Consider the following 60,948-nt stretch of genomic DNA (forward strand, 5'->3'; position numbering starts at 1 on the left):
TGAACATCAAGGTATAAGTTGGGTGTGGTGTGGTCGTGAACAAACATATTCAAAAAAAGAAAACAAAATCAAAATTGTAGCAGGCGTTTTTCAGATCCACTACATAGTGGATGCTGAAAAAATAAATTATAATTTTGTTATATATTTAGAATAAAACACGTCGCTAGTTACCGCTTGCCAGATGTACGATTCCCTTGCCACTATACTCGGCACTTTCTGCATTTTCAAATAGTTTCGTTGGCTGTAAAGATGAAGAAGAAAATTCAAAATCTATATTCACATTTTGTGTATCAACAATTCCAACACTGCACATCAACAATAGCAACAATGGACGAATGTAATGATGTCTTGTGTGACTAAAAGATAATGGCGCGGCAATGGTATGAAATTGAGATGAACTGCAGTTGAATATTTTCTGCTCACAGTGAGATCCCGCTTTATGCGTGAAATAGGACTCAAACAGGAGACATAAAGGTTCGAGTGATGTAAAAACATCGATTGGGATTCGACAAACGCAAAACTATTGATTGGGTATTTCCACGCCCAATAATGTCATAAACACATTTGATGATGGTCAGTTTAGATGAAGTAAGGATATCTCAACATTTCAACATTGAAAAACAGAAACTCAAATTCACATTATTCGATTAAGCGGTAGATGTTTAATTTGTGTCTTACACGCATCATGCGAGATCTCACATTGAGCAAATACAAATCTAATCACAATTAACTGTAATCAGGAACTAGTCAGGAACATGCTATAGCGTTACATGCAATCAATTAACACTTGTTTTAATTACCATATATCCTTTTTCACCATTTTGGACTCGAGTCAACATATCCTTGAACATTTCAGTTTTCACAGCCCCAGGGTGCACCGAAACAGCCGCAACGTTGTGTTCTCTCAGCTCATGCGCACAGTCACGTGCCATTCTGTCAACCTAAAAACGTTCACATCAGTAAATACAAAGGTGCCTTAATGGATGTAAGCAATATCATACAAATAAACTGCTGTTTGATTGTGTAATTGATCGTAATTTAGAATATAACATATCTCTAAAAACAGTTATTTTCATTGATCCATACAATGACAATCCAAAGGCATTCATTACATCCATATACCCATATACGCAACAAGTCAAACTGGAGAAGAAGTCGCCCACATCCATTCATCCAGAGGCCAGACACAGCATCTTCGGATTAGCTCAGCGAACCTACGCTCCGGTGAGCTAAAATGCTAACACAGTAACTTTCATTCAAATTCTGAATAGCAACGATTATAGTTACCCCGGCTTTTCCAACACCATAAGCAACATTAAAAAAGTACATCAGCCCCCCTTGTGACGAGATGTTGATAATCAAACCCTGCTTTGCTGGTACCATCATTCTTGCTGCAAACACTGATGCAACGTAATGGCCTCTGACGAAATAAAGTAAACACTGACAATGTCACATGATATGCTAGCCTGAATGCTAACATGTTTTCAGAAGAAAAGATATCAATGCGCAAGGTGTGTGTTATGATGTTCAGTAATTCCTTAATAGAAAGATGTTATCAAAGTTAAGCTGGTCTGCACCACTAATCAATATCACAGGAATAGTTCATGCAAATTTATGAAAGCCAGAACATTAAAAATCATACCAGCAATATAATAAAAACATACTTATTTCCTTTCAAATGACATTAAGTTACGACAGAAACACATACATGTAGGTATACCATATAATTAAAGTACAGCATCGTCGCAACAAGTATATACAACGCGTGCAAAGTTTACCCACTCAACGACTGTAGCGTTTTAGGACTAACTGAAAAAAAATATTGATTACATGTTTATAAAAGGTACCTGAGTCCCACTTTGTTCACAGTGTTCCAAAAGCCAGGATCGAGTTCCCAGAATTTGTTTGTTGGACCTTCGAGCATAGCCTGAAAAAAGGGAAAACAAATAAAATGTTAGATTATCATACACGTGATGTATTTGACGTCACTTGCAATACAGTATGTACAATGGCTTTACAAATGTCGATATTACCATCTTGGTCACATTCAATAGTTAATTAGAAAAAAACAACTATCGCCTTGTGCATATCACTCACTTGAACGCCTGAATATGCATTGTTAACCAAGAGGTCCAATCGCCCATTTTGTTCTTTTTTGACTTTATCGAATAATTCTTCTACTTGTTTATCATCTGTGTGATCACATTTCACTGGTATACAGGTGCCACCACGTTCTTCGACCTGAACATAATGACAATATTATGTGTTTGCCACACTGTGTAACACACCAACTAATACGTATTCAGGTTGATTAACGGTAATACCACATTAAAGTAGCTTGTTCAGTGTTGTTCGAGAACTGTTGTAGTTCATCTGATAAAGCCATCAAAACACATGCAATTGTTATGATTATGATAAAAGCATAAGGATTTCTTATGTGAAGGTTTAAATAACCAACATTTTGATTCAAAATAAAAATTGAAAAACTTGCAAATGATCATTAAAACGACCCCCCGACTGTAAAAATGACATTTTGGTTAAAAACTTGAAACTCTCATAACCCTGTAATTGTAATACATATATTAAATATGGCAAACATCTAAATCATGATCCCAGAAATAATTTATATTTTATTGCAAAAATTGGTCAAAATTAGAACATAAATACAGCATATAATAGGATGAATTATTGTACGAATAAAAGCATGACATTTGGTACACGTGTATTAATGTGGATGTAGATTCGTGATATATATCAAATATATAAAAATGTAAATGATATAAACAATGATTAATCAATTATATGAGTATATAATTATAATATAACACTGGGGTTTAATGGTTTAGTTGCTGTATTCAGTAATTGTAGAGTTAATTAGTCGCCATAAATTGACAGATTATATATACTGAATTATACATGAGACCTAATGGAAATATTCAGTAAAAGGATTTGAAAACCCATTAGAGGTCATTGCATGCCACTCTTGTTTTTTTAATAAAATTATTTCTTGAATTCATAATAATATTTCATATCATGGTTAATATATTTGCCATTTTGCCATTTAATGTAATATAATTAAAATTATGTCAAAGTTTTTATGTCAGTTTCGAGTTTCAAATTTTGGATCCAAAATGTTCTTGTTTGCATATCTTGAATCCATATTAATATATAATATCACATTAAACTCTACATATGTAACAAATTCAATGCCTTTATCAAAATTCGCCAGACTTGTATATGGAGTATTGTTCATTTGTCGGTGTTCTTTTCAATAAGAGTGTGGGAGAGTACAAATTGGTATCGCTTTCTCTATTTATACACTACCATAATATTTTATTATTATTATATTTTATATATAAAATAAACATGCAAGTCCATTAATTTACCCTATCTGCTGGATTATATAGATTATAATGTGGGGCGAGGTTCTTCAGGGTTTTGGCTTATAAATGTTGTTGTAGTAAATGTGAGTACCTGTTTTGCGGTTTCTTGCAAGGATCCTGGTAATGGTGTGTCATTTGGTGTAAAGGTTCGACCTACAAGATTACAAACAATATATACATTTCTCTCTCTCAAAACACGGCCTAATGTGCAGCCTATTATACTTTCTGATGTATCATAACAGAGGAAACCGACAGAGGAAGACCACAAACAGCTGTGCACTCGGGGCAGTCGCTAGACTCGTACTTTGTTCCATGGTGCTTTGCGTGACCCCATGAAATCACTATTGGGTAAGGAACCATTCTTCACAGTCGTTCGAGTCCCAGAGTAACGTATTATTATAAATATGTCAAGCTCACTATCGGTCTTCATACTTTCCATTTATAGAAGGCAGCGAGTGAATCAGGATAACAATAAGGCTTGCTGCAGTTTATGCAGCTCTCTTGGTCGTGGTATACGTTGCGGGGCGACCAGCGTAATATAAAAATAGCTTAAGCGGCCAATAAGAGCTGCTAAACTGTAGCAACAATAAAGCATATGACCCTGGAAGAACAAGCGACAATGATGTATACATAAACGTACCTGTTATGTAAACTGTAGCCCCAGCCTCTCCCAGCTGCAATGCAATTCCTTTACCGATCCCACGACTGGCACCAGTTACTACGCATACCTTACCCAACAATGGACGTGACATTATTTTGTATCTCGGGATCCGTGTAGCTCAATAAGTATCCAAATGTCGTCCAAACGTGACGTCTTACGGTCAAAGGTTGTATGATAGGTTTAGCGCACTAATAAGGTCTCAGACAACGAATCGGCCGGTCAGGTGCCTATTTCTCTAGATTGTTTGTTTGCGTTTGAGCTGAACAACGAGCATTTTGTTTTTGTCTTTGGAACCTATTTTTTTTTTTTACACCGACACAACAATGATGACACGAATGTCAAACATTAAATTATGTTTATGTCGCATGTCGTTACGGTGATGGTGGTGTTTTGTGTTTGTAATATGGCGATAGATAAGTGTTAAATATACATGTAGATGTTTCTTTTAGTCAGTACTGGAGAAACGGACTTTGATAGAACCCGATTTGAACGTTCATATGTGACCAAATGTGGATGTCCGATCTTGTAGTACCACAGTAAGCCATTAAATAATATTGCATCATGGGAGTTTGTGATTTATTCTGGGGGACGTCGTTTCGCCGTAGCTGGCAGACTGTTATTTATACCAATTTTCACGTGTCCACTAATCACGCATTTGCCAGTAACGTTAGAACAATCATAGACCCTCTAAAAGAACAATGTACTGTGTATTGTCATACAAATTAATGTATTGTTATCTACGGACTATGCATCATAAAGATAACTTTATTTGGCTAATTCCGGCCTACTGCAGTAAACGAGTGGGAAACTCGCCAGTGAATGAATGACATTCCCGATTTTGGTTTTGAACTAGAAGCGCCTCCTAATTTATGTTGCTGGCTACTGATGTGTTTTTGATGCAGGGGAATCCACCCGGACAGCTCTCCTTTGACAAGTTACGAATATTGGACAAATACTCTTTGTAATTGATTGGTATCGTGTTCGACTGAGTGTACAGCGTGTGTTCTACGACTACAGTGCTTCTGACTGCGTTCTAGGCTTACTTGCAGTCTGTTGCGATTCCGATGAAAAATTCTTGAAAACAAATATAAATTGCGTAAACGGGGGGGGGGGTGAGCGCGAAAGTCATGTGACGAAATCCCAACAGACTTGCCATCAGTGTAAGCGCCCTAACATTACCGGCCAGATGGTCCGTGGTACATCGTGGCCATTTCACAATGTAATCTCATCCTTACAATTAATTAAATAACAATTTAGTATATTAGTCTTATTTTTAAGGTAGCGGGACTATTATTTGCATGCTTGTTTTCATCTTCTAATTGTGACCAAATGACTACAAATAGACCCAGGAAAGTATATATTTTTAGAATCGCCAGACTTCAAGCTTTACAAAGGCATGTTTGCCATGTCCGTACCTGCATTCTACGCTGCGTTACTTAATCAAAAGTGAAAAATTACTTTTTTTGTAAAAAAATAATTACGCATTTATGCTGGTGATAAGAAGTGTTTTTCCCACTTTTCCTAGTTGTTCAATAGTCTGGTAAATTGAATGTGTCTGGTCAGTTTTATTCAAGCAACGCGTTTTGAAAAGTAGTGTCCTGAATTTTAATTTCTGTTTTAGTCGCATTGCCCCCAACTCAAACCACAACACATTGGTAAATAATCCATGAAATAGTTTGTCTAGACACATTCAAGTTCCTCTCATTGTAACCTTAGAGCTGCGAAAATTTGGTGTTAATCCGACGACAATAAGTATACGTTATTTTTTGTTAAAGACCTTGTATTTTGAAAAACATAAACTCCTAGAAATCGTTGATGAAGTCACATCACAGATTTTTAAGCTTGTTTATCGGCACAAGCGATTTGTTTTCACATCAAGGTCTGTCTTAACATGTTGTAGGGACATTCAAATGTATAAGGCTATTGGAAACCAAAAAATATAGGAATGGAGTAGGTGTAATTCGATAAAATCGGCAGATGAAAACACCAAAATCAATGATTTTTTTCAGTGGCTGTGGGACCTTGTGTTTGACACATTCATATGCAAATGACTAATCTGTGAAATAAACAGGGGCGGAGACAAACCACACAAATGTTTGGAAACACTCATTGTGTGTAAGATAGCTACTGATAACACATCCTAACATTGCTTTGTCTTGAGTTTATCTTTGAAACTTATAGGCACACAGATTAAACCTGTGTTGTTGATTTGGGAAAACACTACTGAAGCTGCCTTGCTTCCCTTCAGAAAATCTATATTGTAACCAACTTACATGACATTCTATGTTATGTTGACTTTATCAGATGAAAGTTTATAGTGCATTTCATCAATTAATAAATAAATGTGAAAATCGTAATTTCCAACGCAAATAATAGTCTCGCTACCTTAATTCGCTGTTAACATAACTCTGTACTATGGTATTGGTGATATATGGATTGAGTGCCATAGAATGGTACTTGATGGCTAACCAACCTAATAAAATATGTATTTTGCATTGTACAAGTGTAAAATACGTTATTAGGATATTAGTACCAGCTGTTTTATACGCATGCGCATTGACCGATCCTGTTAAATCTCGTCATCTGTTTTGGGGCGTGTCTGGTCGATGTGAAATTGTTTCAGTCATTGGGTAACGGAATTAAGTCGTGTCTGTGTGAAAACCGCTGTAAAGTGGCAGTAAAATCAATTTGCGCGGTTTTTACTCATAGTAAACCAAACTTAGAACTCGCGATACTGGTGCAGACGACTATGGTCGAACAACCATGAAAAATAAATGGCGGGACTTTGGTGTTGCACGTCCACAGTTGGACAACGAATCATTTTATTATTGGTAACGATGTACCACGAATCAACTGCACGTCCTTTGTAAACACCACGTGCACGATGTGCCGCCATTCAATGGTGGGATGAGCGGCTTCCTTTGTGCACAATCAGCGTCAACTTCATGAGAGAAACACGACGCACTTGTTAAGCCAGACCGTCTGGTGGCGCCCTACTATTTCGTCAATAACCAAATATACTATTATCCTGTTCCCGAATTGGACATTTGTTTATTTGGAGTAATTTCCAATTCTACGCCAGGTCCTTAGTAATTGATGATTCCACGTATTTATTTGGCCTTTATTTGACAGACGTAAAATGCCATAATGTTAATTTGCAAAAATTTAAACACACTGATACTAATAATGAATTACAAATTTGCCAAAAAATACTAAATTTTCTATCCAATGGAAATAATTGAAATCAAAATATTTGGCAATATATTAAGTTTTGCGTTGCATGCACACAATTGAAATATCATATAAAATGGGCCTAATATACTAATGTTGTATTTATTTAATTGTAAGAACAAGTTTACATCCTGGAATGGCCACGATGTACCACGGATCCCAGATTCGGGCTTGTAATGATTGAATAATTGAACCCCATATCACTTATGGATTAGAAGTCTGAGGGAACACATATACTACAAATTTGAAAAGCATTATAACAGTGTCATGATTTATATTTCAGTCAGTTTGACAGTGGTTGCCATGACATATACTGATAAAGGTTAATGACAAGACCAGATGGCGAGCTGGTCGAAATCAACCAAAAACATCTTATGACTCTGCAGTTTTTAAGATACAATACAGTAGCTGTAATCCTAAACCAATTTTGTTTGCGATTCTAACTAAGGCGGTATCTTTGTGGAATGTTAGTGCAAGACTATTACCCCATAAATATTAGTTAGTGTTGACAATATATAGTAGTGTTTTTCTAGATAGCTTGACGAGTAATTAATTGATTATGATGTGTAAAACTTTCATGTGATTGGTTGGTTGTTTGAAGGCAAGGCCTTGGAGTCTCTTATACTGATTGTAATTGGTTAAGGAGTGACAAGAAATAAAGAGTGATTTAATGCTGTCTCGGGTGAAAACCAGGGACTTGGCAGAGAATCGTGTGGGAACATGAATGGAGCTAGTGTGTGTCTTTTGTCAGCCTAGCGTGGAAACGACCGAATCTCGGTTACCTAAGTGAAAGGTTTTTAACCATCAAAAATACCTATCACACGTGGTGGATAACCCTTGGGCATTGTTTTCAACACAAAAATCATCCTGGGAACACTGTATGATTACAAGACAAAAGACATACATGATGGAAGGGATTCGTGAAGTTTTAACGGAACATCTTGGACAAATGACACAAGCCATTGCTGGAGACCAAAGAATGACACAACAAGCAGTAGAAGAAATTCAGGAAGTGGTGGAAGATCTTCAAAATCGTCCAACGCCTGTCAACATGGGAATCGGGCCAGCTCCGTTTAAAGGTAAACAATCAGAGAACGCAACATCCTGGTTACAGAGATTTAATGCGTACGCAGACTTTAACCAACTGCCGAATGATAGAAAAGCGACAGGATTCAGAATGTTGATGACTGGCCCAGCCGAGATGTGGGTAAATGAATTGCCAGCCCAAGTAAGAGATGATTATGAAGCTTTAACGGCGGCCTTTATTGCATATTTTGAAAACGCCGATTTAGACTGGATACTAGAACAAGAACTGTCTGAGCGAAAACAAGGGGCCAACGAGTCTGTGGAAGATTACGCAGCAAATATCAAGTCGTGTTGTGCCCGACTTCGTAAAACACCTGAAGAACAATTACGTTATTTTCGCGCCGGGCTACGGAATGACATCAAGAGTCAGGTGATTGTCCATCAGCCTCAAACGATTGATGAAGCCAGACAAAGAGCCAGACTGAGTGAGATAGCTTGTCAGATGCAGGAAGGCGAGAAAAAAAAGAATGGCGCAGATCTATCAGCGATTGAATTCAGCGTGGAAAGGTTAGCACAGAAAACTGAACAATTATTACAACAACATCGACCGCAGTACGTATACAGCCCGCAGCAGTTCCAGGGACCAGAGAGTCAGGTTGGTTCAAACCTAACTTACCAAGGTAGAAAATTCAATACAATTCTGATATGTGGCATTTGTAATAAGCAGGGTCATTCAGCAGCCGGCTGTTACAGCCGTGGAAGTTATTTCAGTGGAAATTGTTATAATTGTGGCAAAAGAGGTCATAGGGAAAGAGAGTGTCGGGAGGGGCACAAAAAGGGAATTCAAAAGATATAATTTGTTATAGTTGTGGAGCGAAAGGCCATATTGCTAAAAATTGTGATAACGAAAAACAAGGGGGTAATTTAAACCCAAAAAGTCTATTTTAGTAAGGGCGGAGAATAGACTGACTAGCCATAAGAAAAGGATGGTAGACAGCCCTCTTTTGTGTTCAGTATTTATATCTATAGAAATAGTTTAATTAAAGTAAGATTAGATAATGATTATGTATGGGCATTGGTAGACACGGGAGCTGAGATTTCAGTTATTTCAAGAAGTTTCATGCGAAACTTTCCAAACTTGAGAAATCGTAAAATATACCCCCCCCCCCTTCGAAGTTCAGCACGTACTGTGAACGGTCAAATAGTTCCGCTCAGAGGTCGAATCTATGTCAAGGCAGAAATAGCGGATCAAAAAGTGACTATTCCTTTCCACATTGTCGACTATACAAAAAGTAATGTGATAATTGGAACAGATTTTCTAGCGGAACATAAAGCAGTTATTGATTTCTCATCCCGAAAGTTTCACCTGAGACCGAAGTCGCCAATATGGACACAAAATAGTATTACAATTCCTGCCAAGACACAGCAAATTATGACTTGTAAAACTCGATATCATTATCCAAATGGGGTAATTGCAGAAAATAGGTGCGTGAATAATTTATCTAAGTACGGGTTATTGACTGCAAAAGGCATTTTTGAAATACATAAGAATAAGGTGCCAATTAGAATAATGAATCCGTTAGACACAGAAATTCAAATTCCTTGAGGCATTAAAGTTGGAATGATACAATGTTTGACCCCGGATACTGGCATAATCAACGTCGGCTCAGAGGGGGAGCACTTAAGTTTGAATGAGTTTAAGTACGATGATCACCCTAGTGAAACAGTAAACCCTTTCAATATTGACATGGCGAGGGCAGATTTAAACTCTGAACAAAAAGAAGCATTAAGGAAATTTCTAAATATGAATGGAGATATATTTGCTGAAATTGCCGGGTCACACAAAATTAATCCAACATAGAATAAGATTAGTAGGCGACCCCGACCCAATTAGTTGTCGGCCATACAGGGTCACTCCTCAAAAAAGATCGGAGATTGAAAAACAAATTAATGATATGTTATCTGAAGATATAATTTCACCTTCTGTTTCGGAATGGAGTTTTCCGGTTGTCTTGGTTACGAAACCTGGGGGTGCTTATCGATTCTGTGTCGACTATAGAAAGTTGAATGCAATCACAAAATTAGAACCATACCCCTTACCCTTAATAGTGGATTGTTTTGACTCCTTAGGAATAGCCAAACCCAAATATTTTTCGACGCTTGATCTAAAAAGTGGATATTTCCAATTAGACCTACATCCAGATAGTCGTGAACTCACTACATTTACGACCCATGCTGGGAATTATCAATTTAACCGATGTCCGATGGGGGTCGCTGGGAGTGGACATTCATTTCAACGGCTCATGAATATTGTGCTTAGGGGATTGAATTGGAAGAGTTGTTTAGTTTATCTAGATGATATAATCGTATTTTCCAATACTTTTGAGAAACATTTGGGGGACCTGAATCAAATATTCCAAAGGTTAAGAAAGGCTAATTTAAAACTGAAGTTATCAAAATGTAATTTTGCGTGTAAAGAGGTTAAATATTTAGGTCACGTGATAAGTAAGGACGGTATCAGAGCAGATCCAGAAAAATGTGCAGCCATAAAGGATTTCCCCGTTCCACGTGATATAAGAAGTTTGAGAGGATTCTTAGGTATTTGTAATTATTATAAAAAGTTAGTGTTCCAATATGCGAAAATAGCCAGGCCTTTGAATACTATGACTAGCAAAAATATTGCGTTTGAATGGATGAAAGAATGTCAACAGGCATTCGAACAGCTGAAAGAGGCGCTAACAAATCCGCCTATATTGGCATACCCCGATTTTGAGAAGCCATTTATATTAAGTTGCGACGCCTCTGGCCAAGCCATTGGTTTTATTTTATCGCAATTACAAGACGGACGTGAGAGAGTTATTGCGTATGGCGGGCGGGCGTTGACCCCGGCAGAGCGTAATTATCCTATAGCACAATTAGAGGCTTTGGCCGTAGTGGTAGGAATTAAATATTTCGACCCGTATTTAAGGCACGCAAAATTCAAGGTAATAACAGATCACTCAAGTTTAAAGTATATATTTGGATTAGTAAGACCTAAGGGCCGAATCGGAAGGTGGGTCATTGCGCTACAACAGTATGATTTTGAAGTTGTACATAGGCCCGGTAAGATTCACCAAAACGCGGATGCATTGTCTAGACGTACCTATGAGGGGCCCCAAACGATTACAGAATTAGAGGAAGACGATGATTTGATTGGAATAGTATCCTTAGTAACTGATAAAGTCCAACCGGAAATTAATAATGAAGGAACAGTAGACGTATATTGCGAAGAAAATGTAGTCGATGGAACGCCTGCAGACACAGGCTGGTGTAATGTTAGCGAAATGCAACGAGCCGACCCAGAGATAAGCCAAATAATAGATTATTTAATAAACGGGACCCTACCACCTGAACCGCGCAAGGCGCGAATATTAGCATATACTAGAGACGAATATGTTATGGAAAATGAAAAATTATATCACCTCTGGTTCCCCAAGGGTAAATTTAGTAAAGAACAGGATTGCGTAAAACTGTTAGTCATTCCGCATAAATTAAGAAATCGCGTTTTAGAACAATTTCACAATGAAGTAACGGCGGGTCATTTTGGTTTTGCAAGAACTTATGCTTCAATCAGGCAGCGTTATTATTGGCCAAAAATGGCTTCTGAAATCCATAGTTGGGTGTCTACGTGTGTAGATTGCGCCACTAGGAAATCTCCTAAACTACGCTCCAAGGCCCCCTTGATACCGTTAAAAATAGAAGCCCCTTGGCATAGAGTCGTAGTTGATTTTATTGGGCCCATGCATAAAACTCGAGCGGCAAATTATCGGAGCGGTATATTATCGTGTTCACTGATTATTTTATGAAATGGGCTGAGGCGTTCGCGACGGAAAACATGAATGCTCGAACAACAGCTAGGATTCTATTTGATGAAATTATATGCAGGTACGGAGCACCAAGATGTCTCTTGTCAGACAGGGGTCAAAATTTCTTGTCGGAAGTAATCAAAGCGACCTGCCAAATGTTTGGAATCAGAAAAGCAAACACGACGCCATATAACCCACAATGTAACGCGAATACGGAACGTTTTAATCAAACATTAATTCAAATATTAAGTATGTTTTGCGACTCTAGACAGGAAGATTGGGATGTATTTATACCGGCCGCGTTATTTGCGTATGGAGTAACTAAACAGGAAACGATTCAAGAAACACCGTTTTACTTAACATATGGGAGACGGGCGACGTTGCCAATAAACACAGTGTTATTAGAACCAGAACAAGAGAATAAGGTACCCCGAGATTATGCGGAATTACTGAAAGAAAAATTAAAGGTTGCCCATGAGACTGCTTTAAAATGCATTGAAGCTAATCAAAGAAAAATGAAATATTATTTTGACCGGCGAGCGAAAGAGAGTACGTTTCAAGTTGGTGATATTGTTTATTTGTACACGCCTAAAGCAACATCGGGATTGAGTAAAAAACTAGAACATCGGTGGCACGGCCCATATCGCACGTTCGAAAAAGTATCTCCCGTGAACTTTCGATTGCAACGCGTATGTGATGGGAAAATATTTAAAAATATAGTTCATGTGAACAGACTGAAACGCGGAGCTTTACGCGAGGAACAAAATGAAGGGGATATATTTGGGGAAGCCCCTGAGTTTGAAATCGTGAATGCTGATGAGAGGGGTACGGAAATGCAAAGTGAACCCCCACCCACTCAAACGGAAATTCCTGGAGAAAATGTTCCTAATTTAGATGATATACCCGAAGGAGAAAATGATTCGGTAGGGCCCAGAGACACAGAGATGAATAGTAAGAATAGCGGATATTTTGGTATCGAAAAGATTATTAAGGGGAGGCTGAGGAACGGTAGAAAAGAGTATCTTATTAAATGGGTGGGGTACCTGAAAGATCAAAATTCTTGGGAATGTTATGAGAATTTAAACGAACAGGCGAGATTATTTTTAGAAGACCATCCGATACCCCTTATGGGGTCGACAAAAGCGAATAAAAGAAGGCGGGAAAAGTTGATTAATGGTTTAGAAGTACATTAAAAAGAGATTAGTGTGTGACAAGACAAGTGTTATTTAGGCCCTGGGACGCACATCATTCATTACTAACGATAATACTTAACGAATTCACTCATACGAGATCATTTCTCAAAGAGCGTGGAAAGAATCCATGATAAAGCCTAAGTTTAAATTACATGGAGGTGTGATGCCCACACTCTAGCTGCAGTTGGTAAGACCGAGAGTGTTAGGGGATGCTTTAAGGGCAGTGCGAAAGAAACTACGAAAGAATTATTATTCCCATAATGCGAGAGTGAGATTTCAGCGTACAGACAATAATGTGTACATAAAGGTTGGAATCCCCATTACAATAAAAAACGACATATTCGAAGTGTATAAAGTGATAGTCATGCCTATGCCCCTCCCTTATGATTTAGGTGATAAACCTCAGCATTTCGACAATAATACAGCAAAGAACGGGCGCATGAAGGTAACGTCAGTTGCAGAGTATTTTGGGGTTAATGAAGATGAAACTTACTACATTGAAATGAGTACAGACCAAATTTCGTCTTGTACTGGTCTGACAGTAAAAGATTGTCCCTCTGTAATTACCATGATAAATATGCGTAAGTCGTCGTGTACGAAGGCCTTGTTCTATGATAATAAAGAGGAAATTCATAACACATGTAAAATAGATTTAATACTTAACCCAGTATATGACCCTAAGATTCTCAAAATCGGACAGGGGAATATTTTGGTGAATAGCAATGATACAAAATGGTTAATAGCGGGGATAAAAACCCGGAGCCTATTGAGGGTTGTACAATGTGTATAATTAAATTGCCATGTGGATGCGCTGTACATTCAGACAATTACTATATATCGCCATTGTTAACTAGTTGCACAGAAGACGAGGCCCCCACGTTTCTGCATCCGGTAAATTTGCCATTTTTAATACCCTTTTATGACCCAGATGATTTGACAGAAATTACGGGGGAATCCATGTATGAAAACCCGTGGCGAGTACAACTCCCTAACATCACCATTAACAGAGGGAATTTCGAGGAAATTGTACGTTCTGACGCACGTTTGGTGGTAGATTTAAACAGAACGGCAGATTTATTAAAGAAAAATAAACCAATTTATTATTCTAAAGCGGACAAATTATTTAGCGACACTATGGATGAAACCCCTGCCTTACCGTTTTTGGAAGTCAAAACTATTACTATAATTGAAACCATTCTGGCTATTATATGCACAGGGTCACTGATTTTGTCAGTATATACAATTTGTAAGGTGAGAACTTTGAGCATATTGATTGCAACCCTTCCCAGGGCCCGGGCTAAAACGTTATATTTGCCAGTAGACGAGTTAATTACGGACCATCCCTTGCGAGATTTGAAGATTTCCATGATCCAACTTCGAAATGAAACTTTAATTCTGATTTTAATGTGTTCAGGATTCTTATTGATATTGGCGGTTATCCGATTGTGCAAGTGTTATCGTAATCGCTCTATAATGTATCGTGCACCTAAATTGCCCCGTACTAAGTTAATTTTAGAGATATCCAATGACAAGCTGTATGTCTTGGTAAATGTTATGACCCTGTACGTGTCTCCGAGTCATTTGGCCTTTGCAAAGCGACCCGTGCTCGAGAATTTAACAATTGAACGTGGTATAATTTCGTCTGTGTTGAATATCGAATGGGGTGATTTAAAATACAAATTTCATGGTGTAGAACGTGTAATTCCTTTGCCCAAGGCCGTTAAGATACCAAAGTGGAAAGATAGTAAGTGCATGGCTGTGGAAGGGGTAGGGAATCATTATAGATTATTGGTAGGTCTATCTGAAGTATATACTGAGATCCCCAGGGATATTACTAGTATGCAGTAGATAGGGAACCCAATACTGAATAATTGGGATAGCAAGTGAAGTGCTGGCACCTCTCCTTGATATAGTAGGATATTCGAAAATATAACCAATGTATTTAACCTCATAATCTTTTTATTTCAATATATATAACTATTGTATTTTAGAATCATAACAGTAGTGTTTAAATTCATAGCTTTTTATTTGAAATTATAATTACCATATGTAATCATTGTATTTACTCATTTGAAACTATGTATTTTGTTATATTAGAGTGTATTTTACTTGCATAACAATTGTTGATGTATTTGACGTGTGAAATATAAATGTGATGACATCCTTGGTATTGGAACGGTATGTTCGGAGAACATGCAGAATTTAAAACAGGGGGTTGTGTCATGATTTATATTTCAGTCAGTTTGACAGTGGTTGCCATGACATATACTGATAAAGGTTAATGACAAAACCAGATGGCGAGCTGGTCGAAATCAACCAAAAACATCTTATGACTCTGCAGTTTTTAAGATACAATACAGTAGCTGTAATTCTAAACCAATTTTGTTTGCGATTCTAACTAAGGCGGTATCTTTGTGGAATGTTAGTGCAGGACTATTACCCCATAAATATTAGTTAGTGTTGACAATATATAGTAGTGTTTTTCTAGATAGCTTGACGAGTAATTAATTGATTATGATGTGTAAAACTTTCATGTGATTGGTTGGTTGTTTGAAGGCAAGGCCTTGGAGTCTCTTATACTGATTGTAATTGGTTAAGGAGTGACAAGAAATAAAGATTGATTTAATGCTGTCTCGGGTGAAAACCAGGGACTTGGCAGAGAATCGTGTGGGAACATGAATGGAGCTAGTGTGTATCTTTTGTCAGCCTAGCGTGGAAACGACCGAATCCCGGTTACCTAAGTGAAAGGTTTTTAACCATCAAAAATACCTATCACAACAGCACAAACATAGATTGCAAGATTGATAACTTTCTCTGATTTTACTGCTCATTCTGCACCTATTTTCAAATAAATTAGAATTCTTGATGTCCCTAAATTGTACACATATTCATGTGTATGATATTATCCATGGTAATCTTCCACACAAACATACAACTTTACGTACCGTGCTCGACCGCGTTAACGCCCAGGGGCCTCAACTCAGAAAATCGCGATTTTATAGGGGTGGGCGCTTACCCGAGTACCCCCTCGAAAAAGAGTGCAATTTTGATTTATCATGTGACAGATTACGTCTTCGAGGGAAAATCAAATTACGAAATTAGTTGCGTCGTCATTGATTTTCACAATGAAGAAACAGAAATGATTACGAAAAAATATTCACATTTTATTACAATATTAATTACGCACCACCAGAATTTACGAAATTAAAAACATTAGGGTCTGCACATTCAGCACTGTCACAATACCAGACAAAGGCACCGATGTGACTTACTTGTTCCGAAAATGAATACAATTTTCAATTTTGTATTTAGGATTTAAATTATGGGACAGTCTGCCTGTCACATTAAGATCACAACCAAGGCATATATTCAATATATTCAAACAAAAACTGAAGGATTTACTATTGGCGAGATACATCACATAACTTTATTTTGTTTCTTTATTATATTCTCCGCTTTTATAAAAACAGTATTGTCATGAAGTACTATATGGAAGCATTTTTTTCTATTTACTTATTTAGTTTGGTGCCAAATATTTAAATTATTGTATATTTATTAATGTTTACAGGAATTTTACAAGATTAGCTTCCTAAAGGTATTTCAAATTCCTTTTACCTATATATATATATATATATATATATATATATATATATATATATATATATAGTCTTCCAGGTTAATATTAGTGTACACACAGTTTTTCTAAGGTCTGCTGTACGTACAAAAAACAAATTATAAATCAACACTCCCAACGCAATAAAGACTTTTTCTTCATCTTTATAAACATTTATAATTTTCAATAGCAGTTGAATTGAACACCCCATCAACGAAGGTCAATAGATCAGTTTGAATTATAAATATTCATAAAGATGGAGTGAATGCCATTGTTGAGCTGAGAGTACAACGTGACTAACCATGGAAATGATTCTGACCGATAAGATGTCACGTTACAATGAAATAATGTTTCGAATTTATTTGTTCAATGACTAATCAAATGACTCAATAATAATGCTTAATTGTTTGATAACATAGCGTGAAAATCTGCAAACATTTGTTGAACCGTTTATATGAGTTACCATTTTCTCCAAACCAGTATCACGTGTATTAATGGGGCTGGTGGATTGACGAACATTTCACCGACTGAGGGCAGTATTGATGGGGGTGGTGGATTGACGAACATTTCACCGACTGAGGGCAGTATTGCATTAGCTAACTAAATACGTAACAGATGTAACATTCCGTATTAAAATATTTTTCAGGTGTGATCCTGATAGAAGTAAACACGGAAACAATAATGGAATACGAAACATAGGCTTTCTTCGTACTCAGTTTTGTATTCCATTATTGTTTCCATGTTTACTTCTATCAGGATCACACCTGAAAAATATTTTAACACGGAATGTTACATCTGTTACGTATTTAGTTAGCTAATGCAATACTGCCCTCAGTCGGTGAAATGTTCGTCAATCCACCACCCCCATCAGTAAATGCACTTTGAGTCTCTAATGGCGCATATCAACTTTTTATGATCATATCAGGGGGAAATTCTTTTCCTCTGGGGTTCTCCACACGTGTCAGGGGGAAATCTCGTCTCGTCTCTCTATCGCGTCCCCTTGAGGTGCGGGATCGGGAACGTCTCTTAAACTTTACAGTCAAATAAGACACACACAACGAAATACGTTTCAACTCTTGTCTTAGTCGGTCAGTCGAGCACTCTATAAGACACAGCGCCCTGGGGAAAAGTCCCCAAGACCATCGCAAGACTGCCCTTAGACTGCCTTAGACTCTCCTAGACTGCGTCTGTCCTCGTGTACTCGCCAAGACCAACTCAAACAACTTTATTCATTTTCAAAACCTTAACCAATTACAAAGAAGTATTAAGACTCTAAGGTGTGGCTTTCACACATTCAACTGATCACACTAAGTACTGAACACGTCATATCTTTTGATTAATCGTTCACTATATATGTAATTGTCAGAAATAGTAGTCCGAATAGCGACGGTTATATCGTAATTAGTTCCAAATCACTGAACCAAGTTCCACCCAGGACCTCGCATGGTCCTAACCGATGACAGACATAACACAGCCATTCGCTAGTAATCAACAAAATAAGTCGATCAACAGATACGTGCAAATAATTTCATCATAATCGTATCTGAAAATCAAGTACTAGTATGCTCTGAACGGTTGTTCACACTACATGGCAGCTTGACTTACTCAGATGTCATGGGAGGAGGTATAGCCAAAGACAACGGAGGACAGTCAATGTTACTGGCTGTCGATTGGTATTCTAGTGGTGAGTAACTCTGTGCCGAGTCATGTGACGACGATTCTATTGTCGTTGATATACCAGTCATAGCAGGCTGCTGTCCAAGTGAAGGCATTGGTTGCCCGGGCAACTGCTCTAATGATGGCTGTGGGGAGATTCATTTGAATTATTGATCTTTTATTCATAACCATGTTTTCTTCGTATTTCATTTTTTGCATGCAATGCTATGAGAAACTAGCACACCCAGTTGTAATTTGGCCAATATGTGTTCCAAACGTCGGAGTAAACACCATATTCGTAGTCGGGCAATGAGAACGCCTCCCGCCCTACAAATTGTTACTTGACGCGATACATTGTATGTTTTGCGCTTGTTTTTGAGCAGTTGCTTTCCAGTTGTTTACGAGTTAACATCTGTATACGTTGTTGTTGAAGAATAAACGAGATTGAGTTCTAGTTTACATGACGTGTCCGTTTCAGTTTTCACTTCCGTGACTGAGAAGATCCGAACCTTCCCTACCCTCACAATGGCATTGGTTGCCAGGGTTTAACGACATAAATCACCGTCATTTGTACATCCGTTTTCGGTTCAGCATCTTCAGTGTCATCATGTGGTACTGTTGTTGTTGTTGTTGTTGTTGTTGTTGTTGTTGTTGTTGTTAACGAGCCTTTTTCACACACGCATTTATTTATTAAATATACACTTACACACACAATATTCACACATACCATATTACTAAAAATGGCAATGCAAATTTCTCTTATTATAATGGTATCCCAAAAAGCGATGATGATTGGAGTGCTAAAACCAATCACAGCAGCTGTTAAATCGAGTATACAAAATCCTTTCGAAAAATCGCATCTACAACAATGACACTTTCTAACCAAATAATCATCTCCTATCCATCTAGGCTTTTCAGTCTCCATCACACAAGTAACTATGAAATCTACAAAGGAAACAGAAAAATATAGCAGCTATTTACTACAATATATTAATATTATAATTGGCAATAAAGGTGTGTACATCCAAACAATAAAATGACATTATAGAAAAGGGGCTGACCCAAAGGTGTCTGGGAAAACATTATATTGAACCACATATATATTCACATATGCACACATATCAAATTTTTATATTGATATTTGTAATAGCGAGAAAATATGTCTCAGTCAAACAAAAGTCAAAGGTGACAATACCATGGAAAAAATACCAAAGGTCACATTATTTGTATTAATCGGGTAGAATTTATCATTATACAATTTATCGAAAGATATTTTTTAAACTTTATATGTTCATTTTGACATAGTTCATGCATAATTTGCATAAAAATGAGATGTTGTTTTAAAAAAATATAAATAACGACATCATTAAGAACTGAATCATAAAAACAAATTATCTCAAAGATTGTCAAACAAATGTCAAGTTTTTCAATATCATAATTACTATTATTTGAATGTGCATTTGAATATCATTAACTTTAAATCAGCAATGTAGTCATACAGCACGCCTACAAGTTTCATGTGAGCACACAATGTACTCTTTGAATTTTCTTCATCTTTATAAATACTTATAAATTTCACAATTGAAACTGAAACGAGAGGGTGTGGAGTCGGAGCCATGCTGTGCGTGCAGCTAGGCGATTTAATTGTTGTCGTGGTCGCCATTTTGAATCACACGCGTGGTACTTACTCATATAAAGCATTACCTATCCCGTGAATTCCACACTTTCGCAGGGGTACTCACATAATTGAAGAATACAGGTACGAGTAGCTATTTTGACTATTTGGGGGAGGGGTAAGTTTTCAACTAGCTGCAGAGTCAATTACTGGCTTAAATAGTTATATTATAACTTTAAATTGTGTCAGAGAGGCTCTGAGTTACTTGCAAGTTATCCTAACAATTTAATAATTCGAATGTGAGGTCTTCAAATGAAAATTACATTTATCATAGTCAAAATAACATACACTGATCTCATACCAGGTCGTGAACCCTGGATTTACAGTGAATAAATTTAGTACTGCTGTAGGCAATGTATGTCCTAAATTTTAAATACAATCTTCAAATTCTTCTCAGCTAATCAAAGTTATAATTGACATTTATCTAGGAATATATGCACAAAACGTACCTGAATGATAATGTCACAATAGGCAGATTAAAACAAAGAAGACATGCGGAGAAGATAGAAGACTCGGAACTAACGTTTTTCAAAAGTAACAACAATACCACTGATTTAGCTGATGGTCAACGAGAAAGAAGCGGAGATGATTTTATGCCCCCCCCCCCCCGAGGGCAACACAGTGTTATATGTTTGCCAGTCACCAAGACACACAACTATTCAATAATCGATCGGGGAAGGACGCCGCTTTTATAGTTCGACATGGGAAGGAATCAGAGCGCGACGACAACACAACATCTCCTATGACATGTCTGGGTAGTTTAACCACTGTTACCATGACTACTAAAGAAATTTAAGCCTAAAATTGTAAAAAATGTAATGATCTTCAACCAAACGTTCAAAATGTCGTCTAAGGGGAGTCATTTGGTGGCCGTGCGAGTGATTACTACGTTATACCAAAATATGTTTGGATATTTGGAATAATAACAAATTCCCACTTCCGGTCCGGTTTGACCTGAAATACACCGCGAATATTCACTTTTGAGATATAATTTTTGTATGTGTTGGTTCTTGGATATTTCAGCTTCGTCGTTCTGTTTTAGTAATTCGAGCTTCCAAGGTTGCGTAAAAACGGGCGCTTACACTGATGGCAATTCTGTTGGGATTTCGCGGTCACATGACTTTTGCGTTCACCCCTCGTTTACGCAAATCATATTTATTTTTCAAGAATTTTTCATCGGAATCGCAACAGACTGCAAGCAAGTCGAACTCAGCTGCGTTCTATAATTACCGTCGTTGCCACCGTTAGCAGAGACTCGCTGGAAAAAACGCCGTCATCGTGCAAAGACTCGTTTTCATCTAGTTTGAAGAAACTGTATGTAGGCAGGGCCGTGTCCAATCGCCAGTATATTATTTGCGTCTGTTGTCTGTTATGTATGTTTGTCTCTTAGTTTTATGCATGCATGCAAGCTTCTGTGTTAGACAATTATTTACATTTCCGATTTAGGAGTTTCCCTGCAAAAAGTCCGGCATTTCTTGCCCACTCATTACCCGTGTGGAAATATTATAATATTATTACTAAATTATTATTGTTCTAGTGTTATATCTTTGTGTAATAATACAACATGTATCCCACTGCCCTTTGTAGCGGGTCGGGTATTTCCTGCCCACACCTTACGTGTGTGGAATAAAGTGCGTTACTTGTTTAAAGCGGGGGAGTCGTCACATGCCCATGCGTCAGATGGCCATAGCGTGTCATTGTTTACAAACACGCGTCTCCGCACGAGCCTTTGCGTTTTAGTGTGTCATCGTCGCTTGGGACTCAATTCCCGCGCATGCGCAGGTGACGACCCTCCCGCTTTAACTCATAAGATATAAGCTAGATTTGTGAACAATAAACGCTCACAGACCTAGAGGGCTTTGTTTGTTCTTGGAGGTCAGTTACGCTGTAGATCCAGTAGATCATTCTCCTTCCCATACATTCTTGCGGCCTGGGGGATTGACTGTAAGTGTGTCTTTCTAAGGGATACGACCCTCCAACTCTCGCAAAATAAAATACTAGTAGGCGGTAAAGACAACATTATTCAAACACATTTCGGTTTTACCTTATTTTGGTGTAATGCTTTACATATTTGCAAAGCGTTAATGCAACTTTTAACAACGTCCTAGTATGTTGGGCTATATTAGCAATATTTAAGAATTATATAACGACTCAATGTCCATTATTGTGTGAAACAGGCCAGGGACGGGGTGTGTGCAATAGTGTTTTGTATTCTTCTGACGTAATTGGCGTATAAGATTGAGCCAATCAGAAACTACCATATCTACATATTATGCAGACGACAAACTATCGTTCGCTTCGTTATTATATTTTCCATTCGCACTTTTATTGTTGAACGTTTCACGATGTACGAGACTGTATCATTGAGGTGATACTATTGGTTAGACCACACAGGACTCAGTCACTAACTGCGAGGGGTCCCCCACAATCTGATTAAAATCTGATGTAGTGTACGGGCTTTAATTATTTTGGCTATAAACTTATTTTAATTTTATTTGTTATTACTTTTGTTATTAATACGCTTTTATCTCATTATTTTACTTTGATTTTGATTTTGTGATTTTTTTTAATTCCGCCCTACCTACATCTGATCCGACGCCTATGTAACGAGATTTCAACGAGACCCACTATCGACGATTTTAGTCAACGAATCACATACCTCCTTCTATAGCGCTCATGATGACGTCACCGGGTGGCAAACACACTCAAATAAAATGGCGGATTATACCGACGTTAGCGACCGTGAATAACACGGCTTTTCGGTAAGTTTATCATTGTCAAATGCAACGAAAGTCATTTTTATGTTAATATTGTGACTCGAATGGTTCGACTTTAGATCGTTATTCCGCATAGTTATTCTGGTAGTGTTGATTTTGTTTCCACCGATTCGACCGAACACCAGTGTCTTTTTCCAGTCGCCTGCCCTGGAGACGGGGGATGTTTTGTTGACGATCGGACCAAAATCGTCTACGGTATTGAAGCTGTAAATATTCATCAAATTGTATCAACATTTTGTACATTATACAATAACTCTTTATTAAAGTAATTGAGCTGATTTGGACTGGAATAAAATATTTTTTATTTGGAACACATCGCAATTGATCAGGAAATATTTGTTTGCTCCAATTTTCTGCGTCGATGCCGTGGGCTGGTGACCGTTATACAATTTAAAATCAGTTTGCATTGTTTACTATAGCTGTTTACAGTGTTCTAATCATTACGATTTACTTATTTTTTTGCTTCCATTCTAGATAATTATGCTCAGTGATGTAAAATTGAAGCGATGACTGAATGAACGAACCTTGGCTGGCGAAGATGTATCTGGAAGTGTACACATTTGTTGGAAGTGAAAAAAATATTCAATGTAATGACAAAAATTGTAAAATGCTGTGGAATTTCTTTTGCAAATAAAAATATACTAGCAATTTTCTATTAATGGTTTATTCAAGTGGGAAAAATATAATGTACAGAAAGATTGCCCGTATACACTGAAAAGTAAGCAACCGACAGCCTGTATAAAAGGGGGGGCTGTGATTGGCTGTTACTTACGCGAGATTTGAACGGGACTTAGATAGGCGTCGGATCAGATGTAGGTAGGGCGGAATTAAAAAAAAAATCTCAAAATCAAAGTAAAATAATAAAATAAAAGGGCATCAATAACAAATATAATAAAAAATAAAATTAAAATAAGTTTATAGCCAAAATAATTAAAGCCCGTACACTACATCAGATTTTAATCAGATTGGGTCCCCCATTACTTGGTCGAACACAAGCACCTGCGGACCTTAACCAAGGTCCCCCCAAAGTCGCATTCGTTAGTGATTGAATCTCGGCCACTGGAATTGGGCTTCCCATTGAGTCTGTGGCACACTCACCCAGGGTAAGGGTCGACCCTTTTCTGTTCAGCCTAAGGTAGGATTTGAATTTGGGTCTACCGATCATGAGTCTAATGCGACAACCACTATGCTACTAGTGACCATCCTTTCCTTCTTTCTTTTTTTGTCTCGTTTTTAACTTTTTTCCTTCTAGCTATTGCCACCCGTGTAAAATAAATAAGTTTTTATTGATAAACATTATTATTTAATTAACTGACGTATAAATGAGTTGGGGAATTTAAAGGACGATGGTCGTCGCGCCGCGTCCTGTTTGATGTGGGACTCATAGCGACGTATACAACGCGCGTATAATACTTCGTTTATTGACATTCGAACACGCGCTGCACGACGATCACCGCGCTTTAATATTAGCGAAATGTGTTGATAAAAGGACATTTAAGGTTAAAACAACTTTTTCAATGTGTACATAGTGTGAAACGGGTGTGTATATTTCTGAAATTAACGTGATCAGTACTGATACAAAAGCTCCACTATGCGCGACTGTATGTGTGACTGTAAAACCTTTGACCCCTTAACATGTGACGTCACGTCCGTGATGCCCTTTGCACAGCTGAATCACTTGTGTATTGAACAACGTGGGTAAAAAATAATGTCACGTCCATTGCTTGGTAAGGTGTGCGTAGTAACTGGTGCTAGTCGTGGCATCGGTAAAGGAATTGCATTACAACTCGGAGAGGCTGGAGCTACGGTTTACATAACAGGTATGTATGTATATATACATCCTACATTGTTTTTCCAGGGTCATATGTGTTATTGTTTACTCCCTGCCTCCAGTCCCATAAATAGAGTCAGAGAGCGTGTGGAGACCGGTAGTAAACTTAACACATATAAATAACACGTTAATCTGGAATATACATGACTATCAAGGCTCGTTTCTTGCCCAACACTGATTTGTTGGGCACGCGAGTCACGAAACTCGAATCGAGCGACTGCCCTGAGTTCACGACTGTTTGTGGGTTTCCCTGCTGGTTCCTACTCCCATGATACCTCAGCGACGGGGCTATGGCATTGGCTGAAATATTGCTAAATTAGACAACATTTTAAACATTCACACACTTAATAAATTCGCCCATGAAAAAACAATAAAATCAATCACAGTTAGATTAGGCACATTACATAATACAGTACCCCAATATAGTAATTTATTAGGCACATTACATAATACAGTACAACAATATAGTAATTGATTAGGCACCTTACATAATACAGTACAACAATACGGTAATTGATTACGTACATTACAATATGTAGTACACCAATATAGTAATTGATTAGGCACATTACAATATGCAGTACACCAGTATAGTAATTGATTAGGCACATTACATAATACAGTACAACAATATAGTAATTGATTAGGCACATTACATAATACAGTACAACAATACGGTAATTGATCAGGCACATTACATAATACAGTACAACAATATAGTAATTGATTAGACACATTACAATATGCAGTACACCAATATAGTAATTGATTAGGCACCTTACATAATACAGTACAACAATACAGTAATTGATTACGTACATTACAATATGTAGTACACCAATATAGTAATTGATTAGGCACATTACAATATGCAGTACACCAATATAGTAATTGATTAGGCACATTACATAATACAGTACAACAATATAGTAATTGATTAGGCACATTATATAATACAGTACAACAATACGGTAATTGATTAGGTACATTACATAATACAGTACACCAATATAGTAATTGATTAGGCACCTTACATAATACAGTACAACAATATAGTAATTGATTAGGCACATTACATAATACAGTACAACAATATAGTAATTGATTAGGCACCTTACATAATACAGTACACCAACATAGTAATTGATTAGGCACATTACATAATACAGTACAACAATATAGTAATTGATTAGGCACCTTACATAATACAGTACAACAATATAGTAATTGATTATGCACATTACATAATACAGTACAACAATATAGTAATTGATTAGGCACCTTACATAATACAGTACAACAATATAGTAATTGATTAGGCACCTTACATAATACAGTACAACAATATAGTAATTGATTAGGCACCTTACATAATGTAGTACACCAATATAGTAATTGATTAGGCACCTTACATAATACAGTACAACAATATAGTAATTGATTAAGCACCTTACATAATGTAGTACACCAATATAGTAATTGATTAGGCACCTTACATAATACAGTACACCAATATAGTAATTGATTAGGCACATTACATAATACAGTACAACAATATAGTAATTGATTAGGCACTTTACATAATACAGTACACCAATATAGTAATTGATTAGGCACATTACATAATACAGTACAACAATATAGTAATTGATTAGGCACATTACATAATACAGTACACCAATATAGTAATTGATTAGGTACATTACATAATACAGTACACCAATATAGTAATTGATTAGGTACATTACATAATACAGTACACCAATATAGTAATTGATTAGGCACATTACATAATACAGTACACCAATATAGTAATTGATTAGGCACATTACATAATACAGTACACCAATATAGTAATTGATTAGACACATTACATAATGTAGTACACTAATATAGTAATTGATTTGGTACATTACATAATACAGTACAACAATACGGTAATTGATGAGGCACATTACATAATACAGTACACCAATATAGTAATTGATTTGGTACATTACATAATACAGTACAACAATACGGTAATTGATGAGGCACATTACATAATACAGTACACCAATATAGTAATTGATTAGGCACCTTACATAATACAGTACACCAATATAGTAATTGATTAGGCACCTTACATAATACAGTACAACAATATAGTAATTGATTAGGCACCTTACATAATGTAGTACACCATAATAGTAATTGATTAGGCACCTTACATAATACAGTACAACAATATAGTAATTGATTAGGCACCTTACATAATACAGTACAACAATATAGTAATTGATTAGGCACCTTACATAATGTAGTACACCAATATAGTAATTGATTAGGCACCTTACATAATACAGTACAACAATATAGTAATTGATTATGCACATTACATAATACAGTACAACAATATAGTGATTAGGCACCTTACATAATGCAGTACACCAATATAGTAATTGATTAGGCACATTACATAATACAGTACACCAATATAGTAATTGATTATGCACATTACATAATGCAGTACAACAATATAGTAATTGATTAGGCACCTTACATAATGCAGTACACCAATACGGTATTTGATTAGGCACATTACATAATACAGTACACCAATATAGTAATTGATTAGGCACATTACATAATACAGTACAACAATATAGTAATTGATTAGGCACATTACATAATACAGTACACCAATATAGTAATTGATTAGTCACCTTACATAATACAGTACACCAATATAGTAATTGATTAGGTACATTACATAATACAGTACACCAATATAGTAATTGATTAGGCACATTACATAATACAGTACAACAATATAGTAATTGATTAGGCACATTACATAATACAGTACAACAATATAGTAATTGATTAGGCACCTTACATAATACAGTACACCAATATAGTAATTGATTAGGCACCTTACATAATACAGTACACCAATATAGTAATTGATTAGGCACATTACAATATGCAGCACACCAATATAGTAATTAATGTGGCACCTTACATAATACAGTACACCAATACAGTAATTGATTAGGCACCTTACATAATACAGTACAACAATATAGTAATTGATTAGACACATTACATAATACAGTACACCAATATAGTAATTGATTAGGCACATTACATAATACAGTACACCAATATAGTAATTGATTAGACACATTACATAATACAGTACACCAATATAGTAATTGATTAGGCACATTACATAATACAGTACACCAATATAGTAATTGATTAGGCACCTTACATAATACAGTACACCAATATAGTAATTGATTAGGCACATTACAATATGCAGCACACCAATATAGTAATTAATGTGGCACATTACATAATACAGTACACCAATATAGTAATTGATTAGGCACCTTACATAATACAGTACACCAATATAGTAATTAATGTGGCACATTACATAATACAGTACACCAATATGGAAATTGATTAGGCACATTACATAATACAGTACACCAATATAGTAATTGATTAGGCACATTACATAATACAGTACACCAATATAGTAATTGATTAGGCACCTTACATAATACAGTACACCAATATAGTAATTGATTAGGCACATTACAATATGCAGCACACCAATATAGTAATTAATGTGGCACATTACATAATACAGTACACCAATATAGTAATTGATTAGGCACATTACATAATACAGTACACCAATATGGTAATTGATTAGGCACATTACATAATACAGTACAACAATATAGTAATTGATTAGGCACATTACATAATACAGTACACCAATATGGAAATTGATTAGGCACATTACATAATACAGTACACCAATGTGGTAATTGATTAGGCACATTACATAATACAGTACAACAATATAGTAATTGATTAGGCACATTACATAATACAGTACACCAATATAAATTGATTAGGCACCTTACATAATACAGTACACCAATATAGTAATTGATTAGGCACATTACATAATACAGTACACCAATATAGTAATTGATTAGGCACATTACATAATACAGTACACCAATATAGTAATTGATTAGGCACATTACATACTACAGTACACCAATATAGTAATTGATTAGGCACATTACATAATACAGTACACCAATATAGTAATTGATTAGGCACCTTACATAATACAGTACACCAGTATAGTAATTGATTAGGCACATTACAATATGCAGCACACCAATATAGTAATTAATGTGGCACATTACATAATACAGTACACCAATATAGTAATTGATTAGGCACATTACATAATACAGTACACCAATATAGTAATTGATTAGGCACCTTACATAATACAGTACACCAATATAGTAATTGATTAGGCACATTACAATATGCAGCACACCAATATAGTAATTAATGTGGCACATTACATAATACAGTACACCAATATAGTAATTGATGAGGCACATTACATAATACAGTACACCAATATGGAAATTGATTAGGCACAATACATAATGCAGTACAACAATATAGTAATTGATTAGGCACATTACATAATACAGTACGACAATATAGTAATTGATTAGGCACATTACATAATACAGTACACCAATATAGTAATTGATTAGGCACATTACAATAGGCAGCACACCAATCTAGTAATTAATGTGGCACATTACATAATACAGTACACCAATATAGTAATTGATTAGGCACATTACATAATACAGTACACCAATACGGTAATTGATTAGGCACATTACATAATACAGTACACCAATATAGTAATTGATTAGGCACCTTACATAATACAGTACACCAATACGGTAATTGATTAGGCACATTACATAATACAGTACACCAATACGGTAATTGATTAGGCACATTACATAATAGAGTACACCAATATAGTAATTGATTAGGCACATTACATAATACAGTACACCAATACGGTAATTGATTAGGCACATTACATAATACAGTACAACAATATAGTAATTGATTGGGCACATTACATAATACAGTACACCAATGTGGTAATTGATTAGGCACATTACATAATACAGTACAACAATATAGTAATTGATTAGGCACATTACATAATACAGTACACCAATATAAATTGATTAGGCACCTTACATAATACAGTACACAAATATAGTAATTGATTAGGCACATTACATAATACAGTACACCAATATAGTAATTGATTAGGCACATTACATAATACAGTACACCAATATAGTAATTGATTAGGCACATTACATACTACAGTACACCAATATAGTAATTGATTAGGCACATTACATAATACAGTACACCAATATAGTAATTGATTAGGCACCTTACATAATACAGTACACCAGTATAGTAATTGATTAGGCACATTACAATATGCAGCACACCAATATAGTAATTAATGTGGCACATTACATAATACAGTACACCAATATAGTAATTGATTAGGCACATTACATAATACAGTACACCAATATAGTAATTGATTAGGCACCTTACATAATACAGTACACCAATATAGTAATTGATTAGGCACATTACAATATGCAGCACACCAATATAGTAATTAATGTGGCACATTACATAATACAGTACACCAATATAGTAATTGATGAGGCACATTACATAATACAGTACACCAATATGGAAATTGATTAGGCACAATACATAATGCAGTACAACAATATAGTAATTGATTAGGCACATTACATAATACAGTACGACAATATAGTAATTGATTAGACACATTACATAATACAGTACACCAATATAGTAATTGATTAGGCACATTACAATACGCAGCACACCAATATAGTAATTAATGTGGCACATTACATAATACAGTACACCAATATAGTAATTGATTAGGCACATTACATAATACAGTACACCAATACGGTAATTGATTAGGCACATTACATAATACAGTACACCAATATAGTAATTGATTAGGCACCTTACATAATACAGTACACCAATACGGTAATTGATTAGGCACATTACATAATAGAGTACACCAATATAGTAATTGATTAGGCACATTACATAATACAGTACACCAATACGGTAATTGATTAGGCACATTACATAATACAGTACAACAATATAGTAATTGATTGGGCACATTACATAATACAGTACACCAATATAATAATTGATTAGGCACATTACAATATGCAGCACACCATTATAATAGTAATTAATGTGGCACATTACATAATACAGTACACCAATATAGTAATTGATTAGGCACATTACAATATGCAGCACACCAATATAGTAATTAATGTGGCACATTACATAATACAGTACAACAATACGGTAATTGACTAGGCACATTACATAATACAGTACACCAATATAGTAATTAATGTGGCACATTACATAATACAGTACAACAATACGGTAATTGATTAGGTACATTACATAATACAGTACACCAATATAGTAATTGATTAGGCACATTACATAATACAGTACACCAATATAGTAATTGATTAGGCACATTACATAATACAGTACACCAATATAGTAGTTGATTAGGTACATTACATAATACAGTACACCAATATAGTAATTGATTAGGCACATTACATAATACAGTACACCAATATAGTAATTGATTAGGTACATTACATAATACAGTACACCAATATAGTAATTGATTAGGCACATTACATAATACAGTACACCAATATAGTAATTGATTAGGTACATTACATAATACAGTACACCAATATAGTAATTGATTAGGTACATTACATAATACAGTACACCAATATAGTAATTGATTAGGCACATTACATAATACAGTACACCAATATAGTAATTGATTAGGCACATTACATAATACAGTACACCAATATAGTAATTGATTAGGCACATTACATAATGTAGTACACTAATATAGTAATTGATTTGGTACATTACATAATACAGTACAACAATACGGTAATTGATGAGGCACATTACATAATACAGTACACCAATATAGTAATTGATTAGGCACATTACATAATACAGTACACCAATACGGTAATCGATTAGGCACATTAAAATATGTAGTACACTAATATAGTAATTGATTTGGTACATTACATAATACAGTACAACAATATAGTAATTGATTAGGCACATTACATAATGCAGTACACCAATATAGTAATTTATTATGCACATTACATAATGCAGTACACCAATATAGTAATTGTTTAGGCACATTACATAATGTAGTACACAAATACAGTAATACACAAAAGACTCCAAAAACTCATCTCTACGTAGTCTAAATGTGAATAGTGGTGCATGAAAAATACCACGGAACATGGTACAAGTTTAACGACTGTCCTGCAGTTTGTTGCTTTGTTTTGGGTTTCTCTGTCAGTTTTCTCTCTCGTAATGTGACTATGAACTCGAGGCTGATAATGGGCCTTAAATAACTTGCAAACAGTCCTAGATTCACGGCTAGTACACCCACAATGACCCAGTGACACGGCGTGTTGGCCACGTGGCAAGTTGGGTTTTGCGATTGCAACTGTACGTGCTTTGAATAATTATGCTCTGATAAAATTGTGTTTCCCTTCTGAATGAAACGTATATACTGATCTAATTCTGTAGGTCGAACATTTACACCGAATAACACACCAGTACCAGGATCCTTACAGGAAACCGCAAAACAGGTACTTACATTTAGAACAACAATGTCGATACAATTGTTTTCAACAAGATTGACGTGAAAATAGACTAAAAACGCTCCAAAATAGTCAACTGAAGAAATGAATTTAAATTATTACATGTTGTATAATTATTCATTGTAATTTCATAAAATATTTATGTTTATTTTTATAATCTTCGTGAAAACAATGTTTATTGGGTAGTTATCTAGTAAAACTATATTTCCCTGTAAATCGGCCATCCGACAAAATTGAACGAACTATTTCAATGTTCTATTACTGCTTGTCAACCGGATTTGTGCCTACTGTGCGTGTTGCACAATGCACGTGACTGTCTGCTGTGGCGAGGAGATTTCCTTGATCATGAGTTCGAATCTTGCGTTGTAAAATATGTGTGATTGCGTGCATGTACAATTATTTATTGGTATGCCACACAGTGTGGCGAACACATAATATTGTCATTATGTTCAGGTCGAGGAACGTGGTGGCACCTGTATACCAGTGAAATGTGATCACACAGATGATAAACAAGTAGAAGAATTATTCAATAAAATCAACAAAGAACAAAATGGACGATTGGATCTCTTGGTGAATAACGCATATTCAGCAGTTCAAGTAAGTAAATCATAGACTTTAGAAAACATAAAACTCCTGTCTGAGACAAAAGACAGTCCACCCACCTATGTGCAATGGGGGTTATAATTTTCAATATTCAGACTTGTCACTGATACAAAGTTTGACTGGTTTTTCACTTTTAGGCGGTTTGTTCCCCAGTTTTCCCCTTTTTGTTTTCCTGTTTTCACAATTTTAAGTTGCACTTGTATAAATATAATGGACTGAGCCACTCATTTTCGATAAAATGTAATTATTCTGAATATATCGTAACAACCAGCCAAGCTTGGTTGTCTGAGATCGTATGTACCTATTTTCTAAGGATAATGAGAATATATGTAGTATTATTATACATCTGTCACCTTAACGCCATATGTTACAGCGTGCCGTAACTTTGTGGTATTTTACAGGTTATTTTCATCCTACCATATTAGGAAATTCCAAATATGCAACGATTACGCGCGTAATCGTCCTTTAATAGTAAAAACAAACATGGCAGTCCCCGGGGTTATGACCGGACCCCATACAAATAAGTTTTTTAAATCTGTTCTAAACATTTTGTATTTCGGCATTCCTGTGATGTATCTTTGGGAGAAAAAGATGTATAATACTAGGGCGTCGGTCGATATTTTCGCTGTACTCTCTTCGTGCATACTTTTCAACATTCTCTTAATAACCTCATATGAGTGGGAGATATCTGTGATAAAGATCACATGTCCAGTATTTCCGCCAAATTATACAGAATTATATTAATTATATTTTTGTTTAATTGTCATTGTGTTATTTCACATGGGCCTACATAATGTATAACAATCTCGAGAACTTCTCACACTATTATAAATTATTTCTAATTAAACTAATGATTTAGAGTATACCATATATGGCAACGGTATTTGTTGCTGACTCAAACATGGCTCTTTTATTTGTTTCTCCTCTCACCAGGCTTTATTTCAAGGTCCAACAAACAAATTCTGGAAACTCGACCCTTGCTTTTGGGACACTGTGAACACAGTTGGACTCAGGTAGGTGTCTTGAAAACTATTATAGAAAATCATGTTAAAGAATTATTCCATAAAAATACACAATATTCAATATAAATAAGTCAATAGTAATAAATATTTTTTTTTCATCATTTGTATCAGAATGATGAAATCTTAGATATGACGAAATATGTTTACTATAATGGTAAATGGCTCAAAAATCGTCATGATTGTTTGACCCATTTTGTCTCCGAAAGTTACCTTTCTTTTTTATGTGAATGTTGTGAGCAACAATGGGAAATGAAACCATATTGTAAAAAAAAGTCAGAAAAGTGGGGCGATAAGTTTTAATGGCAGGTGAATGCATTAAAGCGGGAGGGTCATCATCTACGCACATGCGGGAATTGAGTCACAAGCGATGATAACATCACACACTAAAAACGCACAGGATCATGGGTAGACGCTTGTTTGTAAACGGCACGCTATGGCACTTGGGTACACGTGGACAACTCCCCAGTGCACGGTGCACAAACTTTGTTACCTTATTTGCACGAACTATATATAACTATATATAATTATATGCACGCAACCTGACCCTTTGACCTCGATTTGGCTTGGACTGAATATTTTATTTTAAACAATATTCTGACGTGAAATACAAAATGTATTTCAACACAAGTACGACAGGGTTGTCTGGGGTTTCTTTCCTGATTGTTGAGTCTTTGCAATGTGTTTTGTATAATTATTGTTGTTTTCCCCCGATGCTGAAGGACCGTAAAGCTAAATGGCAGTTACATGCATGGGCTGAGTGAAAGATAATATTTCTAAGCCTAAAATAAAACCTAATATTACACCTCTTTGTGTATTTGTTAATTTTACATATGTTTGTCATGACAGTATGTTTGTAAATATCTAGAAAAATCTCGTTTTTCGTTGATAATTTCGATTGTTTGTTTGGAATGTCGATCCCCGTTGGTTTCTCCATACTGAGTTTAGGAAGGGCGTCGATCAACACCGTGACAATCAGCCGAGAGAAGACAAACATTGACCATATTTCATGGAGATCATGTCCGTAATTTGTGGGCTGAAACCCAAAATAATTAATCAAGTATTATTATTTTAATATATATTTTATTTTACATCGCAAAACTAAACCATGCCCAAAACAGAGCTAGAGTTGTTCGCGGTGAAACAACCGCATTGAAGACGATGCAACTTCAGCTACGCATTACTTACCTTGAAATAAAAAAAATAAAAATTCGAAGAGCATCGGGGAAAATATTAATAATCATCCTTATCAATCACTTGCTTTATTTTATTCGAATCCATGAAATTCACGATTTTTTTTACATTTGTTGGCAACTTCCGCGCTAAAAATGATTGAAAATGTGGGTGTGGTTATTTTGCAAAGTCCTGTTGATAATACGGACAAATATGGTTCTGTGACCCAGTTCGTGCTCCGATCAGGCGACTCTCAGCCAATCAATGATGTTGTAACAAAGCATATTTGACGCTAATTGAAGGGTCGTCGTACAATCCAATCACCGGCGTCGATTCACATAGTTGTTTGTGCTGTGACAGGCTTCAAAATTATTCGCTGAAAAACATATATTTTGACAAACTGATGGAATTTGACCTTAGTTCAAAAAGAAAATACTAGGCTAAGATACATTAGAGCTCACGCGAATCAGTTTTCTCTGCAAGTTGTGAAATAAAGTAAACCAGAGTAGCGTCGATGATTTTCAGCCCTGAAGGACTTTGAATTGTTCATCGACTGGCCACCAAATAGTTATGGCTATAACTAAATTTGACACGTTTTTCATTTAAGCCCAATAAATTATTCATACATGTCAAGCTCTGTTCGATTTTTTCAGGGCATGTGGCCGTTTTTAGTCGAAAATATTTTTTTGTGGGAGCACTTTTGCGGTACGTATACGATATAGACCGAGCTCATTCAATGATCGTGACTTAATTTTAAAAATGGAATGTCAAATTTTACCAGACGTGGACCGATGTGGATTCGATATCGTTATTTTTGGAATTAATCACTAACATTTCCTCGTTTCTCTGCTCTGTCAAAAGGAGTTACCTAGGCTTTTTTTCACGTAACTGTCTCATTAAAATAAAAATATTACATCTAGAACAAGCACCCAAAACACGTAACAAGAAGTCCCAGTTCAGTTGCTTTCACGATACAAGTGTAATACAGCTATTAGATTTGAAGTGTCGTTCAGAATGTAATAATAGTTAATACTAGTTGTATGTTCACACTTTACTATCAAAACCACAATGTCGACCACCCATGTGTCAGTTTTCAGTGTTTGGGCGAGCGGTCAATGTTTTCAATGAGCGAGCGAGCGAAAAAAAAAACGCGATTAAAATGCGGTCGGTTTCCGGTCGGACAAGACCGCGTGGTCGGAAATTAAGCGATAAGCGGTCGATGTAAAAGCGGAAGGTTGGGCGAAATGAGTACTGTATGACCATGTTTCTCCGACGAAGTCTCGACTGACAATAATGCTGACAATGGACGTTAGATAAACACGCATTGTTTGCAACTGGAAGCTTATCACCCGTTATATCAGAATCGTCAACAACAGAGTATACAGATAAGATGTTATCATTTAATTCCTTCCAAAGATAAACACTATGCAAATATCCACGAAACGGCAGTTGTAGTCTTTTCTGCTAGTGTTTTAAAACACTAATTTGAGCAACGTTATTTCGCAATTTCGATCTTTTGTAAACCTGGGGTGATGTATCAAGGTCTAAAGTAACCGTTTTATCAATTTTTGAAAAATCAAGAAAAAAGTGAAAATTTCCCTTCTCGCTACCTTAACACAGACCAATCGAGCTATGTTATAATCCTTCTATAGTGGTTCACTTACTAAACATAACACACACAACTCGCGCATTAATATATTTTATTCTGAAAATATGTGAGCAGGCTAGCATATCATGTGTTTACCTTATTTTGTCAGAGGCCATTACGTTGCATCAGTGTTTGCAGCAAGAATGATGGTACCAGCAAAGCAGGGTTTGATTATCAACATCTCGTCACCAGGGGGACTGATGTACCTGTTTAACGTTGCTTATGGTGCTGGAAAAGCAGGGGTAAATATGACCATCACTAGGTAGATGCGTAGTCTATATACAATATGATTGCTGTGAAAAGGTAGTCCGAAAACGGGGACTATTAATTTGCAGTTCCGTCCGTCCGTGTGTCCGCCCAGAGCCATTACTTGGACACCCTTTGACCGATCTCGTTCAAACTTGGCATACAGACAAGATATGATGACCCTTTTCGTTATGATTCGATTAAATATGGCTGTGTGGCAGTCATTTTGTCCCTCAAATTTGCTAAATTCTGATATTTAAAGGTGTCCTGAACTGTTTCTCGGACCTGAACAGGATGTTTTTAGTCCCCGTTCGGATACAGTCCGAAAACAGGGACTTATGTGTGTGTGCTTGCGTCTGTGCGTGCGTCCGGACCTGTATCTTATAAATGCCTGGACCAATCACAATCAAACTTCACACATACATCATACATGATATTATAAATATGCACGTTAATTTGTTTCACGATCTGATTCAAGATGGCCGAATGGCAGCCATTTTTGTGCTAAAAATCATCAAAATCAAGCATTTCTCGGCTGTTTACAGATGGGTTTTGTTCAAACTTGGTATATACATTAGACATTATGGGACCTTGATGCAAATAATTTTGTTTTTCAGATAAGATTCAAAATGCCCGACTGGCGGCCATTTTATATTAATGATTGTGGTTCTCGTGCCATATCTCTGACTTGCTTTCACTGATTATGTTCAAATTTTAAATATTCATTATACATCATGTCATAGATATACAGATATATTGGTTTGACGATCCTATTCAAAATGACCGAATGGTGGCCATTTTTGTGCTAAACAATCATCAAATATCAAGCATTTCTGGAATTTATGGATGGATTTCGTTCAAACTTGGTACATATATTAGACATTACAGGTTCCTGATGCACATCATTTATTTTTCAGATCGGATTCAAAATGGCTGTCTGGCGGCCATTTTGTTTTAATGTTTGGGCTTCTAGAGCCATATCTCTTAAATGTTTTGACTCATTATATTTAAATTTTATATATTCGTTATACATCATGTTATATACATGTATATACATGTATTCAAAATGGCTGATTTTGAATGCTGTTCCAGAGCAATATCTCTCAATATGGACAAGTACTTGTTTGACGATCAGATAAAAATGTCAATCATTTTAATGTTAAACAATCATATTCCTGACATGGTTATATTCCAGCTATATTACTATAAACAAAACTATATATCTTAAATTTGATAACTAACTGGGACTGTGCCATGGTGATCATGCGTATTGGGTTATAGGTGCACTTCACTTTTTTTCGAGATTCGGTTCACGATGGCCGACTGGCGGCCATTTTGTTTTGTTTTCGTTTTTGTGCTGATTCCTCCATAAGATATGGCCTGATTCAGTTCAAAGTTTGTACATAGATACTATACTTCAAGATAACACAACACCATGTTTTGTTTTTGAGATTTGATCAAATTTGTCGAAATGGTGGCCACATTGTCAAAAAAACGTAAAATCATATTCTGTATTATGTCCGGAACTGTTTCTTTGAGATGAACAGGGCGATATGGCCTGATTCAGTTCAAAGTTGAATAGGGCATTTTCAATCAAACTTTGTATGATGACCTTACATATTAGGTTACGGTGCCAGCCATTCTTTTGGAGTTGCTTGAACAACAATACCCGACTGGCTGTGTTTTTCTTTCATGCTATTTCCTCTATAATATGTAGTCCAATTCAGTTCAAAGTTTCCACGTAGATACTATACTGAGAGTAACACAATCTGTAGTCTGTGTTAGTGTTAAAAAACATTGATCTTTCATTTCTACATGTCACTTGTACTGAACATTTACATCGACCACAGCTAATACTAAACGGAGACTATCAATGCTTGTTGTTTTTTTTATAAATCTCGCTAATTATAAAAATAATCGGACTTACCTACAAATTATTATAACAAATTATATTATCTTTATGTGGTTCGATGCAATGACTGTTCACACATTGACTCCGTTAATGGAACATAATACATAAATGTAAATCGCGCCCTCTAGCGACGGAAGGATTCTGTTCGCAGTGAATGCATTCGGTAACGATATTGCGTTGGTGTATGTGCTTTAGAGATTTGCTATATTCTAAATTACGATTGAATACACAAACAGAATAGTTCAGTTGAACGATATCGATTACACCAATTACGTCACCTTGACAACACATGAACGCTTTTGTCGCTAGAGGGCGTGACTCATTCGAAGTTAATAATCATGCCGTGCTATGATGTAAACTTTCCAGGTTGACAAAATGGCGCACGACTGTGCACAGGAACTGAGAAAACACAACGTTGCGGCTGTTTCATTGCACCCTGGGCCTGTGAAAACTGAGTTGATTAATGACATGTTGAGTCGAGCCCGAAATGATGGCAGAGTAGATAAGGTGAGATTATTACAATCTACCATTGTTAGTTGTCTTTTGTAATAATTACATATGATTTCCTAATTTAGAATATTTACAGTTCAAAATATCTGTTTGTCTGGTTGCTGAACGTAGGGTGTACTTTCATACTAAGTTAGAAACACTTTTGGTAACATGGACGATTTTGCAATAATTCTTGCGTGGTTGTGTGATATTTCCAAGCAAGTTCGTCCGTGTGAGGTCTGATTTACTCGTGCGGGGTTCCCACTATTAATATTACTATTTTTATACTCTGAAAAATCACCATACATCTGTTATAAAGGTTCTGTTGTTCCACATACATGTCGCATGAATAACTTGATATATTTTGATGTCATTGACATAAGCCTCACCCACTAAACTTAGATTAGCATATCACATGACGGTTAATACCATTAATAACTTTACACGAATAGTGAACACTTGCGGTGAAATGATTGATACATAATGTTGTACATAACTTACTTACTGTCTTACGATAACTAATAAACAGCACTGCAATTTCATACATTGCTTGTTTTAAATGACTACGCAGTCACACAGGTTTAATTACCGGCTCAAAACACTGTACGCGTGTGAACGAAAACTAATTGCGAGTCGTCACAATTCGGTACCGTTGCAGCGGCATTATCTATGTGTCACAAAATAAACCCGTCTCTGTTCCTTGTTGCTGTACAGCGTCAGACATTTTGAAACAAGGATTTTAGATTTCGAATATTCTACTTCATCTTTACAGACAACGAAAATATTTGAAAATGGAGAAAGTACCGAGTATGCTGGCAAGGGAGTCGTACACCTGGCAAGCGGTAACTAACGTGTTATATTCTGAATATATAACAGGGTTAAAATATTTTTTTTTCAACATCCAACAGTAGAAATATATTTGTCGTGTGCCATCATGTGCCTGTTAGAGTTGGTGTTTGCTTTCCTTGTATAATATACTATTTTGTTTGATTCATATATGGCAGAATGTCGGCCATATTTGTCAATCATAATAACACTGAGATTACTTGCAACAGGATATTTCTCAAGAAGGGAGACTTCATTTGGAGCGCAGTCAAGTGTGGCAATAATTTTGTCGAATAATCACAACTAATTACTAGTAATTCCAATCAAAGTTATCAAAATGATTAATTACAATTCTATAATATAAATTTACCTATCGTTACAGACCCAAACATAATGAAGAAAACGGGTCGTATTTTATTAGTGGGAGACTTGGCATCAGAGTATGGTTTTACAGACATTGATGGAAACGTACCACCTCACAGTAGGTACTTAAAAGATTCTTTGCAGCTTAGTGGATATACGTGGCTACCGATGTTTATTCCAAGATTTATCACCATCCCGCGGTGGATGATGGCTGCATTTTTGCATAAATTATAAACAATACCAAATATCGTTGTTATAATTATTATTATTACAACTGATATTCAAATCGACTATAAAATAATATACATTGAATAACTCTATGAAAGCTTTCTCGAAGTTTGTGAATGGACAGTACGAATTTACCTTTCAAAGACACATATCTATGAATAATTGTTGACAAATTATAAGAGTATCAGCTGTAGACGATTGCTTGTTGAAACCACCCTGTTCTTCACTCAAAGAGCAATACCCTTCAAGTCATTTTAGTAATATGTGATAAAAAATAATGCGACTAAAGATTGTTATATTGTCTTTTGACGTTTTTTGTTTTTGTTTTGTTTTTTGAGTGGAACAATCAATCCTCGTACCATTGCGCGGGATTTGAATCTCTTTCAAACATTAATTAATCAGCTGTAGAACAATAACTGGGATATGCTATTTCTGGATAAAGGCCATCTAGACATGGTGCTTTTTTTTTTTTTTTTTTGAGTCGTTAAATACAGCAATCCATGTTCATTCATAGTTATTGATTGTCACTGAGTAGGTTCATATTAAAGTCGACGTCAAGATCATCCTAAAAGTGCTTCGCCCATTTAAAAAAAATATTACTTTTATATTGAAAAGAAAAATTAGAGACATTGTCTAAGAATAATCGTGAAAAATAACCTAACCACTCATGTAGTTTAATATTCATGGGGGACCGATTTGTTTGCCTTTCAGGAAACCTCGGAATTCTTTTGAGTTTGGTTTCTTAGATGCGTTAACTAGTTTGACTTGTTCCTCATTAATACAATCTTGTTTTATGTCTGATTAGAGTTTGGTATACCTCCCTAGTTGTTATGTAGTGATTACGCCTGACCGACTTTTTAAATTGAAGCTCTATTTTCGGTTTGGACTTTATACTTTCCGTTGTTTTATTCAAGAGTTGTAGAAGAGTATCTGCAATCGTTGAAAATATCATCTGAATTGATATGTTATCAAACTCCTCGTACATCTTGACGTGCCTGCCAGGCTGCCTATCCTCCCAAAACATGTCACAATTAGCGCAAAATGTGTCGGTCCAATTGTATTTGGCATGGACGTCGGCAACGTTGTTAATATTAAGATTAGCATGACAACAACTCTGACGTCATCAATTTGAAAACAATTTTTGCCTGATTGACAAAAGAACCACACAATGTTGTCTGCAAAATCACTTGGCAGAATTTAAACAAATTTATAAAAAAATACTAATGTCTCCAGGCGCCAGGCGGGAGGTTAAAGTAATAATGCCCGACACGAATTTTCTGCACATGCGCATAACCATCTAACTTTAGGTGGTTGTCTTAAAGCTCAGACATCTTTAGTGGTCTGAGCTTAAAGCGCGGTAAATAAACAATGTATTTTACACGCGTTGTATACGTCGCTATGAGTCCCATATCGAACAGGACGCGGCGCGACGACTGCCGCCCTTTAACTAGTGCACCAAGTTTCAGTTATGGAGATAATATCATATCCATTTAAATACAACGGAAAATCTAGAATATTCCATTTATATGTAAGTCAAACACATTCTAAACAATGAATGAGAGGTTGCTAGTGGGCCCGTTAGTAACACCTCATTTATAGCATACTTTCCTAACAATATCGTCTACAGTATCGTATATTAAAACGTTTCACCATCGACAAATAGTTTTCCATACCCGAGGGAATCTTTTTTTGCCTTTATTTCTTGCTTTCGCGAAAATGGACCAAGTTTTTTTTTCTCTTTGCACGCTCTGCAAGAGAGGAATCTTCAGTTACATAATACTCTTGCGGTTTTTTTTTTTTTTTGCATTTGCTGAATTTAACATTAATCGACCGAGATTTAGTTTTAAGTCTGTGTTCGCGTTCGTTCTCCACACCTTCTTCCGACAATTTTTTTGTCAGCAGTAATACTGCAGCTGAATCCAACCAGCCTTGTGTTTCAACTTCTTGTGAAATCCCATGAAAAACAAGATTAGTTCTGCGTTATTGACCTTCATAACGATCTTGTTACTCTTCATTTTTTGTAACCGTGTATTTAGTTCCCTATTTTCTGCTTCAGTGTTCGCGATTATAATGTTGGTCTCTTGTAAGTGATCTTTCACATTCTGCAGCCCGTCCTTGATTTATTTTGGTACTTTCATTAGCTTTAACGTCGTCCAGTACTACCGGCTCCGTCAGTTTAGTTTTCTACCAGTGCTTAATTTTGGTGGTCCCGCTAGGAATTGGTTCTACATCACCACAGATAGCTTAACACAATAGAATAATTAACTTACAACAGGTGAATTGTCAATATGGCCGTTATTGAAAACAACCAATTGTAATGCCAATATGTTCAATTCACTCACCAAACATTGATTGCATGCACCGCAGCTTGGAGGTAATGAGCAAAACAAAAAAAACGCTTTGTTGTAAACTCTGGTAATTGGGTAATTGGATCGGCGGTGATGTATGGTACAACTCGCGTGACCTAATTGATTAATACACGCGTCATGTGACACTGTGAAATACACTGATCATTGTTGACCTAATTTCCCAACGAGAGGGACCTTGAAAATCGCGACCTAGACATGCACCCTGCGTTAACAACGAGGTTATGTAAGGGTCATCCCGTTGACAGGAATACGAATGAAGTTGTGTAAGCCATTCATAGTTACACTGTACCAACTCAGTTTAAAGACGTATACGTATCTGCTGTGCCACAATATTTTTATTGCGACTGCGGCTGAATTGACACTATGAACGAAGCGAGGCTGGATCGAAGGCGAGGTCGAAGGTAAGCATTCTTGTCGTCCTCTTACTTACCTACACTATTCTGTATACGTCATTTATATGCGAAGTGGACGCTGCAGCTGTGTTCATGTGTGTCGGCAAAATATATTGAAATCTTGGGACAAATATGCACAATTCTGAAACCAGAACTCGGTCTGTTTTGGTCTTATCCATGCGCGTCACCAGTATTCCCCCGCCAACAGGAAACGTGTGATGAATAGACCGTCGTGGGTTGTTTTAGCCTGCTGTTTGACCGAGCAGTGAAGCAATGAAAATTAAAACATAGTTAACGAATCCCTGTGCGATGACTGTACTCCCGTTCGTCTGGATTGAAGTTTCCATGTCTAATACTTCATATATATCAAGAAAATCATGTTTACCAAAAAATTAGTATTGTTTGAAATTCAATCTTTACAACTGTGAACGATATCTGTATTCAAATCCTATTTGGGGTTGAACACCGAAAAAAGTCGACTTACCCCGAGTGAGTGTGCCATGAATTCAATGGTAAGATCGAAATTTATTCACTAACCGCCATGGATGCGACTTAGGGAGCCTTGGTTAAGGTATGCACGTGCTTAATCGTGGCCAGGTTAACGCCAGAATAGCGCATGAAGTTGTTATAATGCACTTGATATGGCCACACTGCCCTGTCATGTAATACAATGCTGGATCGCAGAATTAGTACCAGTGTCAACACACCTTAAAATAATCCATCGAAAATTCCTACATGCAATCCAATGAAAGGTCAATGAAGTTACAGAAATATTATTTTCAAAATAAAATACTTTCGCCTTAGAAATGCGAATGTCGTATTCAATAAATAAGAGACAATGCAACTTAATGTTCACATTCTCTTGACAGAATTCCGATTATGGGACAGCCACTTCAAGGAAAGGTGTGCGTTGTGACTGGTGCTAGTCGTGGCATTGGTAAAGGAATTGCATTGCAACTCGGAGAAGCTGGAGCTACGGTTTACATCACAGGTACGTTGGCGTGTTTTGAAGTACTGTGCCTGCGGAGACATCCGTGACGCTCTCGTCACGTGGGCTTTGTCATAATTACATATTATTTCTTCGGTTTTATTCTCATTACATTACATTAATCATACAGCAAAGTTAATAACATCTGTTTCGATGACAACTATGTAAAAAGCGTTTTTATTGGGTGTGTATATTTAACATTCAGTACATTCATTCAGTATACATTTCACGTGTTCACTGAATTCGCCGATGTACCTATTAATATTCATACACATTTCACTTTGTACCAAGTTTTGAACATTTACATCCCCCGTGTTATATAAATCACTTTACGAGTGTTGTTTTACATTTAAGGAAGAACTATGATGTCATCAGAATCAACAAATCATCGTGGATCTTTACAAGATACGGCTCGAGAGGTAAACTATTTATTGTATGTCGGCCGGCAACTCGTATAATAGACTCTGTACTTGTACGTAGGTCAGGGTATTCTATTTTCTGCATTTGTTATCGATAAAAACAGCACAACATTGACATCTTTTGCAGCTTCTGATTTCATTTTAATTCCGAAATTTGCAATTTGTTTATTTTGTAAAACGACTGGGAAAATGTCAGCGACATTGAATGGCGTGTGTGTGCGCCGCCATTCATTTTGGCTTCATCCTTTGCTTACAGCGAATGTCATTATATGTTCTATTATATGAATATATTATACACTGCAACTGACAAATGAAAAGATAATTGATTATACATACTATAGACCGCTAAAGTTATTAAACAATACATTCACACGAGTTGTATCCGTGGCATGAGGCCAACATCGAATGCGACACGCACATGAACTGTTTCCTACCTGCCTTATCGATTGATAACGATGCGTTTGCGTTGCGAAGATAGTAGATATCATAAGGTTATAGACGACCGACAGTTACTACGTCATACACCTATTGAAGTTGACACAGGGTCATTTTCACCTGAGAAAACACTTTATCGACCATAGTGAAATAATATCATTATAACATTTTTAACAGCGCATAAAACAAATTCTGGAAATGCACGCAAACGATATCGCCTTTTGGAAGATCAATAGGTTGTTTATTTCCTACTGTCGTATCTTTGTGTTGTTAAAATCCAGTGCACGCCCGTTCATTCCAAACATCGGCGGATGTTTTTGCTCCAATCGATCGAACGATTCATGAATAATTAACCACATTACTGAATGCTTGTGACGTCATTCGTAGGTGGAGGAACGTGGTGGCACCTGTATACCAGTGAAATGTGATCACACAGATGATAAACAAGTAGAAGAATTATTCGATAAAATAAAAAAAGAACAAAATGGACGACTGGATCTCTTGGTTAACAATGCGTACGCAGGAGTTGAGGTGAGCGTTGATGTCGCCTTGGTAACATATATGCTTTTGCAATTGTCTTTTTCACGTCCTATATTGTGATAAATTATGACAATAACCTGTCTGAAAACTTGCATAACAATGTCGTGACTCATATTATTTGTATACACTTTTAAATCTCGTGTCATTGTCGATATTAAATATTGAGTAAATAGACTTTAGAATTTACCAGTCAAGTTTTATCTTGCGACCGAGACACAGACATTCAAATTGAGTGACGTCGATTCAAGGTGGGCTGTCTGATACTGGGATTGACCCCCTTTCACAGTTCATAGGCAAATTAGCCTTCGTGCTCTGTTTGCAATTGACTGTCAATAATTATCTAGCATCTACATTCGTTTTAATTTCTAAATACCGCTACATATTGAACCATATTACATATGGTGATAGGGATTGAGTGATTATACAAGGGCGTTTCGTGTGTATGTTTATATAAAATAACATGACAGTATTTATTATCAAAAGTTGCATATATTTAAATATTTTCATATCGGGCCACAGTGTGTAACATTTTTGTTTAGTGGAAATCGTTTTGGGGAAAAAAACAAATGATAATGCAAACATGCATGGCAATGTTAATAAGCTCACAAAGACCACGGTGAAGACTTCTGTCATTAAAGCATATTACGTTGAGGCTATTGAATATCTATATTCTTTCTGTGTAATTAATATGACATACATAAGACCATATGTGTAGTCTAAGAAAAAAATTGAAATCTTTATTGAAGTTACAGCCTATACGACAATGTTCATAAATCTAAAACAAATATTATATAATATGTGAATACATAACAATTTTAAATGAATCGAAAGTATTTATTTGATATCTATGTCACTATACTGAAATAAATACCATCAGTAGCTCTTTCACCGCCATTTTTAACATTTATAAAAAGTTCAAAAAACAAATAAACCTGTATATATAACCTCCTCGTTCACACATATTGATCACACATACCACGGTCAAATACTGTAGCTACCTTTTACAGCTTAGTTTCAAATTGTATTTTAATTTAGAGCAACTTACCGAAAATATACATCTACATTTTGACTAGACAAAACACGTGCTTGCTATACATAACATACACAGTGCTATTTGGTCTTTCATGTTTAAAATGTTCTTGTTCCATTGCAGTGTATCTTTTCACAACTGGATAAAGGATTCTGGGAATTGCCGCTTAGTATGTGGGATATTGCAAATAATGCTGGGTTGAGGTAAGACCGGGGAAACTATTGTATGGCACATCTCATTTAATGTTATTTCACACAAATGTGTTTTAAAGGCTATCATATATAATGTCATTGGCGTTAATACAACAGTGAATATGTAGTTGTTTTAGATAGCATTTTAATTTTTATAATAATCTGACGGTTGGAAGAACGCCATTGTCTCTGTAGTACTGGAGCATTTGTTAATATGTACCATAAATAATTAGTACTACATTCATGTAACAGTGTATGTAGATAATGATACAAATTCATTCTAAAAAATGGCAAAATGACCATCGGCTATTTTGAAGCCAGTAAAACATCAGTACTCGTACCATGCTAGGTATTTACATTGACTGTTGATCAAAAACCCATCAACTGTCAAATGATACTAAAAAAATGGGAAGCCTGACTTGACATTCATGACTTGACAGATATCACTTGCTGACGACAATCTTAGGGAAATGAGTAAAGTTACCAAAGTCTTTAGCCTATCCACACTTCTATTTTGGGTTCACTTCTAACGAAATAAATGGTGTACATGCAGTACTTCTGACCATTGTATTCTTGATTGCCTTGTTGAAGTTTAGGTTTCTGATAATATGTGCTAAGTTACAGTCAGACTACAGTATTGCAAATACGGGTGAATGATGATTCCCGGTTCCATTGAAATGGGTTTTATTTAAAATATAGAATCTCAAGCGCGATGTCTTGTGTTTCACTTTTATATGTCACAGTTCGTATATGCCTGTAATTTTGATTTCACAAATTTAATCTATTTTGAACGATTTACTGAAAACATGGAAAATACCAATTTATTTGCGGCTTTGTGGTTTTCTACCAGTAACATTTTATACTGTGTTCCTCCCTGTGACGTATACTGTTCTTTTCAGAGGTTACTATATTGCCGCAGCGTTAGCAGCCAGGATGATGGTTCCAGCCAAACAGGGTTTAATTATCAACATCTCGTCTTATGCGGGTGCAATGTATTTTTTCAATGCTGCCTATGGTATAGGCAAGGCTGGGGTAAGTTCAGTTCACACTATCTTATATTTCAGTGTCACAGTTTGTGGGGAACTAGATTATTTGTGATTGATTGGTAATTGATGATATTGATAAAAATGGACTATTGTATCTGCTAGATGGGGGTGTATGTTGGGCTACATGGATAGAACTACATTAGCGTCAGCTGAGTCAGCTGGCGTACAAGTGATAATAAAATAAATGCGATTAATTTACCGATATGTACTATATGGGGTAGCCATCTTGAATACGGCTTGAAACTAAATAAAGAGACAACCTGAGAAACGTTTTCAGTTTAGTTTCCTACAAATCAGGGGGAAAATAACAAACTTTCACAGACAAACGATCCGCTGAGGGTAACCAACAGCTATTAAAATTTGACCGTATTCGTCGTTTTTGCGTGGAAAATCTCTTGCATACGAACACCTCTTTACACGACGAACCTCAAATACATTCGCGTGGTATTTGAAACCGAAATCGTCATCCAACTCAGGAGCCAATCAGCTAAGGCCTTACAGTTGGATGACGATTGCGGTCACTATGTCATCACAAACTAACGAGGATTCACTCACTCTTATCTTGCTGCATGTGTATTTTACTCTTATATGATTGCTTCTTAAATTGTCACATTAATGGTTATTCCATACCGATATGGACACTCTGGTTGGGGTTACCCATTATTACGTATATAAATGGTTAAAGTTTTTGCACTTCGTTACTTCATACCAACTAAAAATAACGCCTGAACATAATCTAATGAGGGCCCAGCTCACTAATCTAATCGGGCACGTCTGATGACCTTAGGCCAGGAAGAACCATAGTGAGAGAACCGTAAACTGGTGCAACCTTAAACTGTAATTAAACCTGTCACAGCCGCCAAGTCCTTTCTCTTTTCTGCTTATATAAGAGGCAAGTCAGGCATTTACATACATTGACTGTAAACTTGTTAATTGTCTCCGTGTCTTTGGTTTTCAAAAAACTCTTTTTATTATGATATTTTTATTTACATATACAATCTAAATTTTAGAAATCAACCTAGTTGTCAGCACTAACAGAAAATAATGTTTCTTTCCGTCAGTGTGACAAGATGGCGTTTGACTGTGGTCAAGAGTTAAAGAAACATAATGTTGCTTACGTGTCCATATGGCCTGGACCTGCTAGAACGGAATTAATCAAAGATTTCCTATTAAAGGATCCATTTGAGAAAGATGTTGTGGTACGAACAAAATTTAGTAATATAATATATACAGTTAGCCACAATGGTGACTTTTATAAATGCGACTGATTTTAAGAAATGGATCCAGTTACTGTTATTAGATATTTTATTTAAACATTTCAGATGAGTAATGGATTCTCTAGGGCTGAAAGCACCGAGTTTGCAGGTAAAGCAGTTGTCCATCTGATGCAAGGTAAGCACGTATGGCATCGTCGATTTTATATCATTAATAATTATTCTCCCAAGATGTATTATTCTAGTATTTTGACCCCAAAAGATATCCCAACTGAAGGAAAATCGTTACTACTCTTATTTTTCTGGCAATCTCCGAAAACAACTCAAGTTTTATGCGGGAAAGGGAGCAAATTTATTATATATTATTATTATACATCTGTCACCGTAACGCCATAAGTTACAGCGTGCCGTAATTTTGCGGTATTTTACGGGGTATTTTCATCCTACCATATTAGGAAATGCGAATTCCAATTATGGAATGATTACGCGCGTAAGTGTCTTCTAATAATAAAAACAAACATGGCTGCCACCAGGGTTTGACTGGACTTCACACAAAGAAGTTTGCTGATTCTGTTCTATTTTTTTGGATTTCGGCATTCCAATGATGTATCCTTAGTAGGAAAAGATGTATAATAATAAGGTTATTACGAAGATACCTCAAAGTATGCACTCAGACAGTACGCTGTCGCCACAGTCAGCTGGCGCACATCTGATATAATAAAATAAATGCGATATTTACTATATGGGAGCCGCCATCTTGAATGACGCATAAAACTAAATAGGAGACAAGTTGTGAAACGCGTTTTTCAGATTCCTACAAATCACTACAAAAATACCAATCTTTCACAAAAATACTGTCCGTTGGGGTTATATTAAACCAACCGACAACAAAAACCCCTTGCATACGAACACCTAATTACGCGAAGAACCTAGAACACTAAGCCGGGGTATTTGAAACTAAAAATTGGCATTCCAGCACAGCAGCCAATCAGCGACGGCCTAACGCTTAGATGACAATTTCGGTTTCAAATATCCCGGCTTAGTGTTCTAGGTTCTTCGCGTAATTAGATGTTCGTATGCAAGGGATTTTTCCACCCAAAAACGACGAATTAGGCCGAATTCGATTCGTTCCAAATGATAACTGAACGAGTCTTAACATGTTTTGTCACACGTCGCGGCTTATTATCCCAAAATTTACACCAATTAAACAATATCTTCCTAATAATCATTATTAAGTTACATTTGCAATTTTCGGTATAAACACTCTCAATTGTTTCTTCTGTTGTCATAGATACGAACATCATGAATAAAACTGGATTGATATTAACAACAGCAGACTTATCGTCGGAGTATGGTTTTTTTGATATTGATGGAAGAAATCCAGTGAATTATAGATGTATTAAAGATCTTGTAACACTATACGGATATACCTGGCTAGCAATGTTCATACCGAGGTTTATCAAAGTGCCGGCGTGGATGATGGCCATTATAAATAGCAGACTATACTAAATTATTTGCTGACCTAAAGGAACTTTTTATAAACTTAGCTCACGGAAATTTCATATGAACCCTTCAACTTGTAATCGATGTTCACTCTGATTGATCACGTGAGATAGTATTGGAATTCTCTCAAAATCCGAGGTTTTTTCTCGCGAGATTAAAACATTACATTATATAATACAGTATTATGCGGTTGAACGCGATTTTACAAAGTTACAGATTGCGTTTTTTGTAAGCTGTTCTTTTTAAAACTTAAAATGTGTTAACGAAAATATTACACCGGTGTTGTTTTTCGACAAACGGGCTATTATTCAGCAATAATGCTGCAATTGTACGTCCATGGTTATGTGATTGTCATCTTGTTTATGAAGCTTTGAAATATATCTGTAAATTTAATAGAAAGTGTTGAAATAACACTTTTAGATTTTCCCATCCAATGGCATGTCAGCTTTAAACTTCATTAAGTTCAACGAGTTTAAACTTATTATTAAACAACCCTCCCGCATTGTCACTAAACAACTGTCGAGTCTAAGGCAAATAACATGACTCAAATGCAAATTTTAATCATAGAACTGAGATCCAACTCCACCAATTAGAAGAATACTTTATTGTCGTGAATTTGTTGCCAATACTTTGTAATTGTGTTATTTATATTTGGCACTATGTGGTGTATAGAACTTATATCACTGAATATGCAACTACTTTTACACAGGAATTTTATAGTTATATTGTTACAATATTTATCAAGGAATCCGTCCTGCTCACTAAATGCATGCGTTTTATTTCCTAATCGACGCTGTATTTCGTAGCTGTATTAACTCCAATGCAGGGAACACTTCAACTTTGCACATAATTACCACCCACTATCGGTTGACACACCGTATGATTTATTAGTACTATACATAAATAATTTTAATTTAACCGATTCATAGAAGGACATTGCTGACTGAATGTTTCATAATTTACGTTTTAGTGAAAACTCAGTAATTGTATATTTCTATTCAATTTCCAGACAAAAATCTTTTGACAAAAATCAGACTATACAAAACGTATTGTCGAACAAAGTCGGATATTTTAAAATTAAATGCATACCATTCATATAGAGATATTAGGTATAAAGTTGGCTACTTAAAATTTGCAAGTTGGCCTTGCTAAGTGAAAAAATGGTTACACATCAGATAAGCAGATTACTCATGCTAGGTAAAGAAATAGTTACACCTCGGATTAGCAGATTAGCCATGTTAGGTGAAGAAATGGTTGCACATTAGGTAAGCAGATTAGCCATGCTCGGTAAAGAGATGGCTACACCCCAGATTAGCAGATTAGCCGTGCTAATGTAAGTCGATTTTCTCAGTTTTTACTTTTGGGTAACAATTAACTGTGCTGAACAGTCGAATTATCAGTGTAATAAAGAACCGTCCGTGTAAACCAGGTCTGCGTGTCAATCGTCGTGGGTCAACATAGATACTCCATACTGTGCTTCTCTAGCCTACTTTAATTGAACTCTAAACTATTGCCCTTGTTTGGGGGTCGTACTGCGCACTGTACTGCGATATTAGGGGACAAATACAGACAGTGGTGTAGTATTTGGCGTGATAAAGCCACAGTCAACTGGTGAGTGGGTGGCAGGCATGCCAACTGTATTTTAGTTCTCATCATTCTCCAAGCTTCGACTTACAGCAATTCCAGGCACTGATTTGACGCTGAAGTAGTGCTAGATGTTGATAACTTACTACAATAGGTTACAAATTTGTTTACAAATTTACACAAGTTGTAACTAGAAATACAAGTAACCTGTAGAATACTGTGTGGGTAATATTTTTTATATTGATTTTTGTTGCATTTGCAGCAAATAGTTACCAAACAATGAGAAATCTATAGGATTGAATATATCCCACAGCTGGCTTCACATGCATTGTTCATATTTCATATGGTGCTTACACCAGGATTTAATTACAGCACCTAGGCGGTATGTGGTTACAGCTTAATGTTCGAGTAATCGCAAGAAATTGACATGACAATAGAAATTCATTAAAGACTGCCACTCCCATGCAATTAACAGCGAGTGAAATTCCTGGGATTGAAACATATATTTTGAAGTCACTGATGTAGGCAACGAATAACTGCAAGTTGACATAAAGACGAGGTAGTTTATTTAATCAGTGGTCAACTAGAGGCTGAAATTATAATTAATTTGTTTATTTCAATTTCTCCTGACGTCAAATAGAATACACTGGTGAAACACGGTAGTAACTGTGGGTGAAAGGATGTTTTGGGGTGTAGTTTACATTGTATATGGAGTGGTAGGGTCGGGTGTAATGTGTTCATTTCCAACTATTATGAAGTCACGTAGTATTTCACTTAATTTATTTTTGCTGACATGTTTTCAAGCATTACATGTGAATCTAATTTTCACTGCGCTGTGTCTCAATATAGTATGAGGGAAATGGCATATTCACTGAAATTTATTTCAGGGGAAAAATGTTTTCAGTGATAATGAAGTATTATGACAGATACCCTCCCCGTGGCTTTCATTGCGTATGGAAGTTATTTTCACGAGTGATGCGGTGTATCCTGCTGCCGTACTTTCACGAGCGAAGCCACGGGGAGGGTGTGGGGTTCTGTTATTATACACATGTCCCATATTTGATTATTTCATATTAAAAAAAGAACGTGCAACAAACCGGGATAGAAATTTAGATCGGGGAACCCAATTGCCCATTAATATGCTCCAAGACAGTGCTGCGACCTAGCAACGCTTGTCAGTGTAGAACGCGTGTCGCTGTACGTGTGAAAATAAAATAATCAGACGTCTAATTTAAGTCATTGTCCGAATAAATAACTCGTGGATGTTTAAGCGCGGTGGTCGTAGCACAGCGCGTGTTCGAATTTCATGTAAATAAACAATGTATTTTACACGCGTTGTATACGTCGCTGTGAGTCCCATATCGAACAGGACGCGACACGACGACTGTCGCCCTTTAGTTGGGACCACGACAGAACCAGAACTTAAACTGGGCGACTACGATACACGGTTGATGTTGAAGTTAAAAGTTCCTCCACAGATCTGTACATTGGCAAACATGCCGTGCAACTGCGGTACTCCACTGACGGAATGACTTTCGTTGAAATCGGTCGTCGCTGACTCGTGAGCTGCACACTACAACCTCGTTTGGAATGTTGCTTGCTTGTCGTGGATAGACTGAGTCTCGGTTACCGGTTAAATTTTGCTAATTTGGCGTTGGTAATCTTTATTTGGAACTGAGTAACGCCGCAACGTCGCCAGCAGAAACCTCATGGTATATCGATGTTGATGGTTGCGGCTCCATATTAATCGGAGATTTTACTGCGGGTCCAGGCAGCGGGTGGATCTTCCGAGAGCCCTTCAAGATTTATAAAACTCAGATTCCAGGTGGTCAACAAACATTAAGTTCTCCCAATCCTAGTATTCTATGTGATGTACATATAACATGCCAAAAATGCTGGTGAACGATTTGAACCTGACAAAAATACTTGAAATAGATACCAGGAAGGGGAGGGGGGTAAAAGAAAAGTTATATAACATTTTTATTAAAATACACAAGTTTGTCCAACTCCCTGTGATACAACACCTCAGACATAGCTCATTGTACTCGGCTGGAGTGTGGGCAAAAAGTTACTATTTGAATTTTTGATATCTTTTTTCATTAATGAGAAAGTTGACCCCGAAGTTAGAGTAACTGTTCAGCAGGAATGGCTTTTTAACTCTTCTGTGATTTTTTTTTGGCTTGGCTGATTTTGTCACGGTTCATACTTGACAGGCAGGTCGTACCATCACTAATTGGAAAAACAATCCTGACCCACCGCTACCATGGCAACAGCCAAAAGTCTTGTAATAGCAGTGCCCAAATGGTAAGAGATCACCGGCGCCGACATTGTTACCACTGTCAACGGAATCCCAACGCAGCTTTGAACTTTGAATAAAATGTAAATGCTGCTTCCAATCTAGAAAATACTATCGCAAAACGATTGGAAATTATACATTTAACGGCTGAATACGTCCTAACAATAAAATAAAGTGACTTCTAATGACTGCCATGTTATTTTGCAAACCTCGTATAAGGTGCCCGGTTTTAGTTATAAACAGACGTTAGCTTCACGTTCATGTCCCTTCCATGATAACAGCCGAAAACATATTGCTTGTTTTTTACCGGTTTTCATTGGCAACCGAAGTATTTTTATTTTGTAAACAAATTTTCGTCTGCTATTTTTATTCAGTTCAAATCGTTCAGCAACATTTTTGGCATATTAGGTGTACATCACATGGAATACTACGATTGAGAGAACTTGATGTATGTTGACTGATTTTTATCATAGTACGAAGTACCAGGAAGTTACTCAGTTCCAAATAAAGATTACCAACGTCAAATGAGCAACATTTGACTGGTAATCAAGATTCATGTAATCCATGGCTAACAAGCAACATCACAAGCGAAGTTGTAGCATGCAGTAAGTCATCCCGTCAGTGGAGTACCGCAGTAACACTGCATGTTTGCCATCAGCCATTGTATTCAAACGAATCACGTGGTGTGCCGTTCTCGTTCAAACCCGGGATTCGATCAATAGGAGAGTCCCATTAAAAAAACACATTGCAAATCATGCAAGTTCAACATTTTCAAACCAATATACTAAAACAGAAATGCTCAGAGATGTAAATGAAGGATAGATATTACTTTTCACTATACACATCTCTGTTGATATTATCCCTCACATATTGTACTCCCAATTACTCCTGCGTAAAATGGACTAGCCTCTTCTTGTTGAAATTCAGACTAAAATCACGTGACAGGCTGTTAAAATTGGCCGTTGCATACTCTTTCGCCGGTCTGGAAAATGTGTTTAATTAACTCACATTCAAGCAACAATGCAGATTTCCCAGTGGGAGTGAGACTATTCAAACTCTGCCACTAAAAAATAGGGGTGTTTTCAGCAAAAAACGAATAACCCTGGAATACACACAATAAACTGAATTTCGGAACAAATCGTGCATTACTTACAGCAGCAGAATACCACAGAAATATCAGACGAAACATGAAAACACTATATATTGTATTTCAGCCTGAACCCTCTATATTGCAATTCAAGGAATTAACCCCATATGTGCATCCATTTCCCACCTTGGTATCATCCACCCCTGAAAACAAACTCTTAATACCACGCTGAAGCGTTTGGTAATAAACTTCGGCTACAAATCAGAGGCATGATTGACAGATATTGCCCACAATGTTTTCTATTTTTGCTACAAAGTCAAGTACACCTAGACTTTGTGGCGCGTCTGTCTTTCAGTCACTTTTGGTCAGTCACCGTGTTGATTGCGTGTCTTCAAATCAATCGGCATTTGTCCAAGTTGTTTGAACACCACGAGGGAGAAGCAAGGAGTCAAAAAACCAGTTGAAGTGAGATCAAGAGTTGTCGATTTGTATTTTCGTGGACTGTCATTTGCTGAGATTGGAGATCGAAATAGTGTTTCAAAACAGACAGCTTATAATATCGTCAAACTGTTTATTACAACCGAGAGTTTCCTGCCAGGAAAGCGCAGGAGCGACCAATTCGCGACTAAAAAACTAACTGACAACGCATGCAGGGGCGGATACAGGGTTTTGTTTATGGGGGGGGTGTCCAAACTTTAAAATCGCCAGACTAAGTTAATGATTATTTTATATTATATTATACAAAAACAAATTGAATACATTTTTCAACGGGGGGGTGTCCGGATCCCAAGAACCCCCCCTCTAGATCCGAATATTATAAAACATTGCGACCACGCATTTACGGACGGGAAATTCGACAAAAACTACTTGTGTATGTACGGCGGCAAACCTCCCCGGACGTGTGGTCGTGTGATGAGCTTTTTAAAGCGATTATTTGGTGGCACATCAACCTTTTGGTTCTCATCGTCGAGAACTTATAATCGAATAACACCCATTCTACTTTTGTATTCAATTTCATTATTGATATATTGGATGAAGTCTTCATAGGACATTTGTTGCAGGCAGCTTTCAGTTATATACATCAATAATGCACCTTGATCAATAATTCTGTCATGATCAGACGGTCAGCTGGTTCTGTAAAATAACTCTACGGGTAACTAACGTTCTTTACAGTGCCACCACGTTATGCGCCCCTCTCACTGAAACAATATGTGACGCAAATTGAAGTATGAAACTAAGTTGAGAGCCTCGATCGTTTATTGGAGAAGAAATTTAAAACTAAAGTACCGTCAATTTTACGGGCGGAGCTTTCTTTCGGTTCGATTCAAATTGACATGATGCTTGTCTGCATTATTTGTAACAACTTCTGTAAATGTGAAAACAAAGTGTGTAATCTATTGTAGTAAGTTATCAACATCTAGCATTACTTCAGCGTCAAATCAGTGCCTGGAATTGCTGTAACGCGCTTTTACGGATTTTAAAAATGAAAATGGATTTTGAAATCAAAAATGGATTTTAACAACAAAAATGGATTTTAAAAATGAAAATGGATTTTGAAAACGAAAACGGATTTTAAAAACGAAAATTAAAAAGAATGAAAACAGATATCAGAAACGAAGTGGGGTTTAAAAATCCATTTCAGAAACGAAAATGGTTATTAAAAAAGAATTATAAAATAAAAATGAATTGTAAAAATGGTTTTATAAAATGCCATGTTGTGAGCCACCTCGGTTGCCGTACACTGCAGGGAAGGGCCTGTTCACTAAATAATGATAAATGAATCTTAGAAATATTGTAAATACACACACTTGCCCCAAAATTGCGCAAATTTGCAATATGTTTTCGCTGCTAGTGGTTCGGAAGGCGTTCTACGCGTAAAAATGATTTTATTGCGTTCAAAGACGTTATATTTTCGAACTAGTTGATAAATAAATAAACGCTGCTCGGACTGATAAATATGATATATAGAAGATAATATTTAGTAATCGTAGTCCTAAATAACTATTAAAAATAGCAAGACGTTTCGAGCAATGGCTCTTTATCGATAGCATAGAAGAAAGTGTTATAACGTACAGGTAGAACATAGGAACGTAAGAACGCGCATGAACTACAAGTTAGAATCACAAAAAAAATTCCACAATAGAACAAATAACGCGCCTTAGGTAGTGAGCTCAACAAATGAGTTGACCTGTTAATACCATGTGGTTCTTTAGTTCCAAGGTGGAATATAGTTTCCTCCTCGACACGCCTGAGCTGATTTTCGTTGCCATTGACAACACATACACCAGAAATATACATATATGTAATATTATGTACACTAGAATTAAAATGAAGTGAAACCGGATAATAACCCAGTCGACGAACTGTAGGACCAATGTAAAGTTTCCCGCATTTAATACATGAAATGCAATATACAACATTCATAGTGATACAACTGAACGGATATTTGACCGCAACATCTCCCTTGGGACCAAATATATGATTAGAGTCTGTAATAAAAGGACAAGTATTACACCTAGGACGATTACACGGGACAGAACCATATTTCTCAGGGTCTCCCCTTTCACCCGTATGCACCAATAACCTCCTTAAATTAGTGTCACGGCGCCAGGCAGTAGTAGGCATTAGTGGAAACGTAGAACTTGTCTCCTCGCTGGTCTGTAAAATGTGAAAATGTTTGTACATAATGTTTCTAATCCTGACATTTAAAGGATGGTACGTAAGTGCCAAAATTACACGATCCTGATTGTCACGGGAAACCGTAGATCAAACTCAAATTTAATACAATCCGTTCTTGACATTGACACAACCTTGGCCAATGCTTTCCCAGTGACATTACGAGGATAACCCCGTTTTCTGAAATAATTACATAAATTCCTCGCCTGGTTACGGAAATCAGTATCATCGCTGCAAATACGACGTACCCGGAGTAACTGTGAGTAAGGTATGGAGTCCTTCATTCTAGTAGGATGTGATGATTCATAATGTAAATAACAATGTGAATCAGTAGGTTTTGTGTAAATTGATGTAGAAATCCGATCACCATCTACCTTAGTAGAAATATCGAGAAATGGTAGTGTTATTTCTGATATCTCATGTGTGTATTGTATGGCGGGATTAAAGTTGTTAACAAAGTCAATGAACTGTAATAACTCATCCCGACTGCTTGACATGGCACCAAAGCCATCATCAATGTACCTGACATAAAATTCAGGTTTAGTGCCTTGAAAGGACGAAAAAATTAACTCCTCTTGATATGACATGAATAAACATGCTTAGCTCGGACCAAAACAACTGCAACTAGTTGATGCCTGAAACAAGTAACGCGCATCGAACTGTGCACAGTTCGAGCAATCTCCAACGCAGAATTCTATTACGAATATATGCTTTCGGTGATCTAACCGCAATGAACTCTGGGAAGAAGAATGGAGTTCGAGGTAAATTTCCTTCCCATATGTCTTTGCGCTTTTCGCAATGATAAGTAACGCGTATCGAACTGTGCGGAGTTCGGTTCGAGGTCATTCTTCTTCCCAGAGTTCCTTGCGGTTAGATCACCGAAAGTATATATTCGTAGAAATAGAACTCTGCTTGGAAGATTGGTACGAGGTCTGTGCTCTAACTCCGCACAGTTCGATCATAGGGAGTTGGACAAACTTGTGTATTTTAATAAATTATTAAATATAACTTTTCTTTTACCCCCCCCCCTCCTGGTCTTTTACCCCCCTTGTTTATACCACTCTTTCCTTCATCACAACTTTGTTACGCGCTAACGTTATATGCAAATTTTAACGCGCGATGTAGACACACCCTATATTTTTGCATATAACATTAGCGCATAAGAAAGTTGTGATGAAGGAAAGAGTGGTATAAACAAAAATAAGTGATTACTTGAAATCGATACCAGGAAGGGGGGGGTAAAAGAAAAGTTATATAACATTTTATTATTTAATAATTTATTAAAATACATAAGTTTGTCCAACTCCCTGTGGTTCGATGCGCGTTACTTATTGCGTAAAGCGCAAAAGCCTTTGGAAAGGAGATTGGAGATTGCATAAGATTGGAACACGTCCTTTAACCAGAAAGCGTTTGTTCTGATTCGTTTTCTGCGATTTATTGGGTTTCGACAGAACATGGAGGTATCTCCATGGACAATTACATTGCTAATCCAACTGAGCGTACAACGGAAAGCATCGGTACGGCTCTTTCACGTCATTGTGACTACTTTGGAACCGTTTCAATGGCTATTTATCAAATTTGCTGAATTTTGGCTTGAGGAAATGTTTTTACATCAATAAATAAATAAATAAATAAATAAATAAATAAATAATAAAGCTTTGAGTATTATAACGTACGTGCATGGTCCATGTGCACTGGTTTTACAGCCGCCGACAAACAGCATAATTTTTGCAACAATACTGATGACAAGAAACTAGGTTGTATAAATTATATTTAATTCGATGTAAAAAGTTTGGGTGCTACTAAAACGAAGGAGTAGGAAGAAGCGAAGGGGGGGGAGGTGTTTTTAAATGGGACGCGTGACGATAAAATGCAGAACTATATTACTTATATTGCTCTCCTTCGCCCATATAGGTTTTGTGTTCATAAATGCAACCGACAATGGCTCGAATTAAACAAAATAACACCCGCGATCTTAATTTGGAGGGAACTGAGTCTCTACCGACGATACGACCATGAATATACCACTGTAATGCCAATCTAATGTTATAGCATGTTTTTTTATTCAGTGTTTATTCTATTATTCAAGATACATATTGTCATTTCGATAT

The 60,948-nt window shown here is 36.4% G+C and overlaps 3 protein-coding genes and 1 long non-coding RNA gene across 4 annotated transcripts in view; 3 read left to right on the forward strand and 1 right to left on the reverse strand.

Annotated features, from left to right (window-relative positions):
* The window catches only part of LOC144352604 (dehydrogenase/reductase SDR family member 1-like), a 6,051-nt gene extending 1,859 nt beyond the window's left edge, over nucleotides 1-4,192 (reverse strand). The window contains exons 1-7 of the mRNA XM_085500864.1: nucleotides 4,024-4,192; nucleotides 3,475-3,536; nucleotides 2,098-2,241; nucleotides 1,848-1,927; nucleotides 1,288-1,420; nucleotides 801-941; nucleotides 172-241 (exon numbers count right to left, since the gene is read on the reverse strand). Coding sequence (XP_085356990.1) covers nucleotides 172-241; nucleotides 801-941; nucleotides 1,288-1,420; nucleotides 1,848-1,927; nucleotides 2,098-2,241; nucleotides 3,475-3,536; nucleotides 4,024-4,135 — 742 coding nt within the window. The 5' untranslated portion in view covers nucleotides 4,136-4,192. The remainder of the gene's footprint in view (nucleotides 1-171; nucleotides 242-800; nucleotides 942-1,287; nucleotides 1,421-1,847; nucleotides 1,928-2,097; nucleotides 2,242-3,474; nucleotides 3,537-4,023) is intronic.
* An 18,632-nt stretch (nucleotides 4,193-22,824) lies between these two features.
* LOC146742729 (uncharacterized) lies at nucleotides 22,825-23,713 on the forward strand. The gene is made up of 2 exons (XR_014929852.1): nucleotides 22,825-23,045; nucleotides 23,535-23,713. It is a non-coding gene; the product is annotated as an uncharacterized LOC146742729 (long non-coding RNA).
* Nucleotides 23,714-24,703: 990 nt separating this feature from the next.
* On the forward strand, nucleotides 24,704-41,355 carry LOC100372821 (dehydrogenase/reductase SDR family member 1-like). Its single transcript, XM_006816846.2, has 8 exons — nucleotides 24,704-24,880; nucleotides 32,488-32,549; nucleotides 33,015-33,158; nucleotides 34,098-34,177; nucleotides 37,114-37,246; nucleotides 39,529-39,669; nucleotides 40,424-40,493; nucleotides 40,859-41,355. Exons 1-8 carry the CDS (start codon nucleotides 24,769-24,771, stop codon nucleotides 41,071-41,073), a joined length of 957 nt encoding a protein of 318 aa, XP_006816909.1. The 5' UTR covers nucleotides 24,704-24,768; the 3' UTR covers nucleotides 41,074-41,355.
* Nucleotides 41,356-43,477: 2,122 nt separating this feature from the next.
* LOC100372973 (dehydrogenase/reductase SDR family member 1-like) lies at nucleotides 43,478-52,619 on the forward strand. Its single transcript, XM_002735037.4, has 9 exons — nucleotides 43,478-43,837; nucleotides 44,698-44,819; nucleotides 45,171-45,235; nucleotides 46,058-46,201; nucleotides 47,364-47,443; nucleotides 48,331-48,463; nucleotides 49,539-49,676; nucleotides 49,800-49,869; nucleotides 50,983-52,619. The coding sequence occupies exons 1-9, from the start codon at nucleotides 43,800-43,802 to the stop codon at nucleotides 51,198-51,200; spliced, it is 1,008 nt and encodes a 335-aa protein (XP_002735083.2). The 5' UTR covers nucleotides 43,478-43,799; the 3' UTR covers nucleotides 51,201-52,619.
* The last annotated feature ends 8,329 nt before the right edge of the window (nucleotides 52,620-60,948 follow it).

This window comes from Saccoglossus kowalevskii, chromosome 6, assembly GCF_978046115.1.
Source record: "Saccoglossus kowalevskii chromosome 6, keSacKowa6.1, whole genome shotgun sequence".
NCBI lineage: Eukaryota > Metazoa > Hemichordata > Enteropneusta > Harrimaniidae > Saccoglossus > Saccoglossus kowalevskii.

Excerpts from the sequence above, each read along its gene's own strand:
- LOC100372821 (XM_006816846.2), top strand. The coding sequence starts at position 24,769 with ATGTCACGTCCATTGCTTGGTAAGGTGTGCGTAGTAACTGGTGCTAGT. Across the intron at positions 24,881-32,487 it reads AGCTACGGTTTACATAACAG|GTCGAACATTTACACCGAAT; the intron begins GTATGTATGTAT and ends CTAATTCTGTAG. Across the intron at positions 40,494-40,858 it reads AGTCGTACACCTGGCAAGCG|ACCCAAACATAATGAAGAAA; the intron begins GTAACTAACGTG and ends CTATCGTTACAG.
- LOC100372973 (XM_002735037.4), top strand. The coding sequence starts at position 43,800 with ATGAACGAAGCGAGGCTGGATCGAAGGCGAGGTCGAAG. Across the intron at positions 44,820-45,170 it reads AGCTACGGTTTACATCACAG|GAAGAACTATGATGTCATCA; the intron begins GTACGTTGGCGT and ends TTTACATTTAAG. Across the intron at positions 49,870-50,982 it reads AGTTGTCCATCTGATGCAAG|ATACGAACATCATGAATAAA; the intron begins GTAAGCACGTAT and ends CTGTTGTCATAG.